Genomic DNA, 72,089 nt, shown 5'->3' with positions numbered 1-72,089 from the left:
AATTCTGTGCCACCTTAAATTCAGTGCTAGTTTATTTGCAGTTCGACCTTAAGTTCTGTGCCTCCTTAAAAAGGTTCCACCTTAAATTCTGTGCCACCTTAAATTTAGTGCAATGTTAGGGTTAGGGTTCCACTGTAAGGTCTGTGCCATCTTAATTTCATTGCTATGTTGATTAAAGTTCCGCCTTAAATTCTATGCCTCCTTTAATTTTGTGCCTTGCTAACTGAAGTTCCACCTTAAATTTAGTGCTAGGTTATTTGCAGTTCAACCTTAAGTTCTGTGCCTCCTTAAAAAGGTTCCACCTTAAACAGTGTGCCACCTTAAATTTAGTGCAATGTCATTTCATGTTCCACTGTAAGCTCTGTGCCATGTTAATTTCATTGCTATGTTGATTAAAGTTCCATCTTAAATTCTGTGCCTCCTTTAATTTTGTGCCTTGTTAACTGAAGTTCCACCTTAAATTTAGTGCTAGGTTAATTGCAGTTCCACCTTAAAGTCTGTGTCACCTTAAAAGAAGTTCCACCTTAAGTTGTGTGCCACCTTCATTTTGTTTCTATGTTAATTAACGTTCCACCTTAAACACTGTGCCATATTTAGTGCTATGTTAATAGCAGTTCCACCTTAATTTTTTTGCTATATTAATTGAGGTCTCACCTTAAAGTTAGTGACAAGTTAATAGCCGTTCCACCTTTAACATAGCGCTACCTTAACTGAAGTTCCACCTTAAATTTAGTGCTAGGTTATTTGCAGTTCCACCTTAAAGTCTGTTCCACTTTAAATTTAGTGCAATGTAATTTCAAGTTCCACTGTAAGCTCTGTGCCATGTTAATTTCATTGCTATGTTGATTAAAGTTCCGCCTTAAATTCTGTGCCTCCTTTAATTTTGTGCCATGTTAACTGAAGTTCCACCTTAAATTTAGTGCTAGGTTAATTGCAGTTCCACCTTAAAGTCTGTGTCACCTTAAAAGAAGTTCCACCTTAAGTTGTGTGCCACCTTAATTTTGTTTCTATGTTAATTAACGTTCCACCTTAAACACTGTGCCATATTTAGTGCTATGTTAATAGCAGTTCCACCTTAATTTTTTTGCTATATTAATTGTGGTCTCACCTTAAAGTTAGTGACAAGTTAATAGCCGTTCCACCTTTAACATAGCGCTACCTTAACTGAAGTTCCACCTTAAATTTAGTGCTAGGTTAATTGCAGTTCCACCTTAAAGTCTATTCCACCTTAAAAGAAGTTCCACCTTAAGTTGTGTGCCACCGTAATTTTGTTTCTATGTTAATTAATGTTCCAAAGCCTGTTAATATAGTTAAAATGTTAAATTGGTTGAAACCGGTTGACAGTTGTTAAAATGATAAAATGGTTGAAAACTCTTGATAGTTGTTGAAATGTTGTGAAAAAGTTGTAAAGCAGAAGCTGTAGTACTCGTGATCGATGGTAATTTGTTGCTAGGTGCTAAGATGTTAATTTTAGTGCTACCTTAAACTAAGTTCCACTTTAAATTTGGTGCTACCTTAAGAAGAGTTCCATCATAAAATTCTGTGCCACCTTAAATTTAGTGCTAGGTTATTTGCAGTTCCACCTTAAAGTCTGTTCCACTTTAAATTTAGTGCAATGTCATTTCACAATCCACTGTAAGCTCTGTGCCATGTTAATTTCATTGCTATGTTGATTAAAGTTCCGCCTTAAATTCTGTGCCTCCTTTAATTTTGTGCCATGTTAACTGAAGTTCCACCTTAAATTTAGTGCTAGGTTAATTGCAGTTCCACCTTAAAGTCTGTGTCACCTTAAAAGAAGTTCCACCTTAAGTTGTGTGCCACCTTCATTTTGTTTCTATGTTAATTAACGTTCCACCTTAAACACTGTGCCATATTTAGTGCTATGTTAATAGCAGTTCCACCTTAATTTTTTTGCTATATTAATTGAGGTCTCACCTTAAAGTTAGTGACAAGTTAATAGCCGTTCCACCTTTAACATAGCGCTACCTTAACTGAAGTTCCACCTTAAATTTATTGTTATGCTATTGTTAGGTCCACCTTAAATTGAAGTTCCACCTTAAAATTCTGTGCTGTCTTGGTGCAATTCCACCTTAAAAGCAGTTAACCCTTAACAGAGCTGCTGAGAATAAGGCTGGGAACTGGTGAGACATTGAGCTCCGTGCGTGGTTTGGACCTGTTGTGTGAGACAACGATGCATTGTGACATCATGTCTGGCAGTCTGCCAACAGCCTCCCCATTCATTCCCTATGGGGAAAAAATTCCACTTTGAACGTTAATATTCCGGAAACCGTACGTCGGATCGCTTAGAAAAGCACAAGCAACCTAATCGGGTATAGGCCCTACGATCCTGTAAAATTTCGTGGCTCTAGCTCGAAAACTGTGGGACGAGAAACATTTTAAATTTTGAGCGTAGAATAATAATAATAATAATAATAAGAAGAAGATTACGAAGAACAGTAAGTTGGCTTTTTCAAGCCAACTTAACTAGAAGGGGAAAGTTCGTGAACGAACTTTAAGTTGGCTTGAAAAAGCCTGTTAAGTAAGTTAAAACGTTAAATTGGTTGAAACAGGTTGATAGTTGTTTAAATGTTCAACTGGTTGAAACCGGTTGACGGTTGTTGAAATGTTCAACTGGTTGAAACCGGTTGACAGTTGTTGAAATGTTAAAATGGTTGAAACCGGTTGACGGTTGTTGAAATGTTAAAATGGTTGAAACCGGTTGACGGTTGTTGAAATGTTAAATTGGTTGAAACCGGTTGGTAGTTGTTAAAATGATAAAACGGTTAAAAACGGTTGATAGCTGTTGAAATGTTTAAATGGTTGAAAACTGTTGATAGTTGTTGACATGTTGCGAAAAAGTTGTATAGCAGAAGCTGTAGTATCCGTGATTGATGGTAATTTGTTGCCATGTGCTAATGTGTCAATTTTAGAGCTACTTTAAACTAAGTTCCACTTTACATTTGGTGCTACCTTAAAGAGAGTTCAACCCTAAATTCTGTGCCACCTTAAATTCAGTGCTAGTTTATTTGCAGTTCGACCTTAAGTTCTGTGCCTCCTTAAAAAGGTTCCACCTTAAATTCTGTGCCACCTTAAATTTAGTGCAATGTTAGGGTTAGGGTTCCACTGTAAGGTCTGTGCCATCTTAATTTCATTGCTATGTTGATTAAAGTTCCGCCTTAAATTCTATGCCTCCTTTAATTTTGTGCCTTGCTAACTGAAGTTCCACCTTAAATTTAGTGCTAGGTTATTTGCAGTTCAACCTTAAGTTCTGTGCCTCCTTAAAAAGGTTCCACCTTAAACAGTGTGCCACCTTAAATTTAGTGCAATGTCATTTCATGTTCCACTGTAAGCTCTGTGCCATGTTAATTTCATTGCTATGTTGATTAAAGTTCCGCCTTAAATTCTGTGCCTCCTTTAATTTTGTGCCTTGTTAACTGAAGTTCCACCTTAAATTTAGTGCTAGGTTAATTGCAGTTCCACCTTAAAGTCTGTGTCACCTTAAAAGAAGTTCCACCTTAAGTTGTGTGCCACCTTCATTTTGTTTCTATGTTAATTAACGTTCCACCTTAAACACTGTGCCATATTTAGTGCTATGTTAATAGCAGTTCCACCTTAATTTTTTTGCTATATTAATTGAGGTCTCACCTTAAAGTTAGTGACAATAGCCGTTCCACCTTTAACATAGCGCTACCTTAACTGAAGTTCCACCTTAAATTTAGTGCTAGGTTAATTGCAGTTCCACCTTAAAGTCTATTCCACCTTAAAAGAAGTTCCACCTTAAGTTGTGTGCCACCGTAATTTTGTTTCTATGTTAATTAATGTTCCAAAGCCTGTTAATATAGTTAAAATGTTAAATTGGTTGAAACCGGTTGACAGTTGTTAAAATGATAAAATGGATGAAAACTCTTGATAGTTGTTGAAATGTTGTGAAAAAGTTGTAAAGCAGAAGCTGTAGTACTCGTGATCGATGGTAATTTGTTGCTAGGTGCTAAGATGTTAATTTTAGTGCTACCTTAAACTAAGTTCCACTTTAAATTTGGTGCTACCTTAAGAAGAGTTCCATCATAAAATTCTGTGCCACCTTAAATTTAGTGCTAGGTTATTTGCAGTTCCACCTTAAAGTCTGTTCCACTTTAAATTTAGTGCAATGTCATTTCAAGTTCCACTGTAAGCTCTGTGCCATGTTAATTTCATTGCTATGTTGATTAAAGTTCCGCCTTAAATTCTGTGCCTCCTTTAATTTTGTGCCATGTTAACTGAAGTTCCACCTTAAATTTAGTGCTAGGTTAATTGCAGTTCCACCTTAAAGTCTGTGTCACCTTAAAAGAAGTTCCACCTTAAGTTGTGTGCCACCTTAATTTTGTTTCTATGTTAATTAACGTTCCACCTTAAACACTGTGCCATGTTTAGTGCTATGTTAATAGCAGTTCCACCTTAATTTTTTTGCTATATTAATTGTGGTCTCACCTTAAAGTTAGTGACAAGTTCATAGCCGTTCCACCTTTAACATAGCGCTACCTTAACTGAAGTTCCACCTTAAATTTATTGTTATGCTATTGTTAGGTCCACCTTAAATTGAAGTTCCACCTTAAAATTCTGTGCTGTCTTGGTGCAATTCCACCTTAAAAGCAGTTAACCCTTAACAGAGCTGCTGAGAATAAGGCTGTGAGCTGGTGAGACATTGAGCTCCGTGCGTGGTTTGGACCTGTTGTGTGAGACAACGATGCATTGTGACATCATGTCTGGCAGTCTGCCAACAGCCTCCCCATTCATTCCCTATGGGGAAAAAATTCCACTTTGAACGTTAATATTCCGGAAACCGTACGTCGGATCGCTTAGAAAAGCACAAGCAACCTAATCGGGTATAGGCCCTACGATCCTGTAAAATTTCGTGGCTCTAGCTCGAAAACTGTGGGACGAGAAACATTTTAAATTTTGAGCGTAGAATAATAATAATAATAATAATAAGAAGAAGATTACGAAGAACAGTAAGTTGGCTTTTTCAAGCCAACTTAATAATAAGATTACGAAGAACAGTAAGTTGGCTTTTTCAAGCCAACTTAATAAGATTACGAAGAACAGTAAGTTGGCTTTTTCAAGCCAACTTAACTAGAAGGGGAAAGTTCGTGAACGAACTTTAAGTTGGCTTGAAAAAGCCTGTTAAGTAAGTTAAAACGTTAAATTGGTTGAAACCGGTTGATAGTTGTTTAAATGTTCAACTGGTTGAAACCGGTTGACGGTTGTTGAAATGTTCAACTGGTTGAAACCGGTTGACAGTTGTTGAAATGTTAAAATGGTTGAAACCGGTTGACGGTTGTTTAAATGTTAAAATGGTTGAAACCGGTTGACGGTTGTTGAAATGTTAAAATGGTTGAAACCGGTTGACGGTTGTTGAAATGTTCAACTGGTTGAAACCGGTTGACAGTTGTTGAAATGTTAAAATGGTTGAAACCGGTTGACGGTTGTTGAAATGTTAAAATGGTTGAAACCGGTTGACAGTTGTTGAAATGTTAAAATGGTTCAAACCGGTTGACGGTTGTTGAAATGGTAAAATGGTTGAAACCGGTTGACGGTTGTTGAAATGTTAAAATGGTTGAAACCGGTTAACGGTTGTTGAAATGTTAAAATGGTTGAAACCGGTTGACGGTTGTTGAAATGTTAAAATGGTTGAAACCGGTTGACGGTTGTTGAAATGTTAAATTGGTTGAAACCGGTTGGTAGTTGTTAAAATGATAAAACGGTTAAAAACGGTTGATAGCTGTTGAAATGTTTAAATGGTTGAAAACTGTTGATAGTTGTTGACATGTTGCGAAAAAGTTGTAAAGCAGAAGCTGTAGTATCCGTGATTGATGGTAATTTGTTGCCATGTGCTAATGTGTCAATTTTAGAGCTACTTTAAACTAAGTTCCACTTTACATTTGGTGCTACCTTAAAGAGAGTTCAACCCTAAATTCTGTGCCACCTTAAATTCAGTGCTAGTTTATTTGCAGTTCGACCTTAAGTTCTGTGCCTCCTTAAAAAGGTTCCACCTTAAATTCTGTGCCACCTTAAATTTAGTGCAATGTTAGGGTTAGGGTTCCACTGTAAGGTCTGTGCCATCTTAATTTCATTGCTATGTTGATTAAAGTTCCGCCTTAAATTCTATGCCTCCTTTAATTTTGTGCCTTGCTAACTGAAGTTCCACCTTAAATTTAGTGCTAGGTTATTTGCAGTTCAACCTTAACTTCTGTTCCTCCTTAAAAAGGTTCCACCTTAAACAGTGTGCCACCTTAAATTTAGTGCAATGTCATTTCATGTTCCACTGTAAGCTCTGTGCCATGTTAATTTCATTGCTATGTTGATTAAAGTTCCATCTTAAATTCTGTGCCTCCTTTAATTTTGTGCCTTGTTAACTGAAGTTCCACCTTAAATTTAGTGCTAGGTTAATTGCAGTTCCACCTTAAAGTCTGTGTCACCTTAAAAGAAGTTCCACCTTAAGTTGTGTGCCACCTTCATTTTGTTTCTATGTTAATTAACGTTCCACCTTAAACACTGTGCCATATTTAGTGCTATGTTAATAGCAGTTCCACCTTAATTTTTTTGCTATATTAATTGAGGTCTCACCTTAAAGTTAGTGACAAGTTAATAGCCGTTCCACCTTTAACATAGCGCTACCTTAACTGAAGTTCCACCTTAAATTTAGTGCTAGGTTAATTGCAGTTCCACCTTAAAGTCTATTCCACCTTAAAAGAAGTTCCACCTTAAGTTGTGTGCCACCGTAATTTTGTTTCTATGTTAATTAATGTTCCAAAGCCTGTTAATATAGTTAAAATGTTAAATTGGTTGAAACCGGTTGACAGTTGTTAAAATGATAAAATGGTTGAAAACTCTTGATAGTTGTTGAAATGTTGTGAAAAAGTTGTAAAGCAGAAGCTGTAGTACTCGTGATCGATGGTAATTTGTTGCTAGGTGCTAAGATGTTAATTTTAGTGCTACCTTAAACTAAGTTCCACTTTAAATTTGGTGCTACCTTAAGAAGAGTTCCATCTTAAAATTCTGTGCCACCTTAAATTTAGTGCTAGGTTATTTGCAGTTCCACCTTAAAGTCTGTTCCACTTTAAATTTAGTGCAATGTCATTTCAAGTTCCACTGTAAGCTCTGTGCCATGTTAATTTCATTGCTATGTTGATTAAAGTTCCGCCTTAAATTCTGTGCCTCCTTTAATTTTGTGCCATGTTAACTGAAGTTCCACCTTAAATTTAGTGCTAGGTTAATTGCAGTTCCACCTTAAAGTCTGTGTCACCTTAAAAGAAGTTCCACCTTAAGTTGTGTGCCACCTTAATTTTGTTTCTATGTTAATTAACGTTCCACCTTAAACACTGTGCCATATTTAGTGCTATGTTAATAGCAGTTCCACCTTAATTTTTTTGCTATATTAATTGTGGTCTCACCTTAAAGTTAGTGACAAGTTAATAGCCGTTCCACCTTTAACATAGCGCTACCTTAACTGAAGTTCCACCTTAAATTTATTGTTATGCTATTGTTAGGTCCACCTTAAATTGAAGTTCCACCTTAAAATTCTGTGCTGTCTTGGTGCAATTCCACCTTAAAAGCAGTTAACCCTTAACAGAGCTGCTGAGAATAAGGCTGGGAACTGGTGAGACATTGAGCTCCGTGTGTGGTTTGGACCTGTTGTGTGAGACAACGATGCATTGTGACATCATGTCTGGCAGTCTGCCAACAGCCTCCCCATTCATTCCCTATGGGGAAAAAATTCCACTTTGAACGTTAATATTCCGGAAACCGTACGTCGGATCGCTTAGAAAAGCACAAGCAACCTAATCGGGTATAGGCCCTACGATCCTGTAAAATTTCGTGGCTCTAGCTCGAAAACTGTGGGACGAGAAACTGTTTAAATTTTGAGTGTAGAATAATAATAATAATAACTAGAAGGGGAAAGTTCGTGAACGAACTTTAAGTTGGCTTGAAAAAGCCTGTTAAGTAAGTTAAAACGTTAAATTGGTTGAAACCGGTTGATAGTTGTTTAAATGTTCAACTGGTTTAAAAGTGTTGACGGTTGTTGAAATGTTAAAATGGTTGAAACCGGTTGACGGTTGTTGAAATGTTAAAATGGTTGAAACCGGTTGACGGTTGTTGAAATGATAAAATGGTTGAAACCGGTTGACGGTTGTTGAAATGTTAAATTGGTTGAAACCGGTTGGTAGTTGTTAAAATGATAAAACAGTTGAAACCGGTTGACGGTTGTTGAAATGTTAAAATGGTTGAAACCGGTTGGTAGTTGTTGAAATGTTAAAATGGTTGAAACCGGTTGACGGTTGTTGAAATGTTAAAATGGTTGAAACCGGTTGACAGTTTTTGAAATGTTAAATTGGTTGAAACCGGTTGGTAGTTGTTAAAATGATAAAACGGTTAAAAACTGTTGATAGCTGTTGAAATGTTTAAATGGTTGAAAACTGTTGATAGTTGTTGACATGTTGCGAAAAAGTTGTAAAGCAGAAGCTGTAGTATCCGTGATTGATGGTAATTTGTTGCTATGTGCTAATGTGTCAATGTTAGAGCTACCTTACACTAAGTTCCACTTTACATTTGGTGCTACCTTAAAGAGAGTTCAACCCTAAATTCTGTGCCACCTTAAATTCACTGCTAGGTCATTTGCAGTTCGACCTTAAGTTCTGTGCCTCCTTAAAAAGGTTCCACCTTAAATTCAGTGCCACCTTAAATTTAGTGCAATGTTAGGGTTAGGGCTCCACTGTAAGGTCTGTGCCATCTTAATTTCATTGCTATGTTGATTAAAGTTCCGCCTTAAATTCTATGCCTCCTTTAATTTTGTGCCATGTTAACTGAAGTTCCACCTTAAATTTAGTGCTAGGTTAATTGCAGCTCCACCTTAAAGTCTGTGCCACCTTAAAAGAAGTTCCACCTTAAGTGGTGTGCCACCGTAATTTTGTTTCTATGTTAATTAATGTTCCAAAGCCTGTTAATATAGTTAAAACGTTAAATTGGTTGAAACCGGTTGACAGTTGTTAAAATGATAAAATGGTTGAAAACTGTTGATAGTTGTTGAAATGTTTTGAAGAAGTTGTAAAGTAGAAGCTGTAGTACTCGTGATCGATGGTAATTTGTTGCTAGGTGCTAAGATGTTCATTTTAGTGCTACCTTAAACTAAGTTCCACTTTAAATTTGGTGCTACCTTAAGGAGAGTTCCATCATAAAATTCTGTGCCACCTTAAATTTAGTGCTAGGTTAATTGCAGTTCCACCTTAAAGTCTGTTCCACTTTAAATTTAGTACAATGTCATTTCAAGTTCCACTGTAAGCTCTGTGCCATGTTAATTTCATTGCTATGTTGATTAAAGTTCCGCCTTAAATTCTGTGCCTCCTTTAATTTTGTGCCATGTTAACTGAAGTTCCACCTTAAATTTAGTGCTAGGTTAATTGCAGTTCCACCTTAAAGTCTGTGTCACCTTAAAAGAAGTTCCACCTTAAGTTGTGTGCCACCTTAATTTTGTTTCTATGTTAATTAACGTTCCACCTTAAACACTGTGCCATATTTAGTGCTATGTTAATAGCAGTTCCACCTTAATTTTTTTGCTATATTAATTGAGGTCTCACCTTAAAGTTAGTGACAAGTTAATAGCCGTTCCACCTTTAACATAGCGCTACCTTAACTGAAGTTCCACCTTAAATTTATTGTTATGCTATTGTTAGGTCCACCTTAAATTGAAGTTCCACCTTAAAATTCTGTGCTGTCTTGGTGCAATTCCACCTTAAACGCAGTTAACCCTTAGCAGAGCTGCTGAGAATAAGGCTGTGAGCTGGTGAGACATTGAGCTCCGTGCGTGGTTTGGACCTGTTGTGTGAGACAACGATGCATTGTGACATCATGTCTGGCAGTCTGCCAACAGCCTCCCCATTCATTCCCTATGGGGAAAAAATTCCACTTTGAACGTTAATATTCCGGAAACCGTACGTCGGATCGCTTAGAAAAGCACAAGCAACCTAATCGGGTATAGGCCCTACGATCCTGTAAAATTTCGTGGCTCTAGCTCGAAAACTGTGGGACGAGAAACTGTTTAAATTTTGAGTGTAGAATAATAATAATAATAATAATAATAATAATAAGAAGATTACGAAGAACAGTAAGTTGGCTTTTTCAAGCCAACTTAATAATAATAAGAAGATTACGAAGAACAGTAAGTTGGCTTTTTCAAGCCAACTTAACTAGAAGGGGAAAGTTCGTGAACGAACTTTAAGTTGGCTTGAAAAAGCCTGTTAAGTAAGTTAAAACGCTAAATTGGTTGAAACCGGTTGATAGTTGTTTAAATGTTCAACTGGTTGAAACCGGTTGACGGTTGTTGAAATGTTAAAATGGTTGAAACCGGTTGACGGTTGTTGAAATGTTAAAATGGTTGAAACCGGTTGACGGTTGTTGAAATGTTAAAATGGTTGAAACCGGTTGACGGTTGTTGAAATGTTAAATTGGTTGAAACCGGTTGACGGTTGTTGAAATGTTAAAATGGTTGAAACCGGTTGACAGTTTTTGAAATGTTAAATTGGTTGAAACCGGTTGGTAGTTGTTAAAATGATAAAACGGTTAAAAACGGTTGATAGCTGTTGAAATGTTTAAATGGTTGAAAACTGTTGATAGTTGTTGACATGTTGCGAAAAAGTTGTAAAGCAGAAGCTGTAGTATTCGTGATTGATGGTAATTTGTTGCCATGTGCTAATGTGTCAATTTTAGAGCTACTTTAAACTAAGTTCCACTTTACATTTGGTGCTACCTTAAAGAGAGTTCAACCCTAAATTCTGTGCCACCTTAAATTCAGTGCTAGTTTATTTGCAGTTCGACCTTAAGTTCTGTGCCTCCTTAAAAAGGTTCCACCTTAAATTCTGTGCCACCTTAAATTTAGTGCAATGTTAGGGTTAGGGTTCCACTGTAAGGTCTGTGCCATCTTAATTTCATTGCTATGTTGATTAAAGTTCCGCCTTAAATTCTATGCCTCCTTTAATTTTGTGCCTTGCTAACTGAAGTTCCACCTTAAATTTAGTGCTAGGTTATTTGCAGTTCAACCTTAAGTTCTGTGCCTCCTTAAAAAGGTTCCACCTTAAACAGTGTGCCACCTTAAATTTAGTGCAATGTCATTTCATGTTCCACTGTAAGCTCTGTGCCATGTTAATTTCATTGCTATGTTGATTAAAGTTCCATCTTAAATTCTGTGCCTCCTTTAATTTTGTGCCTTGTTAACTGAAGTTCCACCTTAAATTTAGTGCTAGGTTAATTGCAGTTCCACCTTAAAGTCTGTGTCACCTTAAAAGAAGTTCCACCTTAAGTTGTGTGCCACCTTCATTTTGTTTCTATGTTAATTAACGTTCCACCTTAAACACTGTGCCATATTTAGTGCTATGTTAATAGCAGTTCCACCTTAATTTTTTTGCTATATTAATTGAGGTCTCACCTTAAAGTTAGTGACAAGTTAATAGCCGTTCCACCTTTAACATAGCGCTACCTTAACTGAAGTTCCACCTTAAATTTAGTGCTAGGTTATTTGCAGTTCCACCTTAAAGTCTGTTCCACTTTAAATTTAGTGCAATGTAATTTCAAGTTCCACTGTAAGCTCTGTGCCATGTTAATTTCATTGCTATGTTGATTAAAGTTCCGCCTTAAATTCTGTGCCTCCTTTAATTTTGTGCCATGTTAACTGAAGTTCCACCTTAAATTTAGTGCTAGGTTAATTGCAGTTCCACCTTAAAGTCTGTGTCACCTTAAAAGAAGTTCCACCTTAAGTTGTGTGCCACCTTAATTTTGTTTCTATGTTAATTAACGTTCCACCTTAAACACTGTGCCATATTTAGTGCTATGTTAATAGCAGTTCCACCTTAATTTTTTTGCTATATTAATTGTGGTCTCACCTTAAAGTTAGTGACAAGTTAATAGCCGTTCCACCTTTAACATAGCGCTACCTTAACTGAAGTTCCACCTTAAATTTAGTGCTAGGTTAATTGCAGTTCCACCTTAAAGTCTATTCCACCTTAAAAGAAGTTCCACCTTAAGTTGTGTGCCACCGTAATTTTGTTTCTATGTTAATTAATGTTCCAAAGCCTGTTAATATAGTTAAAATGTTAAATTGGTTGAAACCGGTTGACAGTTGTTAAAATGATAAAATGGTTGAAAACTCTTGATAGTTGTTGAAATGTTGTGAAAAAGTTGTAAAGCAGAAGCTGTAGTACTCGTGATCGATGGTAATTTGTTGCTAGGTGCTAAGATGTTCATTTTAGTGCTACCTTAAACTAAGTTCCACTTTAAATTTGGTGCTACCTTAAGAAGAGTTCCATCATAAAATTCTGTGCCACCTTAAATTTAGTGCTAGGTTATTTGCAGTTCCACCTTAAAGTCTGTTCCACTTTAAATTTAGTGCAATGTCATTTCAAGTTCCACTGTAAGCTCTGTGCCATGTTAATTTCATTGCTATGTTGATTAAAGTTCCGCCTTAAATTCTGTGCCTCCTTTAATTTTGTGCCATGTTAACTGAAGTTCCACCTTAAATTTAGTGCTAGGTTAATTGCAGTTCCACCTTAAAGTCTGTGTCACCTTAAAAGAAGTTCCACCTTAAGTTGTGTGCCACCTTCATTTTGTTTCTATGTTAATTAACGTTCCACCTTAAACACTGTGCCATATTTAGTGCTATGTTAATAGCAGTTCCACCTTAATTTTTTTGCTATATTAATTGTGGTCTCACCTTAAAGTTAGTGACAAGTTAATAGCCGTTCCACCTTTAACATAGCGCTACCTTAACTGAAGTTCCACCTTAAATTTATTGTTATGCTATTGTTAGGTCCACCTTAAATTGAAGTTCCACCTTAAAATTCTGTGCTGTCTTGGTGCAATTCCACCTTAAAAGCAGTTAACCCTTAACAGAGCTGCTGAGAATAAGGCTGGGAACTGGTGAGACATTGAGCTCCGTGCGTGGTTTGGACCTGTTGTGTGAGACAACGATGCATTGTGACATCATGTCTGGCAGTCTGCCAACAGCCTCCCCATTCATTCCCTATGGGGAAAAAATTCCACTTTGAACGTTAATATTCCGGAAACCGTACGTCGGATCGCTTAGAAAAGCACAAGCAACCTAATCGGGTATAGGCCCTACGATCCTGTAAAATTTCGTGGCTCTAGCTCGAAAACTGTGGGACGAGAAACATTTTAAATTTTGAGCGTAGAATAATAATAATAACTAGAAGGGGAAAGTTCGTGAACGAACTTTAAGTTGGCTTGAAAAAGCCTGTTAAGTAAGTTAAAACGTTAAATTGGTTGAAACCGGTTGATAGTTGTTTAAATGTTCAACTGGTTGAAACCGGTTGACGGTTGTTGAAATGTTCAACTGGTTGAAACCGGTTGACAGTTGTTGAAATGTTAAAATGGTTGAAACCGGTTGACGGTTGTTGAAATGTTAAAATGGTTGAAACCGGTTGACGGTTGTTGAAATGTTAAAATGGTTGAAACCGGTTGACGGTTGTTGAAATGTTAAATTGGTTGAAACCGGTTGGTAATTGTTAAAATGATAAAACGGTTAAAAACGGTTGATAGCTGTTGAAATGTTTAAATGGATGAAAACTGTTGATAGTTGTTGACATGTTGCGAAAAAGTTGTAAAGCAGAAGCTGTAGTATCCGTGATTGATGGTAATTTGTTGCCATGTGCTAATGTGTCAATTTTAGAGCTACTTTAAACTAAGTTCCACTTTACATTTGGTGCTACCTTAAAGAGAGTTCAACCCTAAATTCTGTGCCACCTTAAATTCAGTGCTAGGTTATTTGCAGTTCGACCTTAAGTTCTGTGCCTCCTTAAAAAGGTTCCACCTTAAATTCTGTGCCACCTTAAATTTAGTGCAATGTTAGGGTTAGGGTTCCACTGTAAGGTCTGTGCCATCTTAATTTCATTGCTATGTTGATTAAAGTTCCGCCTTAAATTCTATGCCTCCTTTAATTTTGTGCCTTGCTAACTGAAGTTCCACCTTAAATTTAGTGCTAGGTTATTTGCAGTTCAACCTTAAGTTCTGTGCCTCCTTAAAAAGGTTCCACCTTAAATTCTGTGCCACCTTAAATTTAGTGCAATGTCATTTCATGTTCCACTGTAAGCTCTGTGCCATGTTAATTTCATTGCTATGTTGATTAAAGTTCCATCTTAAATTCTGTGCCTCCTTTAATTTTGTGCCTTGTTAACTGAAGTTCCACCTTAAATTTAGTGCTAGGTTAATTGCAGTTCCACCTTAAAGTCTGTGTCACCTTAAAAGAAGTTCCACCTTAAGTTGTGTGCCACCTTCATTTTGTTTCTATGTTAATTAACGTTCCACCTTAAACACTGTGCCATATTTAGTGCTATGTTAATAGCAGTTCCACCTTAATTTTTTTGCTATATTAATTGAGGTCTCACCTTAAAGTTAGTGACAAGTTAATAGCCGTTCCACCTTTAACATAGCGCTACCTTAACTGAAGTTCCACTTTAAATTTAGTGCTAGGTTATTTGCAGTTCCACCTTAAAGTCTGTTCCACTTTAAATTTAGTGCAATGTAATTTCAAGTTCCACTGTAAGCTCTGTGCCATGTTAATTTCATTGCTATGTTGATTAAAGTTCCGCCTTAAATTCTGTGCCTCCTTTAATTTTGTGCCATGTTAACTGAAGTTCCACCTTAAATTTAGTGCTAGGTTAATTGCAGTTCCACCTTAAAGTCTGTGTCACCTTAAAAGAAGTTCCACCTTAAGTTGTGTGCCACCTTAATTTTGTTTCTATGTTAATTAACGTTCCACCTTAAACACTGTGCCATATTTAGTGCTATGTTAATAGCAGTTCCACCTTAATTTTTTTGCTATATTAATTGTGGTCTCACCTTAAAGTTAGTGACAAGTTAATAGCCGTTCCACCTTTAACATAGCGCTACCTTAACTGAAGTTCCACCTTAAATTTATTGTTATGCTATTGTTAGGTCCACCTTAAATTGAAGTTCCACCTTAAAATTCTGTGCTGTCTTGGTGCAATTCCACCTTAAACGCAGTTAACCCTTAGCAGAGCTGCTGAGAATAAGGCTGTGAGCTGGTGAGACATTGAGCTCCGTGCGTGGTTTGGACCTGTTGTGTGAGACAACGATGCATTGTGACATCATGTCTGGCAGTCTGCCAACAGCCTCCCCATTCATTCCCTATGGGGAAAAAATTCCACTTTGAACGTTAATATTCCGGAAACCGTACGTCGGATCGCTTAGAAAAGCACAAGCAACCTAATCGGGTATAGGCCCTACGATCCTGTAAAATTTCGTGGCTCTAGCTCGAAAACTGTGGGACGAGAAACTGTTTAAATTTTGAGTGTAGAATAATAATAATAATAATAATAATAATAATAAGAAGATTACGAAGAACAGTAAGTTGGCTTTTTCAAGCCAACTTAATAATAATAAGAAGAAGATTACGAAGAACAGTAAGTTGGCTTTTTCAAGCCAACTTAACTAGAAGGGGAAAGTTCGTGAACGAACTTTAAGTTGGCTTGAAAAAGCCTGTTAAGTAAGTTAAAACGTTAAATTGGTTGAAACCGGTTGATAGTTGTTTAAATGTTCAACTGGTTGAAACCGGTTGACGGTTGTTGAAATGTTCAACTGGTTGAAACCGGTTGACAGTTGTTGAAATGTTAAAATGGTTGAAACCGGTTGACGGTTGTTGAAATGTTAAAATGGTTGAAACCGGTTGACGGTTGTTGAAATGTTAAAATGGTTGAAACCGGTTGACGGTTGTTGAAATGTTAAAATGGTTGAAACCGGTTGACGGTTGTTGAAATGTTAAAATGGTTGAAACCGGTTGACGGTTGTTGAAATGTTAAATTGGTTGAAACCGGTTGGTAGTTGTTAAAATGATAAAACGGTTAAAAACGGTTGATAGCTGTTGAAATGTTTAAATGGTTGAAAACTGTTGATAGTTGTTGACATGTTGCGAAAAAGTTGCAAAGCAGAAGCTGTAGTATCCGTGATTGATGGTAATTTGTTGCCATGTGCTAATGTGTCAATTTTAGAGCTACTTTAAACTAAGTTCCACTTTACATTTGGTGCTACCTTAAAGAGAGTTCAACCCTAAATTCTGTGCCACCTTAAATTCAGTGCTAGGTTCATTTGCAGTTCGACCTTAAGTTCTGTGCCTCCTTAAAAAGGTTCCACCTTAAATTCTGTGCCACCTTAAATTTAGTGCAATGTTAGGGTTAGGGTTCCACTGTAAGGTCTGTGCCATCTTAATTTCATTGCTATGTTGATTAAAGTTCCGCCTTAAATTCTATGCCTCCTTTAATTTTGTGCCTTGCTAACTGAAGTTCCACCTTAAATTTAGTGCTAGGTTATTTGCAGTTCAACCTTAAGTTCTGTGCCTCCTTAAAAAGGTTCCACCTTAAACAGTGTGCCACCTTAAATTTAGTGCAATGTCATTTCATGTTCCACTGTAAGCTCTGTGCCATGTTAATTTCATTGCTATGTTGATTAAAGTTCCATCTTAAATTCTGTGCCTCCTTTAATTTTGTGCCTTGTTAACTAAAGTTCCACCTTAAATTTAGTGCTAGGTTAATTGCAGTTCCACCTTAAAGTCTGTGTCACCTTAAAAGAAGTTCCACCTTAAGTTGTGTGCCACCTTCATTTTGTTTCTATGTTAATTAACGTTCCACCTTAAACACTGTGCCATATTTAGTGCTATGTTAATAGCAGTTCCACCTTAATTTTTTTGCTATATTAATTGAGGTCTCACCTTAAAGTTAGTGACAAGTTAATAGCCGTTCCACCTTTAACATAGCGCTACCTTAACTGAAGTTCCACCTTAAATTTAGTGCTAGGTTAATTGCAGTTCCACCTTAAAGTCTATTCCACCTTAAAAGAAGTTCCACCTTAAGTTGTGTGCCACCGTAATTTTGTTTCTATGTTAATTAATGTTCCAAAGCCTGTTAATATAGTTAAAATGTTAAATTGGTTGAAACCGGTTGACAGTTGTTAAAATGATAAAATGGTTGAAAACTCTTGATAGTTGTTGAAATGTTGTGAAAAAGTTGTAAAGCAGAAGCTGTAGTACTCGTGATCGATGGTAATTTGTTGCTAGGTGCTAAGATGTTAATTTTAGTGCTACCTTAAACTAAGTTCCACTTTAAATTTGGTGCTACCTTAAGAAGAGTTCCATCATAAAATTCTGTGCCACCTTAAATTTAGTGCTAGGTTATTTGCAGTTCCACCTTAAAGTCTGTTCCACTTTAAATTTAGTGCAATGTCATTTCAAGTTCCACTGTAAGCTCTGTGCCATGTTAATTTCATTGCTATGTTGATTAAAGTTCCGCCTTAAATTCTGTGCCTCCTTTAATTTTGTGCCATGTTAACTGAAGTTCCACCTTAAATTTAGTGCTAGGTTAATTGCAGTTCCACCTTAAAGTCTGTGTCACCTTAAAAGAAGTTCCACCTTAAGTTGTGTGCCACCTTAATTTTGTTTCTATGTTAATTAACGTTCCACCTTAAACACTGTGCCATATTTAGTGCTATGTTAATAGCAGTTCCACCTTAATTTTTTTGCTATATTAATTGTGGTCTCACCTTAAAGTTAGTGACAAGTTAATAGCCGTTCCACCTTTAACATAGCGCTACCTTAACTGAAGTTCCACCTTAAATTTATTGTTATGCTATTGTTAGGTCCACCTTAAATTGAAGTTCCACCTTAAAATTCTGTGCTGTCTTGGTGCAATTCCACCTTAAACGCAGTTAACCCTTAGCAGAGCTGCTGAGAATAAGGCTGTGAGCTGGTGAGACATTGAGCTCCGTGCGTGGTTTGGACCTGTTGTGTGAGACAACGATGCATTGTGACATCATGTCTGGCAGTCTGCCAACAGCCTCCCCATTCATTCCCTATGGGGAAAAAATTCCACTTTGAACGTTAATATTCCGGAAACCGTACGTCGGATCGCTTAGAAAAGCACAAGCAACCTAATCGGGTATAGGCCCTACGATCCTGTAAAATTTCGTGGCTCTAGCTCGAAAACTGTGGGACGAGAAACTGTTTAAATTTTGAGTGTAGAATAATAATAATAATAATAATAATAATAATAAGAAGATTACGAAGAACAGTAAGTTGGCTTTTTCAAGCCAACTTAATAATAATAAGAAGAAGATTACGAAGAACAGTAAGTTGGCTTTTTCAAGCCAACTTAACTAGAAGGGGAAAGTTCGTGAACGAACTTTAAGTTGGCTTGAAAAAGCCTGTTAAGTAAGTTAAAACGTTAAATTGGTTGAAACCGGTTGATAGTTGTTTAAATGTTCAACTGGTTGAAACCGGTTGACGGTTGTTGAAATGTTCAACTGGTTGAAACCGGTTGACAGTTGTTGAAATGTTAAAATGGTTGAAACCGGTTGACGGTTGTTGAAATGTTAAAATGGTTGAAACCGGTTGACGGTTGTTGAAATGTTAAAATGGTTGAAACCGGTTGACGGTTGTTGAAATGTTAAAATGGTTGAAACCGGTTGACGGTTGTTGAAATGTTAAAATGGTTGAAACCGGTTGACGGTTGTTGAAATGTTAAATTGGTTGAAACCGGTTGGTAGTTGTTAAAATGATAAAACGGTTAAAAACGGTTGATAGCTGTTGAAATGTTTAAATGGTTGAAAACTGTTGATAGTTGTTGACATGTTGCGAAAAAGTTGCAAAGCAGAAGCTGTAGTATCCGTGATTGATGGTAATTTGTTGCCATGTGCTAATGTGTCAATTTTAGAGCTACTTTAAACTAAGTTCCACTTTACATTTGGTGCTACCTTAAAGAGAGTTCAACCCTAAATTCTGTGCCACCTTAAATTCAGTGCTAGGTCATTTGCAGTTCGACCTTAAGTTCTGTGCCTCCTTAAAAAGGTTCCACCTTAAATTCTGTGCCACCTTAAATTTAGTGCAATGTTAGGGTTAGGGTTCCACTGTAAGGTCTGTGCCATCTTAATTTCATTGCTATGTTGATTAAAGTTCCGCCTTAAATTCTATGCCTCCTTTAATTTTGTGCCTTGCTAACTGAAGTTCCACCTTAAATTTAGTGCTAGGTTATTTGCAGTTCAACCTTAAGTTCTGTGCCTCCTTAAAAAGGTTCCACCTTAAACAGTGTGCCACCTTAAATTTAGTGCAATGTCATTTCATGTTCCACTGTAAGCTCTGTGCCATGTTAATTTCATTGCTATGTTGATTAAAGTTCCATCTTAAATTCTGTGCCTCCTTTAATTTTGTGCCTTGTTAACTAAAGTTCCACCTTAAATTTAGTGCTAGGTTAATTGCAGTTCCACCTTAAAGTCTGTGTCACCTTAAAAGAAGTTCCACCTTAAGTTGTGTGCCACCTTCATTTTGTTTCTATGTTAATTAACGTTCCACCTTAAACACTGTGCCATATTTAGTGCTATGTTAATAGCAGTTCCACCTTAATTTTTTTGCTATATTAATTGAGGTCTCACCTTAAAGTTAGTGACAAGTTAATAGCCGTTCCACCTTTAACATAGCGCTACCTTAACTGAAGTTCCACCTTAAATTTAGTGCTAGGTTAATTGCAGTTCCACCTTAAAGTCTATTCCACCTTAAAAGAAGTTCCACCTTAAGTTGTGTGCCACCGTAATTTTGTTTCTATGTTAATTAATGTTCCAAAGCCTGTTAATATAGTTAAAATGTTAAATTGGTTGAAACCGGTTGACAGTTGTTAAAATGATAAAATGGTTGAAAACTCTTGATAGTTGTTGAAATGTTGTGAAAAAGTTGTAAAGCAGAAGCTGTAGTACTCGTGATCGATGGTAATTTGTTGCTAGGTGCTAAGATGTTAATTTTAGTGCTACCTTAAACTAAGTTCCACTTTAAATTTGGTGCTACCTTAAGAAGAGTTCCATCATAAAATTCTGTGCCACCTTAAATTTAGTGCTAGGTTATTTGCAGTTCCACCTTAAAGTCTGTTCCACTTTAAATTTAGTGCAATGTCATTTCAAGTTCCACTGTAAGCTCTGTGCCATGTTAATTTCATTGCTATGTTGATTAAAGTTCCGCCTTAAATTCTGTGCCTCCTTTAATTTTGTGCCATGTTAACTGAAGTTCCACCTTAAATTTAGTGCTAGGTTAATTGCAGTTCCACCTTAAAGTCTGTGTCACCTTAAAAGAAGTTCCACCTTAAGTTGTGTGCCACCTTAATTTTGTTTCTATGTTAATTAACGTTCCACCTTAAACACTGTGCCATATTTAGTGCTATGTTAATAGCAGTTCCACCTTAATTTTTTTGCTATATTAATTGTGGTCTCACCTTAAAGTTAGTGACAAGTTAATAGCCGTTCCACCTTTAACATAGCGCTACCTTAACTGAAGTTCCACCTTAAATTTATTGTTATGCTATTGTTAGGTCCACCTTAAATTGAAGTTCCACCTTAAAATTCTGTGCTGTCTTGGTGCAATTCCACCTTAAAAGCAGTTAACCCTTAACAGAGCTGCTGAGAATAAGGCTGGGAACTGGTGAGACATTGAGCTCCGTGCGTGGTTTGGACCTGTTGTGTGAGACAACGATGCATTGTGACATCATGTCTGGCAGTCTGCCAACAGCCTCCCCATTCATTCCCTATGGGGAAAAAATTCCACTTTGAACGTTAATATTCCGGAAACCGTACGTCGGATCGCTTAGAAAAGCACAAGCAACCTAATCGGGTATAGGCCCTACGATCCTGTAAAATTTCGTGGCTCTAGCTCGAAAACTGTGGGACGAGAAACTGTTTAAATTTTGAGTGTAGAATAATAATAATAATAATAATAAGAAGAAGATTACGAAGAACAGTAAGTTGGCTTTTTCAAGCCAACTTAATAAGATTACGAAGAACAGTAAGTTGGCTTTTTCAAGCCAACTTAACTAGAAGGGGAAAGTTCGTGAACGAACTTTAAGTTGGCTTGAAAAAGCCTGTTAAGTAAGTTAAAACGTTAAATTGGTTGAAACCGGTTGATAGTTGTTTAAATGTTCAACTGGTTTAAAAGTGTTGACGGTTGTTGAAATGTTAAATTGGTTGAAGCCGGTTGACAGTTGTTGAAATGTTAAAATGGTTGAAACCGGTTGACGGTTGTTGAAATGTTAAAATGGTTGAAACCGTTTGACGGTTGTTGAAATGTTAAAATGGTTGAAACCGTTTGACAGTTGTTCAAATGTTAAAATGGTTGAAACCGGTTGACGGTTGTTGAAATGTTAAAATGGTTGAAACCGGTTGACGGTTGTTGAAATGTTAAAATGGTTGAAACCGGTTGACAGTTGTTGAAATGGTAAATTGGTTGAAACCGGTTGGTAGTTGTTAAAATGATAAAACGGTTAAAAACGGTTGATAGCTGTTGAAATGTTTAAATCATTGAAAACTGTTGATAGTTGTTGACATGTTGCGAAAAAGTTGTAAAGCAGAAGCTGTAGTATCCGTGATTGATGGTAATTTGTTGCCATGTGCTAATGTGTCAATTTTAGAGCTACTTTAAACTAAGTTCCACTTTACATTTGGTGCTACCTTAAAGAGAGTTCAACCCTAAATTCTGTGCCGCCTTAAATTCAGTGCTAGTTTATTTGCAGTTCGACCTTAAGTTCTGTGCCTCCTTAAAAAGGTTCCACCTTAAATTCTGTGCCACCTTAAATTTAGTGCAATGTTAGGGTTAGGGTTCCACTGTAAGGTCTGTGCCATCTTAATTTCATTGCTATGTTGATTAAAGTTCCGCCTTAAATTCTATGCCTCCTTTAATTTTGTGCCTTGCTAACTGAAGTTCCACCTTAAATTTAGTGCTAGGTTATTTGCAGTTCAACCTTAAGTTCTGTGCCTCCTTAAAAAGGTTCCACCTTAAACAGTGTGCCACCTTAAATTTAGTGCAATGTCATTTCATGTTCCACTGTAAGCTCTGTGCCATGTTAATTTCATTGCTATGTTGATTAAAGTTCCATCTTAAATTCTGTGCCTCCTTTAATTTTGTGCCTTGTTAACTGAAGTTCCACCTTAAATTTAGTGCTAGGTTAATTGCAGTTCCACCTTAAAGTCTGTGTCACCTTAAAAGAAGTTCCACCTTAAGTTGTGTGCCACCTTCATTTTGTTTCTATGTTAATTAACGTTCCACCTTAAACACTGTGCCATATTTAGTGCTATGTTAATAGCAGTTCCACCTTAATTTTTTTGTTATATTAATTGAGGTCTCACCTTAAAGTTAGTGACAAGTTAATAGCCGTTCCACCTTTAACATAGCGCTACCTTAACTGAAGTTCCACCTTAAATTTAGTGCTAGGTTATTTGCAGTTCCACCTTAAAGTCTGTTCCACTTTAAATTTAGTGCAATGTAATTTCAAGTTCCACTGTAAGCTCTGTGCCATGTTAATTTCATTGCTATGTTGATTAAAGTTCCGCCTTAAATTCTGTGCCTCCTTTAATTTTGTGCCATGTTAACTGAAGTTCCACCTTAAATTTAGTGCTAGGTTAATTGCAGTTCCACCTTAAAGTCTGTGTCACCTTAAAAGAAGTTCCACCTTAAGTTGTGTGCCACCTTAATTTTGTTTCTATGTTAATTAATGTTCCACCTTAAACACTGTGCCATATTTAGTGCTATGTTAATAGCAGTTCCACCTTAATTTTTTTGCTATATTAATTGTGGTCTCACCTTAAAGTTAGTGACAAGTTAATAGCCGTTCCACCTTTAACATAGCGCTACCTTAACTGAAGTTCCACCTTAAATTTATTGTTATGCTATTGTTAGGTCCACCTTAAATTGAAGTTCCACCTTAAAATTCTGTGCTGTCTTGGTGCAATTCCACCTTAAACGCAGTTAACCCTTAGCAGAGCTGCTGAGAATAAGGCTGTGAGCTGGTGAGACATTGAGCTCCGTGCGTGGTTTGGACCTGTTGTGTGAGACAACGATGCATTGTGACATCATGTCTGGCAGTCTGCCAACAGCCTCCCCATTCATTCCCTATGGGGAAAAAATTCCACTTTGAACGTTAATATTCCGGAAACCGTACGTCGGATTGCTTAGAAAAGCACAAGCAACCTAATCGGGTATAGGCCCTACGATCCTGTAAAATTTCGTGGCTCTAGCTCGAAAACTGTGGGACGAGAAACTGTTTAAATTTTGAGTGTAGAATAATAATAATAATAACTAGAAGGGGAAAGTTCGTGAACGAACTTTAAGTTGGCTTGAAAAAGCCTGTTAAGTAAGTTAAAACGCTAAATTGGTTGAAACCGGTTGATAGTTGTTTAAATGTTCAACTGGTTGAAACCGGTTGACGGTTGTTGAAATGTTCAACTGGTTGAAACCGGTTGACAGTTGTTGAAATGTTAAAATGGTTGAAACCGGTTGACGGTTGTTGAAATGTTAAAATGGTTGAAACCGGTTGACAGTTGTTGAAATGTTAAAATGGTTGAAACCGGTTGACGGTTGTTGAAATGTTAAATTGGTTGAAACCGGTTGACGGTTGTTGAAATGTTAAAATGGTTGAAACCGGTTGACAGTTTTTGAAATGTTAAATTGGTTGAAACCGGTTGGTAGTTGTTGAAATGTTTAAATGGTTGAAAACTGTTGATAGTTGTTGACATGTTGCGAAAAAGTTGTAAAGCAGAAGCTGTAGTATCCGTGATTGATGGTAATTTGTTGCCATGTGCTAATGTGTCAATTTTAGAGCTACTTTAAACTAAGTTCCACTTTACATTTGGTGCTACCTTAAAGAGAGTTCAACCCTAAATTCTGTGCCACCTTAAATTCAGTGCTAGTTTATTTGCAGTTCGACCTTAAGTTCTGTGCCTCCTTAAAAAGGTTCCACCTTAAATTCTGTGCCACCTTAAATTTAGTGCAATGTTAGGGTTAGGGTTCCACTGTAAGGTCTGTGCCATCTTAATTTCATTGCTATGTTGATTAAAGTTCCGCCTTAAATTCTATGCCTCCTTTAATTTTGTGCCTTGCTAACTGAAGTTCCACCTTAAATTTAGTGCTAGGTTATTTGCAGTTCAACCTTAAGTTGTGTGCCTCCTTAAAAAGGTTCCACCTTAAACAGGGTGCCACCTTAAATTTAGTGCAATGTCATTTCATGTTCCACTGTAAGCTCTGTGCCATGTTAATTTCATTGCTATGTTGATTAAAGTTCCGCCTTAAATTCTGTGCCTCCTTTAATTTTGTGCCTTGTTAACTGAAGTTCCACCTTAAATTTAGTGCTAGGTTAATTGCAGTTCCACCTTAAAGTCTGTGTCACCTTAAAAGAAGTTCCACCTTAAGTTGTGTGCCACCTTAATTTTGTTTCTATGTTAATTAACGTTCCACCTTAAACACTGTGCCATATTTAGTGCTATGTTAATAGCAGTTCCACCTTAATTTTTTTGCTATATTAATTGAGGTCTCACCTTAAAGTTAGTGACAAGTTAATAGCCGTTCCACCTTTAACATAGCGCTACCTTAACTGAAGTTCCACTTTAAATTTAGTGCTAGGTTATTTGCAGTTCCACCTTAAAGTCTGTTCCACTTTAAATTTAGTGCAATGTAATTTCAAGTTCCACTGTAAGCTCTGTGCCATGTTAATTTCATTGCTATGTTGATTAAAGTTCCGCCTTAAATTCTGTGCCTCCTTTAATTTTGTGCCATGTTAACTGAAGTTCCACCTTAAATTTAGTGCTAGGTTAATTGCAGTTCCACCTTAAAGTCTGTGTCACCTTAAAAGAAGTTCCACCTTAAGTTGTGTGCCACCTTCATTTTGTTTCTATGTTAATTAACGTTCCACCTTAAACACTGTGCCATATTTAGTGCTATGTTAATAGCAGTTCCACCTTAATTTTTTTGCTATATTAATTGTGGTCTCACCTTAAAGTTAGTGACAAGTTAATAGCCGTTCCACCTTTAACATAGCGCTACCTTAACTGAAGTTCCACCTTAAATTTATTGTTATGCTATTGTTAGGTCCACCTTAAATTGAAGTTCCACCTTAAAATTCTGTGCTGTCTTGGTGCAATTCCACCTTAAACGCAGTTAACCCTTAGCAGAGCTGCTGAGAATAAGGCTGTGAGCTGGTGAGACATTGAGCTCCGTGCGTGGTTTGGACCTGTTGTGTGAGACAACGATGCATTGTGACATCATGTCTGGCAGTCTGCCAACAGCCTCCCCATTCATTCCCTATGGGGAAAAAATTCCACTTTGAACGTTAATATTCCGGAAACCGTACGTCGGATCGCTTAGAAAAGCACAAGCAACCTAATCGGGTATAGGCCCTACGATCCTGTAAAATTTCGTGGCTCTAGCTCGAAAACTGTGGGACGAGAAACTGTTTAAATTTTGAGTGTAGAATAATAATAATAATAATAATAATAACTAGAAGGGGAAAGTTCGTGAACGAACTTTAAGTTGGCTTGAAAAAGCCTGTTAAGTAAGTTAAAACGTTAAATTGGTTGAAACCGGTTGATAGTTGTTTAAATGTTCAACTGGTTGAAACCGGTTGACGGTTGTTGAAATGTTCAACTGGTTGAAACCGGTTGACAGTTGTTGAAATGTTAAAATGGTTGAAACCGGTTGACGGTTGTTGAAATGTTAAAATGGTTGAAACCGGTTGACGGTTGTTGAAATGTTAAAATGGTTGAAACCGGTTGACGGTTGTTGAAATGTTAAAATGGTTGAAACCGGTTGACGGTTGTTGAAATGTTAAATTGGTTGAAACCGGTTGGTAGTTGTTAAAATGATAAAACGGTTAAAAACGGTTGATAGCTGTTGAAATGTTTAAATGGTTGAAAACTGTTGATAGTTGTTGACATGTTGCGAAAAAGTTGTAAAGCAGAAGCTGTAGTATCCGTGATTGATGGTAATTTGTTGCCATGTGCTAATGTGTCAATTTTAGAGCTACTTTAAACTAAGTTCCACTTTACATTTGGTGCTACCTTAAAGAGAGTTCAACCCTAAATTCTGTGCCACCTTAAATTCAGTACTAGTTTATTTGCGGTTCGACCTTAAGTTCTGTGCCTCCTTAAAAAGGTTCCACCTTAAATTCTGTGCCACCTTAAATTTAGTGCAATGTTAGGGTTAGGGTTCCACTGTAAGGTCTGTGCCATCTTAATTTCATTGCTATGTTGATTAAAGTTCCGCCTTAAATTCTATGCCTCCTTTAATTTTGTGCCTTGCTAACTGAAGTTCCACCTTAAATTTAGTGCTAGGTTATTTGCAGTTCAACCTTAAGTTCTGTGCCTCCTTAAAAAGGTTCCACCTTAAACAGTGTGCCACCTTAAATTTAGTGCAATGTCATTTCATGTTCCACTGTAAGCTCTGTGCCATGTTAATTTCATTGCTATATTGATTAAAGTTCCATCTTAAATTCTGTGCCTCCTTTAATTTTGTGCCTTGTTAACTGAAGTTCCACCTTAAATTTAGTGCTAGGTTAATTGCAGTTCCACCTTAAAGTCTGTGTCACCTTAAAAGAAGTTCCACCTTAAGTTGTGTGCCACCTTCATTTTGTTTCTATGTTAATTAACGTTCCACCTTAAACACTGTGCCATATTTAGTGCTATGTTAATAGCAGTTCCACCTTAATTTTTTTGCTATATTAATTGAGGTCTCACCTTAAAGTTAGTGACAAGTTAATAGCCGTTCCACCTTTAACATAGCGCTACCTTAACTGAAGTTCCACCTTAAATTTAGTGCTAGGTTAATTGCAGTTCCACCTTAAAGTCTATTCCACCTTAAAAGAAGTTCCACCTTAAGTTGTGTGCCACCGTAATTTTGTTTCTATGTTAATTAATGTTCCAAAGCCTGTTAATATAGTTAAAATGTTAAATTGGTTGAAACCGGTTGACAGTTGTTAAAATGATAAAATGGTTGAAAACTCTTGATAGTTGTTGAAATGTTGTGAAAAAGTTGTAAAGCAGAAGCTGTAGTACTCGTGATCGATGGTAATTTGTTGCTAGGTGCTAAGATGTTAATTTTAGTGCTACCTTAAACTAAGTTCCACTTTAAATTTGGTGCTACCTTAAGAAGAGTTCCATCATAAAATTCTGTGCCACCTTAAATTTAGTGCTAGGTTATTTGCAGTTCCACCTTAAAGTCTGTTCCACTTTAAATTTAGTGCAATGTCATTTCATGTTCCACTGTAAGCTCTGTGCCATGTTAATTTCATTGCTATGTTGATTAAAGTTCCGCCTTAAATTCTGTGCCTCCTTTAATTTTGTGCCATGTTAACTGAAGTTCCACCTTAAATTTAGTGCTAGGTTAATTGCAGTTCCACCTTAAAGTCTGTGTCACCTTAAAAGAAGTTCCACCTTAAGTTGTGTGCCACCTTAATTTTGTTTCTATGTTAATTAACGTTCCACCTTAAACACTGTGCCATATTTAGTGCTATGTTAATAGCAGTTCCACCTTCATTTTTTTGCTATATTAATTGTGGTCTCACCTTAAAGTTAGTGACAAGTTAATAGCCGTTCCACCTTTAACATAGCGCTACCTTAACTGAAGTTCCACCTTAAATTTATTGTTATGCTATTGTTAGGTCCACCTTAAATTGAAGTTCCACCTTAAAATTCTGTGCTGTCTTGGTGCAATTCCACCTTAAACGCAGTTAACCCTTAGCAGAGCTGCTGAGAATAAGGCTGTGAGCTGGTGAGACATTGAGCTCCGTGCGTGGTTTGGACCTGTTGTGTGAGACAACGATGCATTGTGACATCATGGCTGGCAGTCTGCCAACAGCCTCCCCATTCATTCCCTATGGGGAAAAAATTCCACTTTGAACGTTAATATTCCGGAAACCGTACGTCGGATCGCTTAGAAAAGCACAAGCAACCTAATCGGGTATAGGCCCTACGATCCTGTAAAATTTCGTGGCTCTAGCTCGAAAACTGTGGGACGAGAAACTGTTTAAATTTTGAGTGTAGAATAATAATAATAATAATAATAATAATAATAAGAAGATTACGAAGAACAGTAAGTTGGCTTTTTCAAGCCAACTTAATAATAATAAGAAGATTACGAAGAACAGTAAGTTGGCTTTTTCAAGCCAACTTAATAAGATTACGAAGAACAGTAAGTTGGCTTTTTCAAGCCAACTTAATGATGGTGCACGCCCAAATCACACTTATAAAACTAGATGGAGCTAATTGAGCTACCTATCCATAATCGCCACTGTTCAAATGAAAAAGACCAAGAACGAAATTGTTCTAAGCCCTAATGATGGGATACTTAGGATACTTAATACTTCCTAGTATTTAAAAAAAAAATAATTACATTCAGTTCCACATAAAAATAGATTCCAACTGTCAATAAGAACTTGACATTCAAGAGGGTACTGCACTTTGCCCACTTGACTAAAATGTAGACCCTAATGACCCCAGGATCTTGCACATTCCTCCATTAACAATACAAATGACTAATAGCAATAGGGAGTATTGGAAACCAACCCCCCACTTGAAATTAAATGAAATCCAGAAGTGAAAATAAAAACAAAAAAAAATAGATTTGTCTCCAAACTGGTACCAATTTAAGCAAGTAAAACTTTAGGTCATTATTGTATTAAGAAAACACCATTGAGAAGAAAAGAAAAAGGTGGGGAAAACAGTGGCTACACCAGTGTCTGTACCCTTGTCTTCAGCCACTCTGTTTGAAGGTTATTTCAGTAACTGTGACTGCTGACACCTTCTGGAACTCTCCTTCAGTCACCAGCCTCCACAATTAGCTGTATCTCATCTTTCTGACAGTTTAGGCAGGGCGAACCACCAAGACTTCATTCAACATTTCCAATGCGTACACACGGATAAAAGTCAGAAGCTCCAGACTACAGCGGCGTTCTGAGCATGTTGTTTAAACAATGCAGGTATACTACAGGTCTCAAGAGAGCTCAAGATATTCGCATTTGCTCTCAACTCTAAAAACATGCCTTCCTGCTGGGACCTAGTGCCCCTACGGTTTCCATCCCAGCTGGGACCTAGTGTCACACAGGCTACATATACACTGACAGGGACGAATAAAGTAATAAAGTGCTTTATAAGTACATATGAAGGTAATTGGAGACCTGCAGGAAACCCACCTAATACATTTATTTTACACCAGATAATTTTAAAAATACTTGAGGAAGATTATTTTTTATACAAACAGCCTACACATCTCTGCACCTAATGAAAACATAAACTTTGTTTTCCAGCACTTAACATTTCTGAACAATTTAGCTTAAACCAATATTCCAGCATACTGCACAGGTGGGGTCATTTTTACCAGACTGAGGGGCTAGTCGGAAGGTTCCCTATAAAGCCTGGTAAATCTATGCAAACATAATTAATACAATGTGACTCTACAACCCTTCTTCCAAACAAAGCTGCCAAGCTGTGCAAAATGTAAATCAATTCAAAATCCTGTATGAAGCAAGAACCAGAAAACATTTCACTTGCAGAACTAAAGCAGTCAGTCTCCTCAGGTCTGAAACACTTGCAGAGTGTTGTGAAAAAGGAACAGGTGATGCAGCACAGTGGTAAACATGCCCCTGTTCAACTTTTGAATCGTGTTGCTGGCATCAAATTCAAAATGTGCATATAATTTTCAGACAACAGTGGAATTTCTCAGTTTAAACATTTGATACGTTGTCTTTGAACTATTTTTAATTAAATATAAGATTTAAATGATTTGCACATCATTACATTGTTTTTTTTATTTACAGCTTCCCAACTTTTTTGGAAACTTGGTTGTTTTCTAAGCAAATATACTTTCCAACCTAAACACACAAAAATATATGCATCAGCATAACTGGAAGTGTGCATCAAACAGTGACATTTATTGTTGACCACAGCACATATCAGTCTGAAGTACCTATTATCAAGATGAATATATATATGCATTTTCTGTTTCTCATTCTGTGAACAAAAAGATAAAAGCATGAATGGTTTTGAGAATGTCTGGTTTGTTCTTATTTTACCCTGCATTAGGTTGTGCCATTTCCACCTTCAAACATATCTGAGGACTGACCTCGTAGATCTTCTTTTCATCACGATGGAAGGTGGGGTGGGTGGGGGACTCAGCATCTGACCTTTATAGGACTGTTGTGTTATTTTCTGGCTGAATGGCATCAGCAAATATTATTTACCAGGTACATCAAGCAAGCATTTTGCTGTTGTCGGAAAAAAAAACTTTTATGTCCAAAATGGAAAATTTACAGGTGAAGCAAAAACCTTCATTTTTAATGTAAGTCAAAGGAACCAAACTTTTTTCCAAGTAATGGTAGCCCACTTGTTTCTGTCCATTCTTCATGAAATTTACACACAGTGTAAAGAGTCACAGGCATTTTCAAATTATGTCAAAAACTGAAAAACATCAAAAATGGAGATACGAGGTTTTGTTCCGACAACAGTGATTTACACCCCCTCTCTATATATCTCATTTTATCTATCTCTCCATATCTTCATCTCTGTATCTCTTACTGTCTCTTTTCTTCTCCTGTCTCAAACTCTATATCCCTTTCTATCTCTCTTTCCATCTCTCCCTTTCTCTATTCCCATAGCTCTTTCTATATCTCTCCTTATCTTCTCTATATCTCCTTCTCTATCTCCCTCTGTCTCAAGCTCGATCTCTATCTTTCCCTATCTCAATCTCTCCATCTCATTCTATGTCTCTTTCTTTCTCTCCCTATCTCAATTTTTAAATATCTTTTCATATCTCTTTCCCTATCTCAATCTCTTTCAAAGCCTTTTTTTCTTTCACTCCCTTTCTTAATCTTGTAGTCTCTTTTCCTTTATCTCTATCTGTGCAAATCTTTCTTTCCTATTTCTCTCTGTCCACATTTTTTCTTTCCTCCATCTTTTACCCTTTAACACCTGGTTACTTTATGCATTTTGAGTATCAGGATTATATTTGGATGAGGCCAAACCAAAGTGTAAAATAATTCGAGACACATTAAAACTGATACAAATCCAATCATTCAAACCACTTTAGGAGGTGAGCTGAGACGCATTTGAGCCTCATATTATAGTAGTGTAAACACACCTGCCTTTCCAAGATACACTCGGCAACGAAAAAGATTTTTCTATTTATTCATTTTTTTTCCCTTACAGATGATACACAGATTAGCCTACATTTATTTTACATCAAAGCAGACAAGAAGACGGTTGTGAATTCTGAATATGAAAAGAGAACTTTTAGTGGATATGTCAGATCTGGGCCAAAGTGTTGTGGAGCTTAGTGTTTACCCTCATCTAACACTCTCAATTCAGTTCATAATTAGCGGAAGAGCTGAATCAGGTGTGTTCAATAAGGCAGTGTGCTGAAGTCTGCAGAGTTTTGGCCTGCAAGGACTGGAACCTGACACATGTGACTTGGAGGCCCATTTCAATTACATTCAGCACTGAATGATGTTTGTTCAGATGAGGGAAATGAGTGGAGCAGGATGGTATTCTGTCTGCAGTTCATACGGTCACATAATAAGCCTGTGCTCAGACTGAATTGAGGCAGGTTTGTTCTAATTTAATAGCATGGAAAATAAGGGAGACCTTCTTACAAGGTCTCACTCATTTCAACAAATTACATGATATGATGAGATATTCATATTAGCCAGTATTGCTGGTACATGAAATCTGTGCTAAACTAAGTTTGACATTGCAAAGGACTGCAACGGAACAGTTTCTTGACAATTTTGTAGTAATTATTTGTAGAGGATTATGCCAGTCAATATCTCAGCTAAGCACAGCTAAGAGGGAGTCAATAAATATTAAGATAAACTCAACAGGAGAGTGTGGTTATTTTTTAAACAGTAGGTATCAGAATGAATCTTTGCCATTTATTGTAAATGTATGCTTCATGTTCATCCTCCCAGGATTGCTTCTTCCAGCGTCTCCTGGTTCCGCCCTTTCATTATCACCGCTACCTGTGTCTAGTTTGCTATAAGTCTCCTTGTGCATATAAGGTTTTCTATTGTATGTATGTATTTTTTTTCTTTTTGCAATTTCTTCTTTATTTTCTGAGTTTTTGGCTTGTTGACAGCTATGGATTTCCTGGTGTTGTGCCTTTCTCTCTTTGTATTGACTGCACCCTAAAGATTTTAATTGTCTCTTAGACTTACCCATCTTGCCTCACATAACATTTTACTGTGTAAACAAGACAGTGTTAACTATGCATAAATTCTGAAGAAGAAAAAAAGACTTTTGAATGATTTAGAATTTAAATATTCATTCATTGTAAAGATACTCAGCAAAGAAAGCAAGCAAAATTTATTTATATAGCGCTTTTTACAACAGGTGTTGTCACAAAGCAGCTTTACAGAACAATCAGTATTACAGAGAGAAGAGAAAAGAGAAGAAAAGAAAATCCCCCATGAGCAAGCCAGCGGCGACGGTGGCAAGGAAAAACTCCCTAAAAGAGAAAGAAACCTTGAGAGGAACCAAGACTCAGAAGGGGAACCCATCCTCCTAAGGTCGACACCAGATAGCAAACATTATTAGTATGAAGTATTATAGTAAAGTGGGAAAGAGAAGATCTGAGGGTGAGGACTGCACAGCGCTGTAAGGCAAGAAGCTCAGTGGTGGTCAAACCGGTCCAGAAGGCTGGTGAGGAGAGGCACCAATCAAGGCAGAAGAGGCAACAGCATCAGACGCACAGGATGGGCAGCTGATCAGCTCGGCAGAGAAAGGAAAGAAAAACACAGAGTCAGTTCTGTAAAGAGTGGCTGACCACAGATTACAGTATAACAGAGCAGCAGAGACTCCAGCAGGTCTAGATCTGACAGGGAAGACTAATCACCAAAGGCTTGACTGTACAAGTTAGCCTAGACTTAAAAACTGAGGCTGTGTCTGCGCCTTGTGATCTAAGTAGGCATGATGGTTCATAGTAGGAGAGAAGGTCACTCAGGTACTGAGTCCGTTTAGAGCTTTATAGGTCAGTAATGGAATTTTATAATCAATGTGAAATTTAACTGGTAACCAGTGCAGGGCTGATAAAACTGGGCTAATATGGTCAAACTGTCTGGTTCTTGTGAGGACACTGGCTGCAGCGTTCTGGACCAGCTGAAGCTTGTTGAGGCTTTTGCTGAGACATCCAGACAGCAGGGCATTACAAAAATCTAGCCTTGAAGTAATGAATGCATGAACTAACTTCTGGAATAGATTGTAATCTGATTATGATACAGTATTGATTTATCAAGAAAACACAGTGTATGCAATTGAATCTATAATGAAACTTGCAAGCCTTCACCTTCCTAGCTTGGCATAAACAAAAAATAATTGAGAATTTATGTTCAGAACCTAGAAGTGAACTAAAACAAATAATAATAATTAATAATCTGAAATAGCCAATGAGATCTTAGAAAACATGTACAGAAAACAATTGTAAGAATGTTATCATTGTTATGTTATCTCATGTTAATATGAGAGGTAGGTTGCAAATTTTAGTGCACAATTTCTTGAGCTGAGTTTAACCTGCCGTAACCTTTGCACGTCACATTTTATGTTATTCCTCAACGTGTTAAAGTTGTTGTAAATGTTAGGGATTTGGAGACCTCTCTGATAGAAATGTAATTGCATGCAATGTTCAGAAGAACATTTTGTAACATGGGTTAAGCTTTGAATGTCTTCCCTAAGCAGATGAATCTGATGATTGTGAGCATGCTGAAAGAGTCTTCTGAGGTTATAAGTGAAATATCTACTATTGTATTCATCTTTATGTTATGTCAGTATAATGTTTCTAAGCCGCTTCTCCCTCAGGGGTCGTGGGGGGGGGTGCTGGAGCCTATCCCAGCAGTCATTGTCCTGCTTTACATTTAGTAAAGAAAGAGTAGCTGTGCGTTGAAAGTGCAGATGTATTTTCTCTTTAGAGAATGTGTATGTACATGAAAATGAATGAAATGTGATTTAACCAGGGTGCCTTTTGCATATGACTATATGAAAAAAACACTGCAATGATTGTTAATATATTTAATGATTTGACATTTATTATGACTGCAGTGTAAAAGTGGATGCTTTAAAAAATGATTGACCAAACAAAACTCATGTTTTCTGCTTGCTGTTTCTGACCTTAAGTCATCTCTGAGAGAAGCCAGCGAGCCATCTCAGTATACCAAATCATAGCTACCCATCGTGAGAAGGTGAGCGACTCTGCTCCAGTATGAAATGTTAAGTATGGCCTCGCTGTGCATCTTGCACTTACTGTAGCTTGATCTCTCGAGGTTCCTCCAGCTTCCCACAGGGTCCTCTGCCCTTGAATATAAATTGATGACATCTATATTTAAAGCAGTTATATTATTAAAGCCTCGTTTTTCATACTCCCGTCTCAGCCCATTTTCTCCATTCCCGTTTTGATTCGGACCAGCAAGCTGGAGTCAATGAGAGTCATGCTCTCTGCATGGATTCTTTTTTTTTGAATGCATCTTTTTCTGCCCAAAATAAGCTGATCTCCAGCCAGTTCCGCAGCTGCAGCCGACTTCAAAGGCAGCACGCGGCTCAAGCCTCCAGATTGGCCTGAATCTCCCACTCCTGGGTGCAGATAAGGGGCCGGAGGCAGGAAGGTGAGCTGCAGGAGAAAGGGTTCTGCTGGATGACAGGCAGGGCCCACTGAAAACAAAGACTTTAGCAAATGCCTGATCCCCATGACAGAGGAAACTAAATCTGTATCTTTAGTAAGGAGCTGCCACTTCCCTACAGACCTTCTGCTGACACTACATTGTGTACTGAAAAGCCGGATAATCTGGACACTAATACACACCAAGTGGGTACACACATGCACACTTTTGCTTGTTTTTATTCAAAGTCAGGACATGAGATCATACAAATGTCCCATATGTACTTAGTATATAGTATAGTATAGTAATGGTTCTTCAGGTTGATGGAGAAAATGTTGTATAGGGTTCTGTATTTAACTTTACTTAAAAATGGTTCTACATAGTATCAAAAAGAGTTATTTTATTGTTGCAAGCTTGACATCATAACAATAGAAACTTTTTATCCATATACAACACATTCTCCACCAACCTGAAGAACCATTTTACCATGTAAAAAACTTTTTAACCTAAAATGGTTCTGTAGTTATAGTTTTTCCTCAGGATGTGAGTCTTTGGCACTAGGAAAATGGAACTGTGCTTTATCCACTGGTCATTGATCCTGTACCAAAGGTTCCAGCTTTATAGTTTACTCAAGATGGGTATGAACAGGACCAAATGGTACTCAAGGGCATTCTTTTCTGTCTTTGGTAGAACTTTATTTGGCAGCTAAAGCCAACTGAAATGTTGTGAATTCTTTTTATCACCAAACACTACTACATGACCAGCAGAATGTAAACGATGGTGGTATGGTACGATGGTGTTGACTGTATATTTTTGAATTTATCTCTTTGTAGAGTTCACTAAGGTGATAAACTAGTCAGGAAGCCAGTCCTAACATTATTATCAGTTGTTGTTCATGCAACAAGTGCTTTTTCGCATATTTTCACACTCGACAGAGACCTTGTGACATTATGTCAGGTTGGACATTTCTGTGATCGTGTGGGTGCAGAAAAAGTGTCCTATATAATTTCATGGCAGCCCATCTAGTGTTAAGATATAGCTAACACTATAGCATATATAGAGTATATACATCATAGCTAATATGTCAGTTCCCACTCTCAGTAGAAAAAAAGACATGAGTTTACATATACAGACATTTTTTAGTTTTTACACTAGATGTTGGAACACTACTGTGAGGGTTTGATTGCATTAGTCCTGATGCTGGATGATTCATTCTAGATCATAAATGCTGCTCCAGCTTTAATGTTCTTCCACTACTCTGTAAACACAATTTCACTGCTCCATGATGTCCCATGTGTATTATATACAGTGGGGCAAAAAAGTATTTAGTCAGCCACTGATTGTGCATGTTCTCCTACTTAGAAAGATGAGAGGTCTGTAATTTTCATCATAGGTACACTTCAACTATGAGAGACAATATGAGAAAAAAAAAAATCCAGGAAATCACATTGTAGGATTTTTAAAGAATTTATTTGTAAATTATGGTGGAAAATAAGTATTTGGTCAATAACAAAAGTTCAACTCAATACTGTGTAACATAACCTTTGTTGGCAATGACAGAAGTCAAACATTTCCTGTAAGTCTTCACCAGGTTTGCACACACTGTAGCTGGTATTTTGGCCCATTCCTCCTGCAGATCTCCTCTAGAGCAGTGATGTTTTGGGGCTGTCGCTGGGCAACATGGACTTTCAACTCCCTCCACAAATTTTCTATGGGGTTGAGGTCTGGAGACTGGCTAGGCCACTCCAGGACCTTGAAGTGCTTTTTATGGAGCCACTCCTTTGTTGCCCGAGGGGTGTGTTTGGGATCATTGTCATGCTGGAAGTCCCAGCCTCGTTCCATCTTCAATGCTCTCACTGATGGAAGGAGGTTTTGGCTTAAAATTTCATGATACATGGCCCCGTTCATTCTTCCCTCAACACGGATCAGTCGTCCTGTCTCCTTTGCAGAAAAACAGCCCCAAAGCATGATGTTTGCACCCCCATGCTTCACAGTAGGTATGGTGTTCCTGGGATGCAACTCAGCATTCTTCTTCCTTGAAACACAACGACTTTTTGGTAAAAACTCCTATTTTGGTTTCATCTGACCACATGATATTCTCCCAATCCTCTTCTGGATCATCCATATGCTCTCTGCCAAACTTCAGACGGGCCTGGACATGTACTGGCTTAAGCAGGGGGACATGCCTGGTACTCCAGGATTTGAGTCCCTCTCGGTTTAGTGTGTTACTGACAGTAGCCTTTGTTACTTTGGTCCCAGCTCTCTGCAGGTCATTCATCAGGTCCCTCCATGTAGTTCTGGGATTTTTGCCCACCGCTCTCATGATCATTTTGACCCCACGGGATGAGATCTTGTGTGGCCCCAGATCGAGGGAGATTATCAATGGTCTTGTATGTCTTCCATTTTCTTACAATTTCTCCCACAGTTGATTTATTCACACCAACATGCTTGCCTATTGTAGATTCACTCTTCCCAGCCTGGTGCAGGTCTACCATTTTCTTCCTAGTGTCCTTCGACAGCTCTTTGGTCTTGGCCATGGTTAAGCTTGGAGTCTGACTGTTTGAGGCTGTGGACAGGTGACTTTTATACAGGTAACGAGTGGAGGACAGAGGAGCTTCTTAAAGAAGTTGTTACAGGTCTGTGAGAGCCAGAAATCTTGCGTGTTTGTGGGTGACCAAATAATTTTCCACCATAATTTACAAATAAATTCTTTAAAAATCCTACAATGTGATTTCCTGGATTTTTTTTTTCTCATTTTGTCTCTCATAATTGAAGTGTACCTATGATGAAAATTACAGACCTCTCATCTTTCTAAGTAGGAGAACTTGCACAATCAGTGGCTGACTAAATACTTTTTTGCCCCACTGTAGATACATAATTATCCATTTTCTAAGCCTGACTCTGAATAGTATTTCTAAATTTAACCTCAAAAACTAAAAAATAAGGCTTTTTCTACAGTTTTCATCCTGACAATGTACCAAACACATGTACAAACACCCACACAGATACCCATGAATACTCTGTGAGCAAAAAAGAAATAAGGAGAAATGAGCTAATAATAAACCCCATTAGACCTGATCCTCTCTATACCATTCAGTCTGCCTACCAGTTAATTGTACTATACACATGCCTCAATACACATGCAAGCTTTACTACAGACATGCAATCTGTGAGCAATCATCTCTGACATCAGTTCACACAGAGAATCTCTCCTCCGGAAAATAACAATCAATGAGGTGTTTAAGTGAGTGTTCTTTTGTGGGAGGATAGTCGACACATGACTGAGTGATAGATTAACACACAGAGTGATAGATTGAAGTCACCAATGTCTCCTGTGTGACAAAGTCTTATCACCAATTATCTTCTACATTCTTAGCTGCCTTTAGACAGCAGGGCGAATGTGGCAAAAAGTCTACATCTGAGTCACTAGGACTGAAAAGTACTGTCTAAAATCACACTGTTTTAACCCAGCTATCAGGAGGTTATGTTGCTGGTGAACCCATTGTTTTTTCTTTGGATCTGTATTGAGCTTCTTTAATTTTATATTATGTGAATGAAGCTTAAAAGTGACTCACACATTGATGGCATTGCTGTTGTGTGTGAGAACATTTTGTTTCTACTAGAACTTGTGATAAAATCAGTGGTGTCGGTCTGCAAGCCTCAGATAAAAACATAAATGTAAGTCTAAACATTACTTCACTCACTCACTTCTCATGGCTGTCATGAGCTTCATTATTTCAATTTTGACTGTTCATGTATGGCCAGCTGTATATAGCACCAGATAAATTGGACATTCAAGTAATCAGCAACATGTAGACATTTTTGACGATGATAACAAAATAAATATGATGAAAACTAGTCAAATAATAGAGAAGTTATGGCTGATTTAACCACGTATCTCAATATCATGTATTGGTTTAATATGGTGCATGCACAGACATATCGTTGTGTCTGAGAGCAATGAGTCATCATTATGGGAATATCTGTGGGTTTAGCAGCTGCTGGACCATTCAAGGCAGTGTGCAGCCTGAGCCTTCTAGACATATCAGCTCAGTTGATTGCTAGCAATCTCTGTCACATCAGAGCATGATCAGACTTGTTCTTCCTTCTTTTTTGTTTTGCTTGTCATGCATCTATGTACCAGAGTGCCCACAGGCTCCAAGAAATGCCTTCTCCTCTGAGAACTCACTCGTATATTTACTATTGACCCTTTAATGCTAAACAAAATGACTGCCTTTTAACCAGCTGTTCTCTTTTAATTATTTCTCAGTGTTTTTGGCACAAGCGTTTTCATTTGTAATAAACATAGTCTATAAAAGCTGGTGTCACAAATGCATGCCCAATAAAAGAAAGGCATAGTGATATACTTCATACAGTTTGTCTTTTTGTATTAGTCTGTCTCTAAACCATCTTTATAGCCTTATAACTCCAGAGTCACATGCAATCTTGTGATAATGTTGTATTGAAAGTACACACTGTACAGATTCAGGTGATTAGAACTGTATTTCTGTATTAGTATCACAAAGATGGATACACACATATAGAAACATCAAATCTGATGCACGGTTGCGTTCATGGACCACAGAGGGTTAAACAGACCCTAGATACACTACTTCTTGTTGGCCAACTACAAAGAATCGACAAAGAGTTAACACCACAAAAATATCTTTAAGATTTTCCTCCTCATTTTCTCTTTTTCTTTTCTGTTTTTCAGCGTCAGACATGCATGTACTTTTTTGAGACATTAACCGGTTGCTTTGCTCCCCTCACTCAAGTATCTCAGGCAACATAACTTTAAAGTAATAATGAAGAAGTTGGCAGGGGGCCTCCTGGTGTACACAGGGCCCAAAGCAGCTGCATAGGTCATTTATTAAGTTGAGTTGGCACTGTCTACAGCATTCTCAAAGCCTTAATAATCGAATAAAGATGATTTTGGGCTTTCTTATAGACTGATTGTCTAGACAGTGTTGACAGCTTAAAAATAGTATGTACTGTTGTTTTTAAAAACTGCTAACACTATTATTAAATATTTCTTTAGAAATGTGTGCAAATAATTTTTTGCCCAGTATGAACTGTAAAGTATTGAGTTGCACATGATTCTTTCAGAAATAAATGAACTGACTATAAATGAGCTCCTGATCAGTCGCAATTGCACTTGAGTATAAATGTGTAGACAATGTAAAACGTACACCATGCGACTTCACTGCTAGCTGTGGAAGCTCTTCTACCTAGCCTAAAAAATAAAATCAGAGGAAACACTGGGGGGTCAACTTTAATGAATTGATGGGGAAAAGAACAAAATCTCTGAAGACATCACTGTAAGATAGGGATAATGAGTCCAGGAAAATAACAAATCGCACTGCTGTCTGAGTATTCACATTTCTAATTCAGGCCTTTAAGACCTCTTGGACCTTTCCCTCACTCCTACCACCTCTACACATACACACACCCTTACGCACACTACACACACTACAGACTCCATCTGTGTTCAAAGACTGCGAAAGGTTAATCACTGCTGTTAATTTCTGCTTAATGACTGTGCGAGTGTTGTGAAGGTCATTGAGAGCTGCAGGAGGAAAAGTTTGCATCAGGAGGAATGATGGAAATTCCCATTAGGCCTCAAATAGAGGCATCCGTACACTTAACTCAGCATGTACAGCAGCACAGAGACGAATATCATATCCAATATTGATACAGACATTTATTTAATATTAAAACATAAACTGTAACCTGCGGGAACACAAGTCAGCTCGCCTGTTACAGGGCCGAGGCGATTTATGTTTTATTAATACAGCTTTTCTCTTATTAATGTGCGAGTAGATGAAGGCTTAAATGGATCTCTCTCTCTCGTTCTCTCTGTATGTGTCTATCCCTGTGCACAGCATTTGTGGCTGTTTGTTGCACTCGTCCACTTGTTAGCTAGCACTAACGTGCTGTGATTCCAGTGTGGTAGATTCGGCAGGCTGGCTCTTCACATATGAATTATAGAGATGCCCCGAGTGAGGAACCAAGGAGAGAGGAGCCAACATAACCTCATATCTCAGAGTTACACACACACATACAACAGAGAAAAAAACTCTGCTGGACAGCTTTCATTTAGACAAGCAGTCAAGATCTCTCCATTTTTTTTATTTTTCAAAACTGAATCATACAATCATACCAGACTGTCAAAATGATGGTACTGTACTGTGTACTAAACAGTGTACTAAAGGTCTGATATTTGTACCTTTTCGTAACCTAATGTTTTAAACCTGAAAAACGAAACAAAACGTCTGGAGACAAGATAAGGTGTATAGAGTTGCACTTTACTTTATAGATGTGTAATAATATGGTAATACTGGCAATTGGTCCTTACCTAAAAACGCATGGTAATTTTGTAGTTATAACTCAATAATAAGTAACTGTAGTGGTAACAAGTTTTTAATAAAATTGTAAAATAATGGTAACATTTTGTACTAATCTACAAATTACATGCTAATTTTATAGTTCTTAATAAATAATAAGGTAGTGATTGTAGTGGCATCTACTAAAATGGTAATTACCCACAAATAAAATGTTAATTGAAAATTTCCTGTTGACATAAAATACTTAGAGTAACCAGTACAGGAAAGGTGATTAAAACTTAATAATTAGTCATTCTTATAGCATAATATCAGCTTTATTAAAATATTATCCCAACTCTTTTAAATCCTTATAGAGCTTTATAATATTAGAGCTGGAGTTGTTACTCTCAAAAAGTTCTGATGAAAAAGCTCTGATGTGGTATTAGTGCTGCAAATTGCAAATTAGTTTTTGAGCAGTTTCTACTGAGGTTTTTATCTGTCATGTCTATAAATTGTCAGGTGAAGTTCCTGGACATAACTACAGTGAAATTAAATTATATTGCAGTTATAAAATGCAAACCTATTTCTTTCCATCTTGTTTCTCAGTTATTGTAACTCACAGCATGTGTTTCTTCAAAATAACATGGATAATCGTATATATACAGTATATATGTAATTATAACTAAATAACAGCATTATTATCAATCATGGTTGTTATATTACTTTTACATTTAGGCCCACCTACAGACAAGTGTTATCACCGTGGACTAAATGTGGTAAATATGCTGAGATTGCAGAGAATCAGACCTGGCAAATACACCACATGTTTCTTTTGGGCTAATATCTTACTTTATCTAAAGTATTTATTAATGACTAGAAAATTTACATGTAATTTTTACATTATTTCAACTTTTTCCCATTATTGTTTATAATTATTTGATTGTGGTTCTGATTTGGACCACACGGCATGTCTAAACCCAGGAATTACGTTAGTTAGGTATTCGGTATGAAAATCTAAAATCTAAACTGCCCCTTAACATTCCAGGTTTATTTTACATAAAGACTTATGATTCAATAAGTAAAGGGACTTCAATGAAACTAATAGAGCTATTCTTAGGTTAAAGAAGTGTGTAATAAAACTTTGGGCCCACTGAGAGTCCCATGGCTTTTTTAAGAGAGGTCAAACAGAGCCTAAGCCACTATGTTCACAGTGTGGCTCATATATTACTGCTAAGCTTAACCGTATTATAATCAGTGTTGGAGTAGTTATTAAAAATAATACTCCATTACAAATTACTAATGACTTCTCTCAATCTGTAAAGGGATAACTTCATATATTACTTCCTGAAAAACATCTTACTAGTTCTTACCAATGTAACCTTAATAGAAATGTGGATGCAGGTTATAGAAAACCATTAGAATTTAATTAAAGCTGTGAGCCAAGCATCCCCTCCAACACTTTGCTTTCATTAATAGACCCCACTGTAAAAAAATCCAACTTAAATTTCTCAACATATGTTGGAGTCAGACTAATGTCAGGAGTCATTGCACATAATATTGTTCTTTTAGAGACATACAAGTAACATAACTACATTTTTATAAAGTAGGAAACTGTTAAGTGATAACATAAATGTAAAGGTCACTGTAATGCATTGCTTTGTACCATGTTACATTAGCCTCAATGATCTATAAAATATCCCCTTCGTGTTCAATAAATGCAGTCAAATAGCAGCTGTCCCTTGCAGTTAATACAACAAATTCAGAGCAGAGATGTGTTGCATATATTAGTAAGTAAAGACATTCTAAAATACATTCCAAAGTCCTATTACTGGCACAAAGTAACCTGCAGAATAGGTCAGAAAATGACATTCATATTCTTTCTTTAGTCTCTTATTATGTTGGTAACCACCTATAGTTTTACAGACCAAGCTGAAAAGCCTCAACTTTGGTGGAAGAAGCACCTGGTTGTTCAGAGTTAATGTTAGGTCTATAATAAGGTTAAAGTTAGGGTCATGATTACTTACTTTATCAATCACATTAGTTAATGTAAATGCTAATGTTCAGTGCTAATGCCAATGTAACTAAACCACATCTTTCTTGCAGATTTTAACCTAACATTAATTTGAGCTACCTCACCAGCTACCTCAAGGTAGCTCACTAGCTTATGGGCTTACAGTCACCTAAGGTGGGGCTCTTCCCAAGCTGAGGCTGGATACCATTCATTGTTTTCTATTTCACTATTTCATGAGGACGCTTTAACACCTTAAAATTCTAGGCTTGTTACATACTAAGCCTTATTATTCAGTAACCACATGGACTTCAATGCAAACTCGCTGAGCTATTGTTAGATTGTAGATTTGGGCCCACCGGTGAGCCCTGGCCATTTAAAGGTGTAATACATGCTGTGTTAAAACTTCCTGTTGTCAGTGATTTTGCCTTAATATGTGCCTCACTTTCGTATTCTTCTCAGGCTGTCTTGCTCCATTCTCTGTTCCCATCATTGCATGTGAAACATCCCAATTGCTACATCTGCATGATCCCACCAGTGAGGCCACACCAGAGATATGCAAATCGTGTAACCTCATTAATCTGAGTGACACCACCTCTCGTTAAGATCACAATCAGGCAATCATGACAGCGCATACTGCATTTCATTAATGAAGCTCATAATTAGCCATTACTACATCTGATGTATTTGTAAAAGCACTGGAGCAAGGCAGGGCTGTGCTGTGTTTATTGATGGGATAACAGCACACAGCTGTCTCGCCATGTCTTCTCCCTACTCTCACATAAAGGTCAACCCTCTTTAACCCATCCAGTCCTCATAAAAACAAAATCATTCGCGACAGCTGTAACACATAGAAAGGTTATCTGTCCTGAGTGCTGAGGTGGTGATCTCTCTGCTGAGCTCTGCTATGTAAACAAGTGACGCAAGTGAAACCTGAGCAGACGAGCCTCAATAATCCTTTAGGAGTTATTCCTAAACAAAAGATAAGTTGCAAGATTATGAGAAAACCTCCAACTTATTTGACCAGTGACATGTCTTTTAAATCCAGCCTCTGGGGCAATACACTCTGGTAGCCCTCTAGTACCAACCCCTCAGACCAAGCACAAGTCTTCCTCAGCAAATGAAACCCTGAAGCTTAGGCTAAAAACTGTACCCATTGATTTTTCTTTCCTTGTGACTGTGTGATGGCCTGTCAGTGGTAAAAACCCCTTCTCCAAGAGCTTGTTCCATCACAAGTGGGTCTTTTTGAGTTTGCACTCACCTTTTGGGAATTAAAGTGTTTGCTTTTCATGGCTAGCTCCTCTTGAGATTTGTGCTCAGTCCATTAGGATTCTAGTGACATGAGTCTCATTTCAGGTGTCCCCTCAGAGAATATTTGTACATCTGTTACAAGAGCTTCTATTGATGTGTTTGTGAGGTTTGCCATCTGTATGTCACTGTGCTGCCCCTTGAGAGCTGTGGGTGTGTTTCTACTCCCATTTGCCTCTTAAAAAAAGGTAATGAAAGGGTTATCTGGAGTGAAGCTATAGAAGAATCACTTTTTGCACCCTGAAGAACCTTTGAATGGATTCCTGCAGCTCTAATTTACAGAATCATGCAGTTATTACATCACTCTTTAGAAATCCCCCAAAGAGGCTGTAGCAGTGCCACAGGTTTTCTTAAAAAGCATAAACAGTAGAATACACTCTGATATACCAAAAACAATTAGTTATCATATCATGCTGTGTCATTTTACCTAAAATGTCAAAAATCTATGACTTCACAGAGGAGTTATGACTCCTTGACATCAAATTGTGTCAAAGCAGTTGCAAAAGCATGTCTTAGCCCCTTACATGGCCAGGGCCTTTTGGCAGGCCCAACGTTTTATTACCTGACTCCAGCACCTAAGAATAACTCAACCAGCTTGCATTGTAGTCACTGTAGTTACTAAATAATAAACCTTAGCATTGGATTTTAAGGGGTTAATGATAACTGACATTTGATGCAGTAAACCTCCTGAGATATTAATGTGGCTTCTGAAAGAGTGCAGTAGGTGTAGCCTTATGACCACCACCCTCAAGTAGACTGGGAGCCATGCCTTCTCGTCCAACATCAGTGTTGGACCTCACAAATGCGCTTCTGGAGGAATTTCAAAAATTCCCATAAACACAGTCCTAACCCTCGTGGAAAGCCTTCCCAGAAGAGTTGAAGCTGTTATAGCTGCAAAGGGTGGGCTGATATCATATTAAACCCTATGGATTAAGAATGTCACTCAAGTTCATATGTGTATGAAGGCAGATGAGAAAATACTTTTCACAATATTGTGTATCTTTTCAGAACCTAATGTTTTAAATCAATAATAAACTAAAAATCCTGGAGACGAGACAGGGTGTGTGGAGTCAATACAACGTAGAAAGTATTTCAGTGGATTATGGTATAATAGGTGTCAGGTGTCATCTGATTTCTCCTGGAATATCATGTACACCCTGAAGAAATTACAACCAAAGATTTATTACCTTAGCATGCAGGGCTCCTTACAGATGTTCTGATTCAGATCTATGTGTCTATCATTAGGCCTGTACTGGAGTATGCATCTCCAGCATGGGCCAATTTGCCAAAACAACTTATTACAAACTTAGAAGGTGCACAAAAAAGAAGCTGCCTAATTAGTGTTAGAGTTCCTCCTACACATTCTCAGATTCTTTAGGAGAGGCAGTAATCAGAGAGTTTAAATGACCCAACCAGTCAATTGAACTGTCACTCAATATAAGTACTCCATTGTTACTACCAGGGCAGTCAGACATCAGTGGTTATTTTTGGCAAGGCATTCAAGCTGTTGTTGCTGTTGCTGTGATGTTAACAGTGTTGTGGGTTAGTCAGTGTAGTTGTAGTGTTCATCATCAGTGGATGTTGTATGGCTAGTAGTGACTTTTCCCTGCTCTTTTCCATGTGATTCAGTAGCACTGTGCTGAGCATTTCTTGTTGCCTGTTGTACCTGTTCAATAAAAGTACATTTGCCTCTATGTGCAATGTTTCTGTGTCTTTTACCAACACACTTCAATATACACTCAATGGCCAATTTATTAGGTATTACGTGTTCAGTTGCTTCTTAACACACATAGCTAACCAGCCAATCACATGGCCGCAACTCAGTGCATTTAGGCTTGTAGAGGTGGTCAAGACAACTTGCTGAAGTGCAGACCGAACATCAGAATGGTGAAGAAAGGTGATTTAAGTGACTTTGAATGTGGCATGGTTGTTGGTGCCAGACGGGCTGGTCTGAGTATTTCAGAAACTGCTGATCTACTGGGATTTTCACGCACAACCATCTCTAGGGTTTACAGAGAATGGTCTGAATAAGAGGAAATATCCAGTGAGTGGCAGTTGTGTGGACGAAAATGCCTTGTTGATGTGAGAGGTCAGAGGAGAATGGGCAGACTGGTTCCAGATGATAGAAAGACAACAGTAACTCAAATAACCAACCAAAATCTCTGAGGAATGTTTCCAACACCTTGTTGAAAGTATGCCATGAAGAATTAAGGCAGTTCTGAAGGCAAAAGGGGGTCCAACCTTTTACCTCATAAAGAGGCCAGTGAGTGTATACTGAAAGGAAATCTTTAGGCAAGTAAAAGTGGAGTTCCAAAATGGCAACTTTTCTGGAGAGGGATAAAAATAATAAACATTCTTCACTTTCAATTTCTGTGTAAGATTCAAAAAGTGACCTCAGAGATACAAGTTTTTTTTTCTAGTAGTGACAATACATGAATGAATAGTGGTTATCTCTTAGGGTTTCTGATACAAAGCTGGTATTATTTAGTGACTGAAGAGTCATTCTACCAAGGGAAGAGTCTCACCATCTCAATTCCAAAAAGGAATTTCATGAATTCGATTGTACGGCTTTACCAAAATACTTTGACCTGTTATTCATTTCTTCAGCGATCAAAGGATTGATAAGGTGTTCACACAACTCACTCGGAAGATTTGCTCTGGTACAGGCTAAAACATTTTGACCACAGCATTTCATGTGTCTCCTCTCCCTCAGCCTGTCCTGAAATGGCTTGTGGATTTTCACTGCTGTCCATATTGTGTATTTCTTGGCATTTATGAATCTTTCATAGCCTCAGAATAAACCTCCCTGGATGCCAGCTCCTCATACATCATTGATGCTTTGTGCAGACCTTGAGACTAATTCTATAAAGCTCATATGGACTGTTGTTGCTCCTCCCTGTGGAATAATCTCAGTGTGGCATAGTTTGGTGCATAAGGTGGAGACCAATTCTGGATTTCAGCCCAAGAACATTGATTTCTGAATTTAGGACACAAGTCTCTTTGCCTCTTCATATTTATTTACACAACATTGATAATCCATCTTCTCTTATTTGACAAAATGACTCAAATGTAAGGTTAAGCGATCCTACTATGAAACATTAATGATCTTTTCCCCATAGATCCCCCAGAAGGCATAAAGAGACCTCAGCCTGCTCTGCCTCTCGCTGCTCTGGAGCTCATTAAGATGTAAAAGTGACACGGCAGTGGTTTATTGGCAATGCAAAGGCCACACAAAGCTAATTAATCCTGGGAAGATTAACTAAGTGGTCACAAATCAGTATCTCACTAAGAGAATCTTAGTGAAGAGCAGAGGTCGTCTTTGCACTACACAAAAGTAGGCAGCTACCTAGGGCCCCCATGTGCCAAGGGCCCCATGAAAATGAAAATTAGATACATTGTACATGTTGAAGTAACCTATTCTGAAATATGTGTACAGTGCCTTGAAAAAGTATTCAGACCCCTTGATTTTTTTCTACATTTTTTTCACATTACACCCACAAACCACAAACTAAAATTTATTTTGTTGGGTTTTTCTGTGATAGACCAACACAAAGTAGCAAGTAATTGTGAAGTGTAATTACTTAGTAATTTTAATTGTAATGCTGCTTCACTCCTCAAACATAGGTAAAATTTAATAATAATAGTGGAGAGGGAAAACCAAATAAAGTCAATCAAAAATACAGCATAGATATACAAAAATGGAGAGGAAAGCAAGGAGTTTGTTGGGACGTTTTCAAAGTTAACGTAATTTTTTCAGTCAGAACAGGGTGCTGCACAGGCTCTGCAGACCCTACATTATGATAAAGGTAATGTTAGTATAGATAGTTCCAATATTGGGCTAATTAATCAATTTCTCACTATATTGGCAGAAAGTTTTGCTTATTTCAAGCACTATTTCTTTAAAAAGCAAAATTCTCTGCCAATATATTGAGATAATTTCATGTAATATAAAACTGTTTAGAAATAAGTTGATTAATCTTATAATATTCTGAAAGGAATCTCAAAATGAGATATATTAAATATGGACCAGATGTAGGATGACTTTCCTTGCCAAGTTAATATTTTTCACCAAGTAAATGGGTATGCAACTCAGGCTCAACTAATTTAACCTCTTAAAATCCCAGGATTATTACATACTAAGGGTTACTAATCAGTAACTACCTGGACTACATTGCAAATTAGCTGAATTATTCTTCGAATATACACTCACCAGCCACTTTATTAGGTACACTTCAGTTGCTTCTTAACACAAATAGCTAACCAGCCAATCACATGGCCACAACTCAGTGCATCTAGGCATGTAGAAGTGGTCAAGACAACTTGCTGAAGTGCAGACCGAGCATCAGAATGAGGAAGAAAGGTGATTTAAGTGACTTTGAACGTGGCATGGTTGTTGGTGCCAGACGGGCTGGTCTGAGTATTTCAGAAACTGCTGATCTACTGGGCTTTTCACACACAACCATCTCTAGGGTTTACAGAGAACGGTCCGAAAAAAAGAGAAAATATCCAGTAAGTGGCAGTTGTGTGGACGAAAATGCCTTGTTGATGTGAGAGGTCAGAGGAGAATGGGCAGACTGGTTCGAGATGATAGAAGATAGAAAGACAACAGTAACCAACCAAAATCAAAACCATCCAAAATGTTTCCAACACCTTGTTGAAAGTCTGCCACGAAGAATTAAGGCAGTTCTGAAGGCAAAAGGGGGTCCAACCTTTTACTAGCAAGGTATACCTAATAAAGTGGCCGGTGAGTGTAGAAGTGTGTAGCAAAACTTTAGCCCTGACCAGTGAGTTCTGGCCATTTAAGGTATTGAAAATGTGCATCCAGGGGGCCTTTATTCCTGTCTTTTGTTGAGAGCCCCTGCTGAAGAGGTGGCCTGGAGCTTCCATAGAAATGGACATGATGGTTAAATCATGATAGCTACTACTTTAACTACTTTACAATTTTTTTACAGTTCATCTCAAACTGATCCTTATCAAAGCTTATTTGTGTGCTGTTCTCACTTCTTGCATATGATTTGTCTTCCGTTGTAAAACTTCCACTTGCAGGTATACAGACATGCATTACATCCATATAATGATGCGTATTCAAATGTAAAATTTGGTTTTATGTCAAGAGCTCATTTTATTGTTTTCTACTCATGAAGTTATTCTGTTTTGCTCGTTCATTTCAATTTTCTAGCACATCTGGCTTCAGTCCATTCTTTTATCTTTCCATCTATTCATTCTTTCTTTCTGAAAAATGTCTCATTTGCAAATTCTGACATCACACAGCCTAGGTTTCTTTGTTTCTGCTATCCTGCTTATTACTATAGATGGTCTTCCATTGTGATACTTGTTATTGTATCTGAATACATAATTGCGCTTAGTAAGCTTTGACCATTTATGAGCCCACATTTAGTTACATTTACATTTTAAATTAACAGCATTTAGCAGACATTCTTATCCAGAGTGACTTACAAGAAGTGCTTTGTCTATCTAGAGAAAGTATCTTTGTTAGTTATCAGTAAGTTAGAGAGAACCCCAGTCCTGACCTCAGATACTGTTAGAAACCAAGTCACTGTTGATACCTAGAGAAAAAGAAACAGCACTGAACACAGAACTCTGTGCAATACGATAAAATACAATATATAAGTGCAGTACAATACTTTACAATCAATACTTTATTCAGTGCTTATTTAAGTGCTGTGTAAAGAGATGTGTCTTCAGTCTGTGTTTGAAGACCGCGAGAGACTCTGCTGTTCGGACAGCCAGTGGGAGTTCATTCCACCACCTGGGTTCCAGTACGGAGAACATTCTCGACAATTGTCTTCCATGCGCCTTGAAGGATGGCGGGTCAAGCCGAGCTGTACTCAAAGCTTGAATGGCTCATGGTACAGTTTGAGATTTCACCATTGCCATCAAGTGGGAGGGGCTGGTCCATTTTTGGCTTTGTAGGCAAGCATTAGGGTTTTAAATCTGATGCGTGCAGCTACAGGAAGGCAGTGTTAGCATCTTCAGCTTTATTTATTTAGTGCTATTGTCCTGTATTTATTTATTTAGCTTAAAACTGCATAGTATTTTAATGCAGCATGGCTACTTACTGTTTTAACTTAAAACATTAATTTGGCAAATGGGAGAGTGGAATAAAACTCTAGTGCCCAGAACTTTTAGGTAGTTGGAGTTTGCGTTCTCAACCAGAAGATAGCTCAATTTCTAAATTTGTGCCAGCCTTGGTCAGAGAGACAGGTCAGAAATAGAATTTTGTAACTTGTCTGTTCGTCTACAGACCTTAAGTTTAAACCACCCTCAGAGAGGGAAGGTAGATGTTTCTTGTCTGCTAAAGAGAGGTGATTGGTTAAATTAGCATCACCAGCCTCAGAACCTTTGCAATTGGAACCTTGGATTGGATTGCAATTGGAACCTTGGCAGCAGAGTGGAAGCAGTTTGGATGCCACTGAGACCCGGCATCACACCCAGAGCCACGCATTAATCTGTAAGCAGATTAACCAGTGAAAGGCTGCCAAGTGCCAACCTCAGACAGCCACGAGACACCTTCACCAATCACTGATGGGAATGCCCACAGGGCGATGCAGCATCTGCGACCAGCAAAGAGACGAATCAACTCGTGAGCTCTGACGTCAATCAAGCTGGTCCAAAGATGGCTCTTCTGGGAGTCAGCCCAACTCCCACGTAAGATGGTTCCATCAATTTGCAGTCCTGATGACAATTTATTTATTTATTTATTTTTATAATATTTTTATTGAGTTTATAACAACAGAAATCACGCACAATTAAATTCAATTCAATTCAAGTTTAGTTGTATAGCGTTTTTTATAACAATGTTGTCACAAAGCAGCTTTACAGAAGTTTGAAAACACATAATTACAACATATATCCCCCAGTGAGCAAGCCAGAGGTGATGGTGACAAGGAAAAACTCCCTCAGACTGGGGGAAGAAACCTTGGGAGGAGCCAAGACTCACAAGGGGAGACCCATCCTCCTCTGGTCAAATGGGGTTTACAATTTAATAAGCTAAATACCAAATAGAAGCTAAGAGGATCTCTGTTTGAAGACTGGATGGTAAAGCTTTAGAAACTGCACTGGTAGAGGCAGGTTCTGACTGAGTCTTTATGAAAAGTGGGAGTGAGCATCTCAATGCTGATACATCTGAATGGCACAGTGATGTAATTGAGGGTGTTGCAGTTGGCATAAATGAACAGGAGAGCAGGTTGGTGATGCTGAGGAGGAGGCCTTGATGGTCAGTCTTCAGCAGGATGGGAGGGCAGTCATTATGTCAGGAAGAGTAAAGAGACAAAATTAATTCTGGTCAGGGGTATGACTGTAATAAATATGATTTCCCCCAGAGTGTGGTTGGTAACTCCAGCAGATCTAACTATAATAGCATAAACTAAAAGGAGAGAACCAGAAGGTAACATAGATATGAGAGTACCCTGAGACACTGGGAACCCCCACTCCACTGTCAACAAACCTGTGTGATCACATGAAGTGGTGGGTCAACATCACCAACATCTCAGTTTACCATAAGCCTCTATGTCCATGAACCCCTGGATCTCCTGCCTTTATTTAAAGGGGAAGGCTAATTATCAAAAGCTAAACTAAACAAATATGTTTTCAGTCTAGACTTAAAGGTTGAGACTGTGTCAGAGTCCCGAACATTAACTGGGAGATAATTCCACAATTTGGGGGCTTTTTAAGAAAAAGCTCTTCCCCCCATTGAAGTCTTCTGAATTTTAGGAACCAGTAGAAAACCAGCGTCCTGGGATCTGAGTAAGTGACGCAGTTCATAATGGGAAATAAGATCTTGCAGGTACTCCAGTCTTCAGTAGGGCTTTATACGTCAATAAGAGAATTTTATAGTCAATACAGAATTTGATAGGAAGCCAGTGTAATGCTGATAAAACTGGGCTGATGTGATCAAATTTTCTGGTTTTAGTGAGTACTCTAGCTGCAGCACTCTGAACTAATTGAAGTTTATTTAGGTTCCTGTTGGAGCATCCTGACCACAATGCATTACAGTCTAGTCTTGAAGTTATAAAGGCATGTACCAATTTTTCAGCGTCATTTCTTAACTTTGAAATGTTTCGGAGGTGAAGAAACGCTGTGCTTGTAATATTATCTATGTGTTGATTAAACATTAGATCTGAATCAGTTGTCGTCACACCAAGATTTTTAGCTACTGGACCAGGTATTACAGAGAAGTCTGCAAGATTTAACTAAATTATGCAGAAATTTTGAAAAATGAGTGGTGTCCCCCTTTAAAAGAAAACTCAGTTTGTCGAAAGCTCGTCTATAAACAGAGAAGAAAGGAAGTTCATAATTGTCCCTGGGTTTATGTTATAGAGCTATGAGCCTGTGACAGCGTGTATGGGTTTGGGACACATTTTGTGTCCGTGTGTGTGTCTGTGTGTGTGTGTGTGTGTGTGTGTGTGTGTGTGTGTGTGTGTGTGTGTCTGTTTTTTTTTTTAAAGTGTAACTTCTACCACTGTGAAGTGAGAAGACACAGAGAGAGAGAGAGAGAGAGAGAGAGAGAGAGAGAGAGAGATAGAGAGAGAGAGAGAGAAATCTGAGCATTTATTCTGAGCAGCCTTTGGACCAAGAAGGAGAACTTCTGTCTTAGTTGGGTGTAAAAGAAGGAAATTCTGCAGCATCCTGTTTCTTATATCTTTTACACAATCTTCTATTTTATTTAATCTGGATTTATCATCTGATTTGGCTGATATGTACAGCGGTGTATCATCAGCATAGCAGTGGAAACTAATTCCATGTCTATTTATAACTAAGCCTAATGGTAACATGTATAATGTGAATAACAGAGGACCTAAAACAGAACCTTGTGGAACTCCATATTTCACTTTTGTATAATTAGATGATACATTATTTAATTGTATGAACTGAAACCGGTCAGTGAGGTAGGATGTGAACCAGGATAACGCTATTTCTCTTATTCCAACCATGTTTTGTAGTCTGTCTAAGAGAATAGAATAATCTATAGTGTCAATAGCTGCACTTAGATCGAATAGTACCAGCAGAGATACCTGGCCTTGATCAGAGGCAACAAGATAATTTGTTATCTTAACTAGAGCCGTCTCTGTGCTATAGTGGGGCCTAAAACCAGATTGGAATTTTTCATATATGTTGTTCTTATGTAGATAGGAACAGAGTTGCTAGGCTACAGTTTTTCTAAAATCTTTGAAATAAATGATAAGTTGGAAAGGGGTCTGTAGCTTGACAATTCGCTGTTTAAATAAGTTTGTTGGAATCATGTCATGTGTGCATGTTGCAGAATTTGCGAAAGATTTGAGAAAGATTGCTGAAGTGGACAAAATGTCTCTCTTCTATAACCACATTTTGTGTTGTTTCAGCCAAACCAGATGATGGGTAGGTTACTGGTATCAGTTGAACTTTTTGTAATAATAATATTCTCGACACAACAACAGAGAAAAGACAAAGGACAAAACCATTGATAAGAAAAAATAAATAAATAAAATATAAATAAATGAATAAATACACAAATAAAAAACAAATACCAACGTCAGTCATTCAAAGCAACTTGAAAAGGATATTATACTTATAAGAAACAGTGATACATAAATATTTATCAGTAATTTGTAGTAAATACTTTAAACAATGAGATATTATTTTAAGGGAGGTCCAATGAAGAGAATATGTCTAAATAATCAAAAAAGGGTTCCAAGTGTTATAAAATCTTTTGACTGAACACAACTTAACTCTTCTAATCTTCTCCATTTTCACCACATTACACAATTCTAATATCCACATAGAGTGAGAAGGGGGGATAGGAGATTTCCACTTCAAACGTATACGTTTCCTAGCAAGGAGAGTGGCCATAGACACAAAATCTACCTCCACAGATCTCAAAGTTGGTGGTTCGGGGAACACACTAAACAAGGCGATGAAAACATTTGGTTCAAGAGATTGTCCCAGTATATCAGATAAAGACTGAAAAATCTCAGACCAAAATGAGTGTAGTGAGGGACAGAACCAAAAAGAATGCAAATGGTTTGCTACTGCTTGGCGGCGTTTATCACAGGTTGGATCAATATTGTTATATATATATTAGATAGTCTGAGTTTAGTTAAATGGAAGTGGTGAACAATCTTATATTGAATTAGCCCATGTTTAGCACATATAGAGGTTCTGTGCACCTTCTGCAATATGCGATCCCAAAGTTCTTTTGAAAAGGGTTCCTCCAGCTTTGATTCCCAAAGGGCTTTGATATGCTCTAAGGATGACATTCGTAATAAAAGGATCTGTCCATATAAATGAGATAATAGGCCTTTAGAAAAGAGGGATAATTGGAAAAACCTATGTAAAGGGAATGCAACCAGTAACTTGGGAAACTGAGGAACTGTGTTCCTTACAAAACCACGAATCTGAAGATATAAAAAAAATGTAGGTTTGATAAAGTGTATTTATCGACCAGTTTTGAAAAGATGCAAATGTATCCTCTATGTATAAATCTTTAAACTGTTTAATCCCCAGATTGGACCAAACCCCAAACGCGTTGTCCATCAGTGATGGAGAAAAAGCAGGACACCCAACAATGGGACACAAAATGGAAAATAACTGTAGGCCAAAATACTTCCAAAATTGATTCTAAATTCTCAAAGATGATTTAACAGTAGTGTTTTTTTTTATGCAACTTGGATTGGGACTTTTAATTGATGAGCATATCAGGGCAGCTAGAGATGCAGGTTTTGAGGCCAAGGCCTCCAATTCCAGCCAGACTGGAAAAACAGAGAGCAAATCGTATTTGAACCAAAACTGTAGAATGCGCATATTTGCCCCCAGTAATAAAATCTAAACTTCGGGAAGGCCAGCCCTCCTAATGCTTTAGGTCTTTGTAAAAGCTGTTTGTGAAACCTTGGAGTTTTTTGTTCCATATAAAATCTAAAAGAAGCGAATTCACCTGATGAAAGAAGCTTTGTAGTAAGAAAATGGGTATACACTGAAATAAAAAGAGGAACTTAGGAAGAACTGTCATCTTAATTACATTGATCCAAGCACCAAGTGATAAATTTAAAATTGACCAACAACACAAATCTTTTCTAAGCCATTCCATAAGATGATAAAAATTCACCTTATAAAAATCTGTAAAGTTATACGTCCCCTGTACCCCCAGATACCTAATACTATGTACCCCCAGATACCTAATACTATGCAGTGAATCGGTCTATCGTGGAAAGAGCTACAGGGAGCGAAGTGTGAAGATTAGAAACAAACAGGAGCAAATCATCAGCATACAGCATAACCTTCTGTTCTGTGTTATATCTAGTAATGCCTGTGATGTCAACATTCTCACAGAGAGCTAGAGAAAGGGGTTCAATAGCCAGGGCAAACAATAAGGGACTCCTTGTCTAGTAGAACAAAATAGAGGAAAAAAATCTGATTGATTGTTATTGGTCCTAATTGCTGCCATAGTGGAGGTGTACAACAAGCGTGCCCATGAAATGAATGAACTACTAAAACCAAATCTTTTCAACGTGTAGAAGAGGTAATCCCATTCCACTGTAGAAAGCCTTTTCAGCATCCATTGAAATTACTGCTTCCAAAGAATTGGAATTAGAAGGGGTATAAATTACATTAAACAAACACCTCAGGTTGAAAAAGAGATGCCTGTGACACCAATTTATTTAATAAGAGAACTTTTAATAGGTACATCTAACTCAGCCATATATAGTTATTCCTGTCCAGACTTAGGTTACTTCTCTATAGAGACTCTTTCAAGTTTAAGTTTCCCGCGTCTTCCCGAGAACCACACTGCCTCGTATCATTTAACTGTGAACCACTTTACATGAGCTATGATGTCCTTTTACCTTTTATCCTTTTTGTTGTTTTTTGTTTTCTTTTCTTTTGTCTATCATTGAATGTAGTCCAGGGAAGTTGGTAGTTTATTGTAGTCCAATAAATTCCATTTTATCGAAGCATCCTTGGTGCGAGCGTTTCTCTCTCTTGCGCTGGTCTGTAGACTTTGAATAAATCCAGGTTACCCCACACCCTCATCTAAGGTTCTAGCAATAATAACATTAGTATTGCATAAACCGTTGCAGAGGCTTGGATGCAGCCGTTAAAAATGGTGAAATGTCTCATTGTTGGTTGAAATGTAATATAAAACTACAGTATGCCAAATTTTGGGATTTGGACCTCTCTGGTAGAAATGTGTAACTGCTTGCAACTGGCATCAGGTGTGCTCCTGACCCCTTCCCCAAGTGGATAAATCTGATGATTGTGAGTGCCTTGAAAGTATTTTAAAGAGAACTTGGTGAATGACATGTCCTCTAATAATATGAATGAGTTATTTATTATTGTCATTATATCTTCATCAGTATAATCACCTAAACATCACACCAGTTCATCTTTTTGTCTCTGTGAATATGCTATTAATGCATAAAGATGTATGACCTGCTCCGAAAAACTCGATGACTCTAAATTTTTATTTATTTTATGCTTTATAGCGTGACTCACAGCAGTACACACATCATTTTTTCCCATTTTTTTTCCTAGCATAGGCTTCCTCCAAGACCTGTGAAGCGAGCCATCACACATTTTCGAACTCTCACTAACACAGTGCCAAAGAGTAGCTGAAGTGTCAATCAGCAGTTCAGTAATGTCAGCTAACAGACACCTGCACTGGCTAGTATCACGCTGAATGATGTTGGGTGAAGGGGAGCCATCCTACCCACCCAAAAAGAGTGAGGCCATTTGTGCTTGCCTTGGACACCCAGCTATGGATAGCTGTAGCATCACCAATGACCAAACTCGATGATAGAATTAACATATTGATGGTTGCACCACTCCCACACATACCATATTTTAGAATGTTTTTTTCTGCTCATTCGCTAATGCTACTTTTTACATTTTGACAGCCTAAATCTTAAAGTTCAGGTTTCAATATGCTAATGATATTGAATAATTGTCATGATTGGCTCCTCCCACTCCATGTGTCTTTTTGTTTTGGTTTGTCCATGTGCATTTGTTTTGGGTTTGTAACTCCGCCCTGATTGTTTTCACCTGACCCTCATTTTCCCTGTGTATTTAAGCCCTGTGTTTGCCCCTTGTGACCGCCGGTCTTTGTTTGATGTATTGGTCTTTGTTTGATGTCGCGGTCTCTGTTTGTTGTTTGATTCTGGTTTATGTCATGTCTGTCCCCCGATCTGTCCGTATTGGCTATTTGACCCTGGACCGTTTTGACCACGACCCTGGATTTGCCCTTAATAAAAGTTGCTTACCTCCGCACATGCGTCCGCCTCATCGCTCCCCGTTACAATAATCCTTTAGCTTTTTTTTCAACAAAAAAAAGGGGCAGTCGTGGGCTGGAGGTTTGGGAGCTGGCCCTGTGACCAGAAGGTTGTCGGTTCGATCCCCAGCACAGACAGTCCATGACTGAGGTGAGCAAGACGTCTAACCGGTGCCGTGGATAGGGTTGCCCACCGCTCTGGGCAAGTGTGCTCTCTGCCCCTAGTGTGTATGTTGTTTTTCACTTCATGGATGGGATAAATGTGGAGGTGGAATTTCCTTGGTTGTGGGATTAAAAAAGTATCACTTAACTTAACATTTAATCAATTAATCAAGTAACAAATGTCCCACATTCGTGCTTAGCTTGTGTGGGTAAGCATGTAGGTACACTTTAGGAGATGTTTTATTGTTTTATTTCTTGGTGCTTTAGTCATCTTCACAGGTGTGAAAGTTGATAATGTGTGATGAGTGATAAACGGCTGTTTGAGAGTAACGGACGCTTTCTGTACAAGTGCACAGTTTTGTTCCTCTAAAGAGGTAGAATCTGTTGCAATTCAGTGAAGCACAAAGGCTATTCAATACCTGAAGGTACTTATTACCTTATACCTTCCACCCAGGCCACTGCACTACATGCAGCACTGACATTTGTAAAGGTCAAAAACCTTTTTAACAGTAGCTTTAGTTTAAAAAAAAAAAAAGAAGGTTGACCTCTGTTCATCTCAAGAAGAGGAGAGAATCTGTAATATCTGTGGAAGTGAAAGCTGTAGAGGTATGCAGTGCAAAAACATCCACTTTATTAAACATGCTTTTATGTTCAGACGTTCTATGAGAAAAAAATGTAGAAGGAATTTGAGAAAGAATTTGAGAAGGAATTTGAGGATTCAGCGGAATGGTTCGGTTTGTGAAGGTGGCATTTTTGAATACCAGATGGATATCTTCACAGAACCACCTCATTCTTCCTGTCATGGGCTTATGTAACAGCCCAGCCACCCTTGCCAGCTTCTGCTTTGCTCTGTTTTCTGACTTCAAACTGCAAATGTTGCTGCTCAAACCTGGTTGTGTTTATGGATGTGGATGTGATCAGATCAGGTTTATGTAAGTTTTTTTTTTTTTTTGTCAAGTGCGGGCACTCAGCTGCTTAAGGAAGGATACTGTGCTATCACAGGTTTTACTCTTATGGCTTGGCACTCATATACACATATATACATAACGGTGAACTGTTATTGTGTTTATTCCAAGTGATTCACCCACAACCCTGTACTTACAACAATTCACTTAACTGCATTTTTAGAGTGACGGACCTGTACAACAGACAGGGGGCTGTCAGAACTGTTCTAATAAAGTCTTAGATCCTTCCATTATATACCCTGTGTACATTAAGTGAGATTCCGGTCTCGCACCAAACAGCACAATCGCAAGTTTGATCACAACATAAAACTTGTGAATAATTGCTTTGTCTGGCTGTAATGTTGCTGTAGGCCTGTAGTGTTTTCCTTTCATTTTTGTCATTAGCCATGTATCCATTAGCAGCCATGTATCCATTGCTAAGTAACTAGCAGAGTAAAGTGATGAAGTTGTATCAACAGTCATGAATAACAGATGGAGTAGTTAGCAAATGGAATGTTATTGTATAGTAGTACACTGCTATGGCTTATAAATATATTTAAAAAAAGGAAATGTATCAGTTTGTTATAATTTCCTGGCATTTTCTGTGGATAAAGTCAACACATGTTCACTTGATTCCTCACTCCTCCGAGAGCACATCTAACTACATATGAGATAATAAAGTGATGGAGCAGCCCTTATAGAGACATAATCCAAATCATTTAGAGTGGTTTGATGTGAAGCAGTTAATTGTAGGGAAAATTACTGACTGCCTCCATTTTTTGACAGTGGTGGTGAGATGAACACAAATATAACCATTTTATTTACTATCTAAAACCACCAGTGAACCTGCATATATCTTCTTAGAGTTTCTATGTAATGTTGGTGAAGGTAACGTAGTAGAAAAAAAGGAAGTTTTCTTTGGGGACTGTTTTGCCTTATGATTTCTTGCATGTGCCATGGAAAAAAGGTATCACTTTATTTGAAGGGTGTCTACATAACACATTCATATCACCTTACATAAACACTTCATAACACATTCATGAATGCTTAAATCAACCAGCGTAAACTATACATGTTTTACATTATATTAATATGGAGTACAATGTCAATTTAACTAATGTTTTTCAAAATAAAAGTCCTCGTTTTTTATTTTGAATAACTTATTTTCAGTGAAACTCCTCATTTCCAGACTGCCAGCATAAAAATGACTTTTCCAATTGGGCAGAAAGTGCTTTCACACTTTTGCCTAGACTTCCAACTTTTTTCCCTCAAGTATTTGTATTTTTCACTATGCTATTCTTCCTACTTTTTACTCTAATTATTCTTTAAAAATGCACTGTTAATTCAACACTCTATACATAGGTGTGGAGAATATTATGTAAAGCTTAACTTTCTTGGGGTAAATGCTAACACTGTTACCCCAATTACTTTGGAGGTTTTATTTCTAGTGATGTTCTTTCTCACTTACAGTTTTTGAGAAGGGACAAGTATAACTGTGCATTGGTTATCCTGTGTAACTGACACTTTTGAGGTAAAATATGACATGCACTGTTCCCAAGGAATGATTCCTTTTATGCATTACTTCAAAGTACCATCAAGTGGTGAGTCTTTGACTTTCCTCACTCAGGGTGCTGATAATTTTATAAGAAATGTCCTTTAGAAATTTGCCTTTATCACAAAAGTGATGTAAGCCACATTATCCTGACTAAAGTGCATGTTTCACGAATGGATGGATATTAAATGGAATGGATAAGTATTATGGCCCTGTCCCACCACCACACAAAGTTTGAGATTTTAAGTAGATTGACTGTTCAGAGCATATTTATTTCACTAGTAATTCACTGTCCATATAATAAAGTGACATGCAAGACAACATTCATAAGTGATTCATAGCATTTTAAGAGGTGTTTATACACCATGTGTATAAATAGTGATAATGATTTACATTTAAACAACTACAATTATTTTCCCTACCTTTGCAGCAAGACCCAATGACAGTGAAAAGGAGTCAATAAACACCACAAGTACGAAGGTCCTGTTTTTTATGGGCAAGACCAACATTCAGAACAGGCACTTAAACATGCTGCTCACACTCAAATCAGGAAACTACAAACTCATCAGGACATGGAACTATAAAATACAGATGTGTTCACTAAAATCTTCAATTCTTTTCTAGAACCAAAAAATAAAACACACCACCTCATATGGCCATGACTGAAATTGTTTTAAATTCTCTGAAAAACAAAACAAAAATATCAAAAAATAAAGTCACTGCAAGATGCTGAAGATATCATGATACTGGCACTGCTGCTGGTTGTCTGTCCTCTTCTGTCTACAGAAAGATCATACAAGAGCAGTCAAATGTGTGGAATTTGTACAGGATTAGCCTATTTATACTAAAAGTGCATGAACGTTATGTCCGTGGGCTAGATAGACTGTCATAGCAGAGGTATGACCATGTAGCAGTTAAATTAGCTATTTTGTTTATTATCAGTTACTACAGCCAAGAAACTTTTCTAACTAGCTAGCAGGCTAACGCTAGCTTACATTAGCTATTAAAATGCATCAAGCTAATGTTAACATTGCCTAGTTAGCTACAGGGTTTCTGTACATTCTTACAGTCCTGTTGAAACTTTGTCTTTTCCGAAATTCTGTAAAGCTGCTTTGTGACAACATCCGTTGTAAAAAGTGCTATACAAATAAATTTGATTTGTACTGTAAAGGATGACAGACGATGACAGCCGCGAAAGCCGACAGGAAGGCGTGGCCCGAACACCCAGCAGCAATGAAACTTAGCGAGGACTGCTGGGAGAGAGGTGTGAGTGTGGAGGGGCCAGAGCGCAAAACCCGAACTTCCACAACGAACGTGAGACACGGGAGTGACTGTGGGAGGAGGAGGACAAGAATGCAGATGCCGGCCACGAGAGGCACCAGAGTAACAAGCGAGTCCAGAGTTCAGCCGCCTGGGCCCTGCCCCCTGTAACGCAGAGGCCGCTTCACTACACCTCATGTTTGACCCGGGCGGCCGAGCTGCCAGCTGGGGGAGGTAACGAGAAGGCGGAGCAGCAAACTCTCATTCCCTCTGGGTGAGGTGCGCTGACCTTAATGAGAGCCAGCTGATGCTGATCTAGCTGGCAGCGTGAGCACCTTTTAAAAAGAGCTGAGAGGGGAGAGAGAGAGAGAGAGAGAGAGAGGGAGGGAGGGAGGGAGGGAGGGACAAGCTGCAGCACCAGAGGACTGAAGAGCTGAAAAGCTTGAGTAAGAGACTGAAAATATATTATATTAACAGCTCCTTAAAATGCTATGAATCATTTATGAATGTTGTCTTGCATGTCACTTTATTATATGGTATATTTACAGCTCCTTAAAATGCTATGAATCATTTATGAATGTTGTCTTGCATGTCACTTTCTTATATGGTATATTTACAGCTCCTTAAAATGCTATGAATCACTTACGAATGTTGTCTTGCATGTCACTTTACTATATGGTATATTTACAGCTCCTTAAAATGCTATGAATCACTTACGAATGTTGTCTTGCATGTCACTTTACTATATGGTATATTTACAGCTCCTTAAAATGCTATGAATCATTTATGAATGTTGTCTTGCATGTCACTTTATTATATGGTATATTTACAGCTCCTTAAAATGCTATGAATCACTTACGAATGTTGTCTTGCATGTCACTTTATTATATGGTATATTTACAGCTCCTTAAAATGCTATGAATCATTTATGAATGTTGTCTTGCATGTCACTTTATTATATGGTATATTTACAGCTCCTTAAAATGCTATGAATCAGTTACGAATGTTGTCTTGCATGTCACTTTATTATATGGTATATTTACAGCTCCTTAAAATGCTATGAATCACTTACGAATGTTGTCTTGCATGTCACTTTATTATATGGACAGTGAATTACTAGTGAATTAAATATGCTCTGAACAGTCAATCTACTTAAAATCTCAAACTTTGTGTGGTGGTGGGACAGGGCCATAATACTTATCCATTCCATTTAATATCCATCCATTCGTGAAACATGCACTTTAGTCAGGATAATGTGGCTTACATCACTTTTGTGATAAAGGCAAATTTCTAAAGGACATTTCTTATAAAATTATCAGCACCCTGAGTGAGGAAAGTCAAAGACTCACCACTTGATGGTACTTTGAAGTAATGCATAAAAGGAATCATTCCTTGGGAACAGTGCATGTCATATTTTACCTCAAAAGTGTCAGTTACACAGGATAACCAATGCACAGTTATACTTGTCCCTTCTCAAAAACTGTAAGTGAGAAAGAACATCACTAGAAATAAAACCTCCAAAGTAATTGGGGTAACAGTTTTAGCATTTACCCCAAGAAAGTTAAGCTTTACATAATATTCTCCACACCTATGTATAGAGTGTTGAATTAGCAGTGCATTTTTAAAGAATAATTAGAGTAAAAAGTAGAAAGAATAGCATAGTGAAAAATACAAATAGTTGAGGAAAAAAAAAGTTGGAAGTCTAGGCAAAAGTGTGAAAGCACTTTCTGTCCAATTGGATAAAGACAAGTCATTTTTATGCTGGCAGTCCAGAAATGAGTTTCACTGAAAATAATAAAGTTATTCAAAATAAAAAATTAAGACTTTTATTTTGAAAAATATAATTATTTAAATTGATATTGTACTCCATATTAATATAATGTAAAACATGTATAGTTTATAAATGTTGATTTAAGCATTTACGAACATGTTATGAAGTGTTTATGTAAGGTGATATGAATGTGTTATGTAGACACCCTTCAAATAAAGTGTTACCAAAAATATTTATCTTTTAACCCAAAGCTTATCTCAAAACTATTGGGTTGGTTGTAGGTGTCTAATTTCTTGAACAGCATTTCTTTGCTGGCTTTGATGCTGTTTGTGGTGGCCTGCTGAGACAGCAGTTGAATCTCTGGTATATTTTGTTTGTGCTGGTGACACAGCCCAAGTCATTGATGTGGTGTTACTCCTTTCCTCTTTCTTAGGTAGGCCCTCATCTTAGGCTACAGGAAATTGGATGGCTGTTTTGTGATGCAGGCCTGCACCATTATACTGTATACCACTGATCTACTGCTTGCAACTGAGTAATGATACTCCCATCATAAGGGGCAGGATTTCAAGTCATTCTGATCTCTTTTCTTCTGCTTTGCATGCTTTTCTTTGATTTCTTTCTTTTGCTTTGTTTGTAGGCCTCTGTGTATAATTTTACTTTGAGCTGTTAGATTTTTCATGTAATATTGCTATTTTTTCTTCTTCTTCTTTCAGATTGGGCTAGGCCGTGTGGTCAGTGGCCTTGCAACACGTGGCTGTAGCTTAAACGACTCATCGTTGCACTGGGTTCTTTGCTGTGCTTGCGGTGTAATTTTGATTTCTTTTTTTTCCTCTTTTTTGGTTGCACTTTATGTGTGATTTGGTGAATGTGTGTGTTTGGAAGAGCACTTAACCTATGAGGTGGTGGAGTTTTTGATTCTCCCCCACAAGCAGCCACTTACACTTGAGCCCTGGTCAATTCAGGTTAGAGAAGGTGTCCACTGAGTAGCTGACTTCAGCCTGCAACTTTTTAGGGTTTGACAGTTTGTTTGTTGCGGATTAAACATTTTAGGAAAACAACTGGTGCGCTTATAAATGCAAATCAGTCAATTTCTCTCCAAATCATTCATTTCCATCTTAAACCTTTCTCTTTGCCTTTTCAATAGTTACTAGCTAGGCGAGATTGTTTTCTGCTTTTCAGTGTTAAAGTTGGTGAATTAGCAGTTGTAGGCTACATTAGCTGCAACATTTCAGGCCATTTATTGTTAAAATTGTGTTCATACAATCAGCAGAACTTTATTTTACTGCAAAGATTTTTTTTTTATTTTTACCTAAAAATGTAATTCTGCTATGGAGCCGTAACAGGGGAGTGAAAGAGCTTCGTGCAGCTCTGGAGATGCATGTTGCCAACCCCTGGTGTGGCAACCCCGACAACCCCCCCACCCCCCCCAACCACACCCTTTTTTGTATTTTTGTTGTATTTCTATATAAGATTATACCTTAAAATACCATGTTGTGGAAATGTTTTCTTTTAAACATCCTTGGATCTCATTTTTAAAAATAAAGAATCTGTGGCATGACAATTTTAGAGAGCATTGCCTTATACCCTTTGTTCACACTTAAATAATTTAAAGTAAATAAATTGTTGTTTATATAGCTTGACACATGCTGCAGTGTTGTGCTATTCTGTTAGGATGTATGTAGTTTGTGTGGGTTGAGTGTCTGCCATGTTATTGATGACCTGCCTCCTATCCCTGCCACTTGGTCAGGAGCGGCAGTTCTTCCTGGCTGCCTGTTACCTCTTCTTTGTTAACGCTATAATATGTAAGACTGCAGCCATTCTGCTTCTTCCAAACACATTCTACTGAAAGCTTTTCTCTTGTGTACATTGTGACGCAAAGGTGGGAAGTAGCATTCACTGTGTGTTCTCCCACACCACACAGCTGCAGTAAACTTTGTATCCTGATGAAACAACTTTGTAAACCCTCAGGATCGTGTTCACTAATTGGTCATGCTTTGTGGCCCCAGTGTACTGACAAAGGCTCAACTGAGCCTCTTTCTATGCAAAAGGCTGTGGCATATTATGACAAACCTTTGCCGGCGGAGCTCTTTCAGGCTGCAGGCATCTTCCACTTGGTCTCCTCTCAGGGGAAACCAGCTGACACCACAGATTTAAAAGAACTGAGAAGCTGCTTGCCACATAGCCAAACTCATGTGAATAATTCAGAGAGCTGACACTCATGCACTGGGCCTGAAAACACTAATAGAATCAGCCAACATGTTTCACATTTTACATGAAAATCCCCTAATTAATTGGCAAGTTGAAGCCTCTGTGCTCCTGCATCAGTTCAGAGATGCTCTCCCACAAAGCTAGAGTGCTGAAAGCCGTGAAGCAGGATTTAATTGAGCTTCCAGCTCTCCCTACCTGTCTGAGAGACGAAAGTGCAGGCGCCTCTATGATGAGAGCGCTCTGTATATGCTTCTGCTCGCATAAAGAGCTCCTGAGAGTGTACTTAAAAAGTGCTCAGTATCAGTGAAAATGACTGTATTGTCACTGAAATGCCAGAAGAGGAGAGAGGCCAGTGATCATTTTAAAAGAAAGAGAAGCTTGTGGGAGCTGTGTCAGCCTGACCAAAACATGGAGTCAATCACAAAAAACAGCCCCTGTTTATGAGAACAGTCTGAAAGCAGAAAACATTTCCAGGTTTTATTCTCAATTGTTTCTGGCGCAGCAAGTGCAGAGGCAAAGCATTTATGACCACCTGTGTGGTCATAAATGTGTGAACACCTGTGTGTGACCACGGCCACCCTTTAACAATCGTTTCCTCCCCCTTGGCCACTCTGGCAAACCATCTTGTTCCATCGTGTGTGTGTGTGTGTGTGTGTGTGTGTGTGTGTGTGTGTGTGTGTGTGTGTGTGTGTGTGTGTGTGTGTGTGTGTTTCGAACATGGATTGTTGCCTTATCCTTATCCACAAAATATATGCTGTAAAGAGCTTTTAAAGAATAAAGTGAAAGAGGAGAGTGGAATGAAAGTGGGTAGTATGGCAAATCTGAAACCATTTAAATGTAAATGAGTAATGAGGATTCGTGTAGGAAATAGTGTTTCACATGACTGATAATGTGAACAGGGTATTTGCATTGCATTAATGTGAAATTCAGAGGTTGGTGATATAGCCAGCAGCACTACTGAGTTCAATGTCTAAGTACACGTGTAGACTGAGGTTCAATGTATATACATAAAAAAGCATAGTTCAAAATGTGGCTCACTGCTTACAGTGCAAGTGAAATTGGCACTAAAAATGTAGCTAATCAAGCTAAAGCAATATGGGTTTTAGACAATGGTTCCAAATAATTGAGTCCAAATTGCTGCCCCTAAAACTTAACTGGTTGTGCAGCAACAACTGCAACAAAACACTTCCTATATTTGGGGATTAGTCTATCATGTCGCTGTGGAGGGATTTTGGCAATCTCACCTTTGCAGAATTGCCCCACATTGGAAGGCTTTTGAACATGAGCTGCTTTGTTAACTGCCACAGCACCTCAGTGATGACTTGGATGCGGTCAGTTCACATTGCCTGAAAGATGTTATTTAAGCGATGTTTAGATTTAAGCGAGCTGGCAGAAATCAAGCCTGGGTTTGTCAGGTTTAACTAATCCTAATTATTAATCAAATTTAGTTGACTTATTTACTAAGAGGGCAATTACTTTTCACACAGGGGCATTTTTTTCCTTCAACAAATGAAATGGTAATTTAAAAATTAGTTTTGGGTTTACTCAGGCTTGTCTTTGAGTCCTGTCAAAAATAGAAATAGACAGGGCGGCAAATATTACATCACAGCACATTCTCAGCACATATTCAGGACCTGTGCCTTTGTATTGATGCTAAGTCTTCTGCCATTGTTAAAGGAAGGTTTTAATGTCATGTCTACTTCTCCCACTAGCTAGGTCCCGATAGCAGACAATGCAGCCGAGCTGGGAGGGTGAGGGCTAGCACATGCTTTCTTCAAAACACATTAACCAGCCACCACATCTTTTCAAACTGCTGCTAATGCAACCCCATTGGAGGTGAACAGTAACTGCAAATTTTGTTACATCAGCTAACAGCAGCTTCCATTGGCGAGCAACATGTTGAGTGAGGGGGAGAGAAAGAGAGCCAGCCTACCCATCCAGAGGGAGCAAGGCCAGCTATGCTTTCTTGATTGTGGCCACAGTTGGATATGGCATCACCTGCAATTGAACTCACCTCAACAATTTCCTGATGATAGGATGCCTGTATTTAAGAGTTGGAGGAACTTCCACTTGAAAAATTGTCCAAAACTTTAGTTTTTAATGAATCAAATGAAATATGAAATCTGCAACAATTTAATATTGCCCTCAATTCTTGTGCAATTCTATCACTTTTGCATGGTTTATTTTACATGCCCTATAAACTTCAGAATATTAGGTTTCATTTTTTAGCATCAGGAAAAAAGCTAAAAACACATATTTAGCAGAAAAGTACATAGATGTATTTAGTATTTAGTGTATATCCACTAATATCCGCTTTTTAAGTATTTAGTGTATATCCACTCGCCTTGCCTTGTCTGTGTCTTTCTTTGTTTCTGCCCTTAGTTTCCTTGTTTTCCTGCGCCATGTGCTTTTGTTTACATCTGCTATGTGCCTTTGTTTGGGTTTCCAGCTCTGCCCTTTTCTCACACCCCTCACCTGTGTCTTGTGTTTAGACCCTGCCCAGTAATTACTCCAGCTGTAGCTTTGGTATGATGTTACTGTTTTTGCTTTGCCTCCTAGTTCATTTCTTGTTTGTTTTCCTCATGTTCTTGTTTTCCTACATAATTCTCCTGTCTTTTCATGGACTAATAATAATAAAACCATCTTGCACTTGTATCCAACTTCATCTCCTGCTCACCCAACATTACAACATCCAAGTAATCGCAAACACATTCAGTGATGTTGAGGTCTGTGCTTGCTTGAATAAAACATATATTAAGTGAATTTTGGCCTTAGGTTTTCATCTAAATATCCCTTATCTTAACTGAGCTATGTAAAATCTCTTCAGAGAAATGTTTAAATGGAAAGTGAAAAAAAATCTTTAATTTTAAATTGAATTAGCTTCTAAGTAGAAGTTAGAGTGCTGCTACAATGTTTACAATTGGGCTCTAAAACTGGCTATGAATCTTAAACACTTATGGATGCTTGCATGCTTGTTTGATTCTATTAAGCATATAGAACACTGAGCTACTCTGAAGCACAAGCCCATACTATAGATAAGTGGTTCATGGCTCAAGGAATTTTGACTTTTATTGTGTGCTGTATGCCTCAGTAATTGAGCTGTGGATAATATTTAAATGGATAAATGTGCCAAATCTGTGCAAAACATCCTAGGAACTATGAAGGCACTGTAAATGTGCTGGAATGCTAAATCTGTTCTTTACAGGTCAAGCATGAATAAAGGATTACAGTAGCCATTTGTGCAAAGAGCACTCGGCTGTAAGTAAATATGGAAGAGATTACCAGAGCTCTGCTGAGAGTCCAAATTTAAGAGAGTCACAAATTTAAGAGACGTAGCGTAGCTCAGTTGTCGCAGGTGAGCTTTTTATGGTGTCTCTGAGTACAGGATGTGATTCAACCCCAAGTGAAAGGATGTTCAGTTCGTTTCTAGCTTGTGACACGTCCAGCCCTGACCTCTTGCACTGATGACTACTGCGCTTCTCATGAAAGTCTCCTGATAATCCTGCTCTCTGCCCTTGTCCAAGCAACGGATCATGCCCCGAGTCAGCTAAAGAGCAGAAGCTCCTAACTCACAAAGACGATTATGGATTTATCCAATTTTCCCCTGCTACTGACTCAGCATTGAAAAGAGAAGGATGAAAGCACAGTGTGAGGGACATGTTATGATTGAACCAGTGAGGCAGTGAATTTGATGGACTTTTTTAAGGTCTCTAGTTTCATTTCCTGCAATGGAATGGGTGGACAATAGGCAGGGGCTGGCTTTAGAAGAAAAGAGCCTCCATCCCGACATCTGAGAGCAGAGACAGCCTTTCTAACTTCTGTGGGGCTTCAGTAGCTTATCAGTTTCAAAAGTTAGCTAGGCCAAGGTGACCCTGTACTCTGCTGCCTCTCAGGAGTTCCAAATGTTCCCTGTGCAGCTCTCAGGCATTGAGGTTACAGCACAAGCTGAAAATTGTGAGTGCGAATGGCATTCGGCACAGGCACTTGAACTTGAAGCATTTGAATAATTGATCACCATAATTGCTACATAATTGAGAGAGCAGGCTGTTAAAATTGCATGATCTCTTTTGTTACGTGGCTAACTGAGTAACAAGGAACATTTTAGAAAAGGTACATGCTTATTTTGGAAATATCACTGTTTGCTAAATCTTGCCAATGCCTGGCCCGCTCTACAGATTTTGTTGAAAATGTGAGAAACTCAACACATTGCAACAGATTTCACCAGCTTGTTTGACCTTCGTCATCCTTTGATTATCAAAGCTCCCACTCTACAAGATTTGCCAAGACCAAAACACAACATGCTTTCAGATTATGCTCATGAATCAGAGTTCCAATCAACCTGGCATCTTGCAGAGTTTAAAAAAAATGTGACTTTAGATCAAAACAAACATGGCAGATGACAGAGAGGCACAGATTGCTGTGCTGCTTACATTTGCAGCAAAAAAAATATTTTATTTTTCACAGTGTTGGTAAAGATAGAATAAATATTACCTTCCTGCTCAGCTCTCTGTTTACTGGCGTTTGGTCTCTCATGCATGGCATCAACATTTGTATGTTGGCACTGTCAAAACAAAACCTTGTATCTCCAAAATAGTAACTTTTCAGGAGAAGGAAAAACATTCTTAACACTCTTAAAGGTATTTTGGATTATGTCTGTTGGTCCATACATTGAAAAATGTGTAAACAATTTATAGAAATGGAAAAAAAGTGGACATTTTCTAGTGACTGGGAGTGGGCAGAGTGGGCAGTCCTATGGCTAGGCACCAATCATTATCACCTTATCTATAAGTGTAAGTCATCAAGAAAGAGTGTTTCCTTTGGTCCAAACTACTAAATTGTATATTGCTTTTTATTGCCCCCTCTCTATAGTGTTTAACAAGCTTTAGCAGTTCCTTTTTAAAATTGTGGCAGTGACAACTGAACTTTGAGTAAGTTGGACTACATACCCTACAGCACAGGGTTATTTGGGAAAATCCTTATTTAAGACCAGCCTGCAATCTAGATGTTTCTTAAAAAGGAAATGATTTAAAAAAAATACTGAATGTGATTCCTTTTTAAATTTCTTTTTATTTTTTACAGATTTTTTTACAGCTCAAGTGTGGACAAGTTGGCCTCAATATCAGGCTGATTATGCTGCAATGTGGACCAAGCACAAGCTACTAATTATCAGGATAAGATAATTAAAATAAAAAAGAATCAGTAAAACAGCACTTGTACTGTGTCTCTGCTACTACCAGAACGTCATCCCAGTAGTGCTCAAATAAGTAGTTAATGATGTCCAGCACACAGGAACTCTTGAGCTGTGACTTTAGATCTTCATGTGTGTAAACAAGTGAGTATATTAGCATATAAGCAAGATCTTCAACCACAGTAATGAAAGCTGTGTGTGTGTGTGTGTGTGTGTGTGTGTGTGTGTGTGTGTGTGTGTGTGTGTGTGTGTGTGCGTGTGTGCGTGCGTGTGTGTGAGAAAGTCTACATTTTGTACTTTGTATAAATTTTCATATGTAGTATGCAAATGTGTGGTCTATTTAAAGCACTTTCTAAGTCTAAGTGCATTGCACTCCTTTAAATGGTATCCAACTGGTTGTCTGATGTACTTTTATTCATATAGAATCTTATATAATCTGGAGGTTTAAGGTTCTTCATGCGCTCACATCTCACTCACAAAAAAAACAATCCTAATTCTTTAATTCCTAAATCCTTTAATTCCTTAAAAACAATCGATAGACGTGTTCTTTGGGGAACCTAAAATGGTTCTTCTATGTCTTCCTGTTTCATCTTTCTGAAGAAGAATTTTTGTCACTTTCTTTAAACAGTGTAATTATTTATGCTTGTGTAGCCGAATAGATCATCACTGCTGCAGATTAAAATAAAAAATCATATTAACCAGCTCATATGAATAGTTTACTGGGATCAATAGCCAAGGTTAGAGCCTGGGGTGGATTTTGCAGTTGAGCTTTTTCTTACTTCATACATCTCAGAAACATCATTAATAGTCTGAAGCATACCAGGCCTATTTTGATTTTGATCATTAATTCATTTTATATTAATTTCTTTTTTACATTATGGCTTGTATTTTTACAGTACTGACCCCTTACAATCACATGTATATTACATTCATACATACATACATACACACACACACACACACACACACACACACACACACACACACATATATATATACAAAGTTTTCTCCTTGGACCCACTGAGTAGATCATCAGATTCTTCAGAGAGATGAAATAGAGGAAGACATATATATTTGTAAGAGCTTTTGTGTGCTAATAATGAAAAGACTGCCTTTCATTTGCTATTACAACACATCTGCTTAAGATCAGAAAATAATGAAAAATCATTAGAGGCTATCAGCCACAGTTGATGAGCATGCATGCCCAATTTCAGGATGACAGTTTTTTATTTACAAACTCTTGGGCCCATTGTCCTAAATACTGCGCAGGTAAATATAAAGAGTGAGAGAGAAACTGAGAGGGAATTGCCTTATCTTGAACGAAAATCACCCAGCCATTTTAATTTATTACTCTGCAGCTGTTTTCCTTTCAATAAAAGCATTGTCCCAAAACCTGGTAATATTGAGAATTAATCAGCTAATGGAATCTAATCAGTGAGGCATGAAATGTAATAATACAATGTCCTTCACTCAGACGGACAGATAAACGTGGACTTCTTGTAAATTATTTGTTAGTAACTTTGCCTTTGCACTAAGATTGAAAGCAGTGAATAGCAGATTCAGTTTATGTTGCTGTGTTTGCCTGGCAGTCAGTGGCTCTTCTGCAGCTCTACCTAAGCCATGTGG

The sequence above is a fragment of the Pygocentrus nattereri genome, chromosome 6 (genome assembly GCF_015220715.1).
Source record: "Pygocentrus nattereri isolate fPygNat1 chromosome 6, fPygNat1.pri, whole genome shotgun sequence".
Lineage (NCBI taxonomy): Eukaryota > Metazoa > Chordata > Actinopteri > Characiformes > Serrasalmidae > Pygocentrus > Pygocentrus nattereri.
The sequence above is the reverse complement of the archived record's forward strand: the minus strand, read 5'-3'. Positions refer to the sequence as shown.